The sequence below is a fragment of the Anguilla anguilla genome, chromosome 4, assembly GCF_013347855.1.
Source record: "Anguilla anguilla isolate fAngAng1 chromosome 4, fAngAng1.pri, whole genome shotgun sequence".
In the NCBI taxonomy this organism is placed as follows: Eukaryota; Metazoa; Chordata; class Actinopteri; order Anguilliformes; family Anguillidae; genus Anguilla; species Anguilla anguilla.
The window spans coordinates 31,825,107-31,893,818 of record NC_049204.1 but is presented as its reverse complement, the minus strand read 5'-3'; the positions used below and the strand labels follow the sequence as shown (position 1 = coordinate 31,893,818).

The 68,712-nt window shown below is 40.0% G+C and overlaps 4 protein-coding genes across 8 annotated transcripts in view; 2 read left to right on the top strand and 2 right to left on the bottom strand.

Moving 5' to 3' along the window:
- Window positions 1-5,055, top strand: part of nrros (negative regulator of reactive oxygen species) — a 7,462-nt gene extending 2,407 nt beyond the window's left edge. The window contains exons 2-3 of the mRNA XM_035415669.1: window positions 1,609-1,726; window positions 3,062-5,055. Coding sequence (XP_035271560.1) covers window positions 1,622-1,726; window positions 3,062-5,008 — 2,052 coding nt within the window. The 5' untranslated portion in view covers window positions 1,609-1,621 and the 3' untranslated portion in view covers window positions 5,009-5,055. The remainder of the gene's footprint in view (window positions 1-1,608; window positions 1,727-3,061) is intronic.
- A 4,070-nt stretch (window positions 5,056-9,125) lies between these two features.
- On the bottom strand, window positions 9,126-26,072 carry sh3glb1a (SH3-domain GRB2-like endophilin B1a). Of its 4 annotated transcripts, none has more exons than XM_035414314.1 (11): window positions 25,737-26,072; window positions 24,562-24,703; window positions 18,615-18,743; window positions 18,215-18,348; window positions 16,657-16,749; window positions 14,760-14,849; window positions 12,832-12,855; window positions 11,863-11,952; window positions 11,675-11,775; window positions 10,942-11,197; window positions 9,126-10,590 (listed from the first exon to the last, which is right to left on the bottom strand). In XM_035414314.1, the coding sequence occupies exons 1-11, from the start codon at window positions 25,797-25,799 to the stop codon at window positions 10,483-10,485; spliced, it is 1,230 nt and encodes a 409-aa protein (XP_035270205.1). In that variant the 5' UTR covers window positions 25,800-26,072; the 3' UTR covers window positions 9,126-10,482. The 4 variants fall into 4 exon arrangements, with proteins under 4 accessions (XP_035270205.1, XP_035270206.1, XP_035270207.1 ...); XM_035414315.1 differs by having other exon boundaries at window positions 14,808-14,849; window positions 25,737-26,071; XM_035414316.1 differs by lacking the exon at window positions 14,760-14,849 and having other exon boundaries at window positions 25,737-26,069.
- Window positions 26,073-32,901: 6,829 nt separating this feature from the next.
- On the bottom strand, window positions 32,902-39,657 carry LOC118226366 (crystallin J1B-like). The gene is made up of 10 exons (XM_035415940.1): window positions 39,506-39,657; window positions 38,947-39,013; window positions 38,322-38,501; window positions 37,951-38,049; window positions 37,671-37,763; window positions 37,059-37,215; window positions 36,232-36,347; window positions 34,907-34,984; window positions 33,691-33,830; window positions 32,902-33,392 (listed from the first exon to the last, which is right to left on the bottom strand). The coding sequence occupies exons 2-10, from the start codon at window positions 39,011-39,013 to the stop codon at window positions 33,297-33,299; spliced, it is 1,026 nt and encodes a 341-aa protein (XP_035271831.1). The 5' UTR covers window positions 39,506-39,657; the 3' UTR covers window positions 32,902-33,296.
- A 7,834-nt stretch (window positions 39,658-47,491) lies between these two features.
- The window catches only part of LOC118224832 (guanine nucleotide exchange factor VAV3), a 71,191-nt gene continuing 49,970 nt past the window's right edge, over window positions 47,492-68,712 (top strand). Inside the window, exons 1-2 of one of the 2 annotated variants that reach the window (XM_035412605.1) lie at window positions 47,492-48,030; window positions 60,997-61,113. In XM_035412605.1, coding sequence (XP_035268496.1) covers window positions 47,827-48,030; window positions 60,997-61,113 — 321 coding nt within the window. In that variant the 5' untranslated portion in view covers window positions 47,492-47,826. The remainder of the gene's footprint in view (window positions 48,031-60,996; window positions 61,114-68,712) is intronic. The other variant, XM_035412606.1, reaches the window with a different exon arrangement.

The following is a 68,712-nucleotide window of genomic DNA, read 5'->3' as shown; positions in this document are numbered from 1 at the left end:
ATCCACTTTTGGACAAGTTTTTGCTGTTGGACAGATGGTCTCACGTTTTCCACTAGAATGCGATCGTACAGTGGAATTCAGGGCAGACTCAATGATTGTGAGGCGTACAGGTCCAGTGGCTTCTAAATCATCACCCCTGTACCACCATTCTTGATGATTAGCATGAGATTCTTGTGGTGATACATGATTTCACAAAACATGGTGTTGTGTATTATGGGCAAACAACTCCAATTTGGTCTCATCTGTCCAAATGACTGTGTTCCAGAACTCAACTTTTGCCTAAGTTGTGCTCAATGGGCCTCATTCACCAACCGTTCTTAAGAAAAATTTTCTTCTTAAAACCCACTTATGCAGTTTTCACGAAGATTCTGACATTCACCAATGTTTTCTTATTTGGGATTTGTTCTTAGGTAAGAACAAAATCTATGCACACTCAAGAGCACACTTACGCACATTTGAGTGCTGACATGTTTGTGCAGAATACTTAGTTATTGCGTTTTCTTCAATTCTACAGTTGTATAATATAGGATTTAAATTACAATAATATTTTTATAATTTATAATATTTTTAAATAATCATTTTCATTATTTTATAAAGTATTAAGGTGCCAGGTTCTGCCTCAGATGGTGGTTGCCTCAGCGCAAGTTCATCTGTAAATAAATGATACATTTTTGGGGGTTTCAATTATGCAGTGTTTGGTCTATACTGCAAAAGCAAATGTTTAAATTTTGAATACAAACTAAGCACTTAGGTAACACTTTTTAAACACATGGACATGCTTAAATAGAGAACTATTATTCAGAGGCGTCACTAGGGGGGTGCGGATCGCATCGGGTGACACCAAAATGACTGGCAAAACATTTTTTGTGCAATGTTTTGTGCAGCGACGGGTTGAAACAGCTAGTTTCTCCGATGCAGTTTACTGCCGGGAACAATTCTGCGGTTTAAGAACACGTCATGAATCTGACGTAGACTTTTCTTAGGACCTTTCTCAAGAACAAATTTAAGAAAAAACTTAGGAAGATATTGGTGAATGAGGCCCAATGATCCTTAGCACACAAATAAATCTACAACTGAGTGGCTGAAAAAGAAAAGAATCAGGGTTGTGGAATGGCCAAGTCTGGTGAGCTCAGAAATCACTAAGGGCCTGGTTGGTCAAGGAAGGCCTCTACATTAGATGACCGAAGAATTCTCACCATAAAGAGGAAAAATTCTCAAACACTTGTCTGACAGATCAGAAACTCTTGGATTCCTGGTTCATTTTTACAAATTTTACTAATAGAACATTTTCAGTCTACACCTGCAGTTCAGTATGACAGCACATGTTCCGTATCAAGCTGTTAAATCTTGGAAAGAGGACCATTTTTAAAGCTGTTTCCCTTGCAAAATATTTTATTGCTTTTATTTTATTCACCATTGAGCTGGGTTTTGCATTGCATAAGGGCATATATGCATTGAAAATAGAGTCTTGGGAGGTGGGGTAGACGTTTGATTTTGATGGTGATGATTGTCTGCAAAATGTCATTCTGTACAGCTGTGGCAGAGCGTAGGAAGAGCTCTCTCTCACTCTCGTTCTCACGTCTGCTCATTTTTCTTTTGTTTGGCTAGTAATGGTGTTAAGATGCCCCTCACCGGCTTCTTCTCCCTGCTGTTTTTCCACCTATGGCTGATGTGGAACCTCTTGACTCCAACATCAAGTCAATCACTGCAGAGACCGTGCAGACTGGTATGTGAGCACCTGACTTTACATTATGGTTCATTCCTGCTAGTACTAAACAGTGGTGCTGGTCACTTCGAACAAGAATATTTTTTGTTGTTTAGTAAAATAGAGCTTTTTCAGTAAAATTAAGGATTTTAAGTAATTAAGTAGATATTTCTTTTTTTTTTTTTCATTTTGGCTATTTGACATTTTTTGATCAGACTATTTCCATATTCATGAGCTGATTTAACATAATCTGTGGGCATTGTATTTGAATATTGATGTACCCGTGAGATTGCATTGCTGATTCTTGCACGCAAGTTAAATTCCGTATCAAAGAAATTGAATGAATTATAATAAATAATGAGAGAAACCTTTCAGGAAGAGAGTGAGGCATGGAGGATCTTGACCTGAGACTTAGGGCAGCCTGACAACAGAGAGAACTGAGCTCAAGTGTTGCCGGGGCATAAGCAAACTTAGTCAGATGGTGTGAAAGTATTCTTTGAGGTGCATTTATTTACCAGAAGTACCTGCACATTTATTTATGTGTGGTGAGACAAAAAACAAGCCACAACACAGGATGGACATAAAAAGCACACATAGACATGTGAATTTAGAAGAGGATGTTCAGTGTTTGTTTCCATCATAGACACTTTCTTGTAAAAATGTCATTACTTTCTTTCAGTGATGATGGCTTACTCCTCATCAAAAATAGGCATGAGTGCCACTAGCTTTTTACTTTGTTTGCAGATTTGGATATAACTTGACACCAAGAAACATTTTTTATAAAAAAGACCTTGTGTCTTGGTCTTGTGCTTATGTATAATTTCTAACTGTGCTTGCTAACTATTTGAGCTTGGTTGTGCAGTTACTTGGCTTGATCAATACTTAAGTGAATCAGCAAATATGGCATCATAGAATTCGTAGCGGTTGCACAATAAGCAGCACAAACTACGCTTGTATTTTTTATGAGTGGTTCTAAGCCTATTCAGAACAGCTAATGTAATCGAATAAATTCAATTTAATTCCTATTCAGACTTCATATCCAGGCAATCTAAGCTACTTTCACCTACTAATTCTGAGTAAAAACTTGTTTAGCAGTTTCCAAATTAGGTATTTTGTAGATTGAATAGTCATTTTTAATTCAAGAATTAATAGTCAAACTGACTGTATATGGAACGTTACATTAACAAAACTAAATACTGAATCATCCCAGTCCGAGGTATGCCTCACATATTACTGTGAAGCATGTGAGGCCATTGATTTGAACAGCAGTGTCTCAGTGTCTCTGGGCTGTTGTAATACCTCTGAGAGCAAAATATACATAATGCATGTTGCAATGTGTCTATGCTTTCTTTTCAGGCTTCACAGATTGCCTTTTGCAACAATTGTCAGCTTTCGTCGGTGCCAAGAGACCTACCAGGCAACGTCGCAGAGCTTCAGCTAAACAACAACAGCATCAGAATGTTGCAGCGTACACATCTCTCCGGTTATCCTGCTCTCCGCATCCTGAGATGTGCAGGAAACCTACTGCACACTATCGAGTCAGATGCGTTCCTCAGCACAAGTCATATAGAGAGCCTCAGTTTGGCTGATAATAACCTTTCTGAAGGATACTTGCAGACTGCCCAGGCCTTGCGTACACTGACCCAGCTGAGGACCTTGGATCTTTCAGGGAATGGGCTTACAGAAGAAAAGGCTTCCTTTGTTCTGGAGAACTTGACCTTGCTAGAGTACTTGTCTCTCTCCAGGAATGTCATGCTGAGATTGGACAAGGACATTTTCCGTGACCTTCACCAGCTCAGGGAACTGAACCTGGAGAGGAATATGCTCTTTGAGATAGATGATGCTTTTGACCACTTGCAGAAACTCCAAAGACTCAATGTCGCCTTCAACAGCTTGCCCTGCCTGGTGAACTTTCAGCTTACTCAGTTGTTGGAACTGAATGCCAGTCACAATGCTATCGAGTGGTTCACCTCCCAGCAGGATATGGAGGAAATGTTCCACTTGGAGACTCTTGATCTCTCAGACAACAAGCTTTACTTCTTCCCTTTTCTGCCCACCCACAGCCACATTCGGAACTTGCTGCTGTCCAACAATAGGGTGAACTTTTATGAGCACCTCACAGACACTGGCACTACTAATTGGAACACCACGGTTGACTTTTTTAATCTAAAGGACAATGCAAGCAATGTGACAGTCAAACTGTGGGATGAGAGTCTTTATGGGGGCATCTCCTCTATGGACCTTCTGGACCTGACTGGGAACCAGGTAAACTACCTCCCTCCGGGATTCCTTGGTAAAATGCAATCTTTGTCAAGACTGAAATTGGGAACAAACTGTTTGGAATCCTTGGACCTGAATTCAGAGGAATTCCCAAGTTCTCTTTATGAGTTGGACATGAGCAATAACAGGCTAACTACTCTCCAAGCTAACCAAAACACATTGCATAAACTGAGCAACCTGACACATCTCTACCTAAGTCTTAATGACCTACAAGTACTCCCTCCCAGGTTGTTCTCTGCCCTGCCTAACATTACGACAGTGGATTTGAGTTATAACAGAGTACGAGTCTGCTCCTTCGAGGAGAACAGCACCACTCCTGAATTCTCTGACTGTGCAGTTTGGAACAACATTATGTCTCTGAGGCAGCTTTACCTGGCAGGGTGCAGCCTTGAACACCTGCCTTCCGCTGCCTTTGAGAGGACACCCATAACACACCTGGACCTCTCAAACAATCCAGAAATCCTCATACGGCAAGATGCATTGGGGGGTCTTGGCAAAACCTTGCAGTATTTAAACCTTGGAAACACAGGTCTTCGCGACTTTGACTTCACTCCATTCCGCCACTTAAAATCTTTAAACATTTCTAGTAATAACATTGCTCAGCTCCCAGGTTCTTTGGTGAGACTTAACCTTAGATTGCTTGACCTGAGGAACAACAGGCTGACCACCATCCCATCTCAGCAGGCTAACATGATTGCCGAAAGGGTTCAGACTCTCTTCCTTGGAGGAAACCCTTTCAACTGCTGCCTGTTGGACTGGTACAGAGCATTTGAGGCAGAAGATGTGATAAATGTCAAAGACTGGGCAGAAGTGACCTGCCATTATTTCACACCTGATGCATACAGAGTGGAACTTATGCATGGGCAGGTGTGTGGAAGCAGCTTTAGAGACCCCAGTGGGATATATATTGTATTTCTTCTCCTTGTGATTGGCACTTCCATAATTATCTTGAAATATAAAAAAGGCATTTTATTTGGTAAAATTAAATATTGCACACACACACACATACGCATACAAGCATAATGTATGAATAAAGAATGAAGTCTGTGTACAACACATAATTGGATGTATCTGGTCTAAGGGTGTTTCTCTTTATTTTATTTTAATTTGATTTAACAGCATATGTGGTTCACACCATGATGTTCCCTAGAGAGGTTTGTGAGTATGTGGCCAAATGTGTGTGTTGCGGCATGAGTGTTTGCACGCAGTACGAGCGTGTGCCATTGCAGAAATCTTGTGATGCAAGAGGTTGCTAAAAGCAAAGGGGAAACATGAAATTTCCTGTTTTGCTTCTCAGCAGTAACTGCCCAGGGCTGTACAGTACCTCAGAAACACGGGTGCAAGGGTTTTCCCTCAAGCCGGATTCACAAATATAGCTAAACCCAAAATAGCACATTCAAGAACTCTACACTACTGTAGAAATTTTCACTGTAGCATTAATGTACCCTTTATAGTTTTCACATCACGATGCACAAGAACAGCCTGTTCTCATAGCAGCAAGCAAACTTCCTGCTTTATGTTCAACAGCAGTCCTGAAGTAGTGGAAATTCAAAACTTTATCAGGTACATGTACTCTGACAGTAATTCCTCTGGTAAAGGATTAGAGGAATGTGTAGAATTTCCATCGATTCAGTCTGAGAAATTGTGACCAGAAAGCCTCGGTGGTTCACCGCGTAAGGTAGTCCAACGTGGTCAGCTTCCGTATCCACAGTGACTGTTCTGAGGCTGCACTATTGAACAGCAATGAGACCAGTATTTCCTTAACCATAATGTAATCCCTTTGTGCAGGTTTGGGGGAGAGGTGGGGAGGGGAGGTGCCGGATGGCTATGTAGAGCAGGTGTACTGGGGAGAACCAGAACGTGCTTGCTGTTTTGCAGGGCGTGCTGACAATATAGCACTCAGGCAAACCAGAGTGTAACCAGAATACCACTGTGGTAGTGTTCTGGGTCATGGCGGTTGAAACAGAGTGACAGAGAAAGAGAGAGAGAAACTGAGGAACGCTGAAAAGCCTCTGCCGTGAGCCACAGCAGGGTCCTCCATAGGAGAGTATTCTCATTTTAAACTTTGAAGCTGGAGCTGAAAAGATCTGATTGACACACCCAAAGTGGTATGTCCCTTTCACTCCCTTTTGAGATAAAGAGTCTCTCACACAACCATATCTCAGTGAAGGTTTTGCTTAATGGGCTATTCAGTAGTGCTGCCTCTCACCATTTGACATCAAATCTAACTGGAGCTTGAATTCTGATTTTACGTTTGGTATGAATAATGCCATACTTTTCTATGTAAACAAAGAAAAAAATCTTAAAAGTGAATTTTCAAATTAAAAGAAGACGATTTTAAAATATAGAAGCTGTCTAGAAGCTGTGTTCATGTTTCTTTACTCACATACACTGTAGTCTGTATATGCACTATGGCACAATTTTTGTGGTTTTGGCTCTGCATTCCAGCACAGTGGATTTGAAATGAAACAGTGACTATGAGGTTAAAGTCAGCTTTAATGTAAGGGTATTTACATCCAAATCCCGTGATCCAAGTAGGAATTATAGCCATATGTATATGTAGTCCCCCATTTTGGGGGACCAGTAGTAATTGGAAAAATTAACACTAACTTATTTAAAGTCATCATATTTACTACTTGGTTGAAAATCCTTTGCTTTCAATGACTGCCTGAAGTGTGCAATCAATAGCCATTGTTAAACGCTGGGTATCTTCCTTCATGAGGCTCTGCCAGGCCTGCACTGCAGTCATCTTCAGTTTCTACTTGTTTCGGGGGATTTTTTCCATCCATCTGGTCTTCAGCAAGTGAAACCCATGTTCAATTGGATTCAGGTCTGGGGATTGACTTGTGCGGTCAAGAACATTCCAGTTTTTGGCCCTTAAAAACTCCTTGTTTACTTAAGCAGAGTGTTTTGGCAATGGAGTGTTTCACTCAGACTCAAAGAGGCTTTTTTAGTCGGAGAGAATACTTTTATTTGGCTCAGACTATGGGAGGAGATATACAATGAGACTAAAGCATTTATTGGCCATTACGTTCATGATGTCATGAAGGACCTGGACCCAACTGCTCAGAGCCCAGTAATAAGTTGAGCTCCTCCCATTCAATCTGCAAAAATGAACTGATGGAAGTTTTTAGGCTGATATAAGTTGATATTGCAATGCAATTTATTTCTCATACTGTTGCTTATGCTTACTACATACCTTAGTAGCCCCAGAAAAACTACTTGGAAGAATTCATGGATTTACCTTTGCAGTCACTTTAATAAAGGCAAGTTAGACAGTTCCAGTGTCTGACATACATGCCTAAGTCATAACACTATCGTACAGATTAATACTCATTTTATCTGTTTGTTAAGAGTTTGTTCCGGAACTCTACTCAACGTTTTTTCTTAAATGTAATTTTTAGCATACTCTAACCGGTAACATTTAATTAACACTGTGCTCATTGAATAGGTAAGAACAATAATTTGGGTCATATGAATGTTACTTGGACTCTAGATAAAGGTTGAAACCTAATGCCCACTGTATAGAAACATTGACAATAAACTTGCAAATGTTGGTAAATATCCAGCTGGAGGCAGTACAGTTGTGTGTGGACTGCTAGCTGGCGGAAGCTGGTTGGGGCCTGTTTCTCCATGATTGTATTGTTGGAAGGAACTGAGGCCCCATCATGTGCAGATGAGTAACGGGCAGCAGCAGCCTCCTGCCCACAGCACAGGAAGTCAGCAGGTCCCCATGGCTCTACTTCCACTTAACCCTTAACTCACCACACAGCATCAGCCCAACCTAAAGCTCCGAGTTCAGTATCCAGGCCCATATCGAACTGGATTTACATACAATCTACTACAGTTACTACAGTTTGCATAGGTATATATTCTCCTTCCAATATGTTTACAAATTAAAAGGGTAGAAAAAGTTCTAAATGTATTTGGTTAGTGATTCAATTTCATATAGACCTCTGCCACGATTCGGGGCTAAATATACTGTAGTCAACAATTCCTAAAGTCAGTTTTTACAAGTTTTATTTAAAATAGCATTTTTGTGCAACAGCATTGTTGGTGCTGTTTTTTTTTCCACTGCAGAGTTCACTTCCTCTGATTGATTTGCAGTGACCCTTCCCTCTAAGAGGAACAAGGAAAATGCCCCCCACAGCATAAGAGCCACCGGACCCCCTCACTGCAGGGGTCAAGCAGGCCTGTGCCAGACATGCAATCGCCTACTCGTCAATCTTGATGTACGCCAGACATGCAATCGCCTACTTCTCAAGAATATAGTGACGGATGACTCATTTGGCCATATCACCTTTTTCCACATTTCTGTAGATGAGTGCCTATGGTTTTTGCACCGCTGAATTCTCAAATGTGCATTCGTCTTTGAAATGAGGGGTTTTATGCACTGCAACACTACTGTAATAACCCTCTCAACGTAGTTGTCGATGGACTGTTCTGGCTGACAGTCTGATCACGTCCTGCATTGACATTCTCAGTCACCTGAGGGAAAGTTGCTCTTCTGCTTTTCCTTACATATCGCACTAATTCACGAAAATCAGTCATCGAATGTGCACTTTCGACCACAATTCCTGACCCTATTTACCGATGTCTTTACCTTAAATGATTTATTCACTTTTCCTATGAAGACACCAGCCAGTTGAGCATTCTTTGTCACTGAAGCTCCTGTCATCCGTGCCCCAATAATATACCCTCTTTCAAAGTCACTTAGATATTTTCTTATTGTCAGCTTGATCCAAAATCAATGTCAACTGGACTGCTCAGCATTTTTATACATGCCAGAGTATGATAGGATGTTAACTGCATAATTGTGTCATGCAGTGCACCTGTATAGAAGCAGATGCATTTGTTATGTTTCTCCACTGATTTATTCAGGTTTTTCTTTAATTTGTCACGCATCTCCCAGTAGTGAATGTCGGATTAACTCTGACCCCTGCTGGCCAAAAAGAGAAACTCACAAAAGAAAGAAAAAATCTGGATACATTTATCATTAACAAAATGTTAAAATGCCCTGGGTTACTAAAATAAATCTTTTTTTTCTCCCTTTTTAAAAAAAAAAATTCAGATACCAATTACAGACCGCGTAATTATGTAGTTATGTGAAATTACAATTAATCATAATTATGGCAACTGGCATGTGAAATTTATTTTCAATTTTCAAATTCAACCCTCATCAATAAACTCTATCACAATATATCCCAATATTTCTCCAAAGAACACAAGAGACGTACATCTTTTCTTTTAATACATCAGAATGCATACGTTCTTAACATTTCCATAATAACTGAACAGATGTCAGGAAGGCAGAATTAACCTGGTTCTTAGAGTAAATCCAGCTCCTCTTCACAAATGTGGCGAGTGAAGAGCAGGGAAGTAAAAACACTGTTCAGATCTTAGAAGTGAAACTAGTGTTGAGCCACACAATTCAGTTGCAACCTTTTGCTTCAATTCTCATTTTAAGGCACTGTTACACATCAATATATTGCATAAACAACTCCTAAGCAGTAAACTAACAATTAGTTAAACTCTTTACAGGTCCTCTCTAGGTAAAACATTTGAAAAGTATTTGGCAGGGGAAATGTGCTCTCTTGTAGGTAAGGCCAACGGTGAAAACATCACTCCCTAACTCAGTCTAAAAAGGGTAGCGTTGTGGGGCAGCTTTTATAAGCTTAGACTTGTTCACAGAAACCCCATTTTCTCAGACATCTTTGAGATAACCATTTTCTCACTGGCACTTATCACTGGACCCCATAAGTTCCACGAGGAAATCGTACACAGGTAAAATGAGGACAATGTCTGAAGCATGCATACCATGCCCACGTCTTTACTAAATTTTAGTTTTGACATCTTGATCTAATGATATGTACTGGAATACTCTTCACCCAGTTTTGTTATCCTCGAGGTTCCTCTGGTGAGAACACACAGAACTGTTCTTATACAATTCTATGGGAGAGAATCATGAAAGGGAGAGACAACTGACAGTTCATATGACCCAAAAACCCAATATCCTCCCTGAAAGGACAAATCAAGACCTCGTGGCACTATCAAAAACAAGCTCTTAGCATTGCATAAAAAGGAAAGTTAAAGTGATCTTCAACTTAAAAATCAATGTTTGAGTGCTCTTTGTACACATTAATAAGGCTGTAAAAAGTAAAAAGATATAAACAGAAGCGACCGACGGTGAAATGTAATCGAAGCACTTGAGCACAACGGCCACGGTCTTGAGTTAGTCAAATACGTTAAAAGGCTGGAACATAAAAGTTGAAAGCCGTTGTAAGCTCTTGAAGGTCTTGAGTGGCTGTGGTCGTTGGCATGGCAGCTTTTGGCCACATGACCACACATCACAAAGGACTGGTGGGGGAGCCGTCCGTAAGACATGGCAGTGTGGAAGACTCCAAAGCACATCATACATAGTTAACCGCTTAACTGTATAAATATGGAAATCACAGCTGGAATACATTTTTGCTTTTTCCATCGAGCCTACATAGAACTCAGTTCAGCAGCTCCAGATAGGTGATAGGCACTTTTCCCTTCTGGCTCCCCCGTTCGCCCATCAACCAATCAGAGTCCATTCCCGGGACACTGGACACCATGATCACCTGCAGGGACGAAAGACAAACGTTCACATTTCCACAAAATACTCAGTTGAGATTGACTCAAACATTCACACCGGATATAATAAGACATTGACTCGGCATCAGTACACATACATGGTTTTTGGCTGACACCTTAAACGAGCACTACTTTAAACTTAATACTAACATTAAACTTTTCATCTTCATAGCAGACACTGTTACGGGTGAGTTGCGAAGTCTATACACTTATGCCCATTTGCACACGTCTTTCTGTCACTGCGGCCCATTCATGCTACCGCATCATATTACATTACATTACATTACAGACATTGAGCAGACGCTCCTAGCATGCGTGCGCACCCCTCAGCTACGCACCTCGTCCGCCAGCAGGGACAGCTCGCTGCTCCCGGCGGCGTCGTAGTCGTACAGCACCCGGGCCTTGCGGCTGCCGCTGGAGTTGCGCAGCTCGCTGAAGCCCGAGGAGGCCCGCCCGGCGACCGGGGCCGGCAGTGAGGCCGACAGGGGGATGCTGGGCACGGAGATGCTGGCCCCCGCGCTGCCGGCCCCCGCGCCGCCGGCCCCCGCGCTGCCCGACGACTGGTTGTTGTTGGAGGAGAAGGTGGAGGGGAAGCTGTGGTGTGAGAAAGGGGGGGGGGGGGCCCCCAGGGGGGGAGGGGGAGGTTAAGCCAAGGACGGTTCTTGCACCTCGAGGCAAGCAGACTTTTTTTTTGCGTGGGGGGAAGCTACACTGCAGCCGACGCGAACCAGACATTCGTCCTTTCATAATGCCAAAAAAATCACATGTACCGACTTTACCTTAATTACAAGGACATATCTATAAATACCACTGCAAAGGTCTCAAAAGGACAGGCTTGACACAAGAGCTCGTGAGTTTGCAAAAATGATCCCATACAAATTCTGTTGTTAGCCAAATGCAAAGCTAAAACCGAACAATTGCCCTGTAGTGCTTAACTTAACCACTAATGCATATCATGATTGCTTTATGAAGGTAACCAACTAACTGGGCTTCTGCCCTTGAATTCAAATAATGTCAATGCAGTCGTTTTTTTGTTGGAATACAAAAAGCACATTCTGAAGATGACACTACCTTCCCAGCTGTTTCTGCAGGTCCACCATGTACTGGTAGCACTGTGCATAGTACGTGGTTTGGGCTTCCACAAAATCGGTCAAGCAGCGCAGGTGGTGTGCCTGAGGAGGAGACAAAACGGGTATTTAGGGAAACAGCGCCCGTTCCCATTTCAAAGCCGGCAGAGTGAAGCGTGGCAGGGCACGTACGTGAGTGCTGCTGACCCCCTCCAGCAGGAGCCTGGTGATCTCTGCCTGCCGGTCAAACTCGCTCTGCGTTATCCTCAGCTCCTGCTCCGCCTGCAGGGACATCGAACACGTTAGCACGTTAGCGCACGGCTCGGGAGGCTGCCGCACTGGGCACGCTCAGAACATGGCAACATCTTTTTTTATTTTAGAAAATAAAATAAATTAAATAAGAGGATACAAGTAAATAAATAGACAAGGCAATGGTCTGTAGCAACACGTTTAGACCATGATCACAGCACACACACTGAGCATGCTCAGGAAACCCTCAATCAGGGAGTGTTCAGAACACTGCCACACTGAGCACTACCACACAGTTGTCTAAACTCTCTCATATTGGGAGTGCTCAGAACACTTCCACACTGAGCACTATCACACAGTTCTCACAACACACTCATACAGGGCAAAAGAAAAAGAACTTTCTAAATGCATAAGAAACACACTTCATCAACAGTTCTGACACAGGGAAAAAGAGTGAGTCAAAAGCAGTCCTTTTTAGGAACACAATGACTGAGAGAAAAATAAGGAAGGAAGTACTGGAAAACAAGGTATATTCACTCACAATACAAAGGAATAATTTTACTTATGAATGAAATCCCATGTTGACTCTGGCTCCTTCAGTGTAACCCTATTTAAAGTAATAATACAACACAATACAACTACGGTGACTATAAAAACATTAATTACGCTCCTCTTGCATCACTGACTCCACCCTATGTTTAAGACATTAACAAGACATAACAGATGCCCAATCTGCCTTTTGTGAAATGTGTGTAGATACATGGTGAGTTACAGCCAGTGGACCTGTGTGCAGTGGTGTTAGGAGTAGGTCTGGCTGTGTGCCAGTGTCACACCCTATGTCACAGGAGAATATGGTGCCTCCCCACTACTGCCAATGCCTGGCTCTACAGCACAGTCAAAAACACCTCTTACCTTTTTCAGCTCCTCCGTCCACATCTGGTAGCATTAAAAAACCGTGACACAGTGATTAGGAAATCGCAGAGGACAGCCAAAATACCCGTTTCCCTCCGTCCACAACAAGCAAAAGTCACCGGACATATTTTCACAGGAACGGGAATAAACGGGGTTGTGTGACAGAAACTGATAAAAATTCAATTCATCTGAAGGCTTTGATCTGGGTGGCATTACAATTGCTGGTCTTCATAATACAGTGACGGTCTAAACATTTTTTTTATGCCTTCAAAATAAACGTGCATTGCATATGGCGATATTTTAAGTGTCTTTGTGCATGGCAAGTGAAGTGAGAAAATGGCATCGATGTCAGTTTAACATTACTTTGGCAATCTTAGCGCAGGCTATTGCGAAAGCTTTCCGTTCTCTGCCTCTACAACGCAATCGCAGGGCTAGCATGCTGTTCTCTGAACTGCAGTGCTAGCGCAGCACGCTTTGATAGATAAAGTAACACGAGAAATATACGTAGTGCAGCTCTTCGGAGCAAACTGCTAAAGCTAGTGCATTGGGTCCTGCTTGGTGTCACACTCACACCCACACCATGCAGATTATGAGATGCTGGACATCAACCACAAAAACAGAACGACCATCATGCTCTGAGGCCCTTCTATGTGTGTGTCTGTGGGCGCGCGTGTCTATTTAAACTACATTCACAAATATACTACAGAACAACACATGACTACGGACAATGACACCAAACACAGTATCATGAACATGCCAGCTCTTGCTGTCTGCAAAGGCTGAACTTCAATCAGTATTAAACCCAAAGCAATAGAACTGTGTATTTGTTTGCGGACATGGCTCCCATTTTAAAAATAACTTTTTTGGTTATAGCTGAAAGCCAGAACATGGTGCTGAAAAAGGAGATTGAAAGAGCGACAGAGAGAAAAAAAAGCACCGGAAATGAATGTGTCTTTCTGTTAGCCCTATGTTGAGGAACCCATCATTCTTACAAAGCAACTCTTACGTTAGTTATTTTTTTCCCCAGCTTGCTAGGCATAGGTCAAGAACAGTCTTACAGCTATGCGAACGTCTAACCTATTAGCACATTGAGGACATGAGTCTCAGTATTGGTACTTATATTGAAAGCCACACAAAGCATAAAGCAGTTTTACAATGGATGTCAATTAAGTAGAAATAGCAAAAGCAAAGTGAAAGCAATAAAAAAAAGAATATGGTGTACATGACTGAGAAGAAAGTTCTACAGGCCTGGAGAACTAGGTGACTCTGTGATCACCTATAAAGGTGGTCTATAAAGCATGGCATAGAGGGATGCCTACTGGGAGGCTCATGCTGTTACGGCACTGCTCTAGTGCACGCCATCCAATTCAGACCGGGCCACTGGCAACCGTTGCTGGCAGCAATATAGGGCAACGTGCAGTTGGATCTAGCATAGCATATGGATGGGAGGGTTTCAGTCAGCTGGGGTGACCGTATCCAATCATGAACCAGTGACCCCTGGTGGTCGATCAGGCATCCGCAAGTCCACCTGTTAAACAGCACAGGTAGTGACTCATGTCTGCTAGCCCCCACGCAAAACACTCCCCAATCGCTAGCAGAGGCTAAAGGAATGAGAAATGATACACTTACAGTGAGCACCATAATTCATTGGACAGTGACACATTTTTTGTTATTTTGGTTCTGTACTCTAGCACTTTGAGTTTGAAAGGATACAATGACAATGAGGTTGAAGTGCAGACTGTCAGCTTTAATTTGAGGGTGTTTTCATACATATCGGATGAACCACTTAAAAATTATAGAACCTATAGAAACAAAAACAAAGGAATGGCAGAAAGGGAAACCAATGCCACAGCCCTGTGAGTCACAGACTGCCGATAAGGGTGACAGCGAGAGAAAGCAGGGGAGACTCTGATCGAAAGGCCACAAACCTTCAGCCATTTCACATGCAGGAAGTTGAGCATGTAAGAGAAATGTACCGCATAGTCAACGTCTCCTGGCGGAGGAGAGCTGTTTAGTTGCTGGAGGGTTAAGAGACAGAAAGAAAAAGAAGAAGAGAGAGACACAGAGGCAGGATCGGAAACAAAAATATCTGCGACAGTGCAGGCAAACGATTTGGTGCAGATTAGCTGGACAAGAGCTGTGTGCGTACGTGTGTGGTGTTCATAAAGCATACCATAAATCAGAAACGGATGAGGCACATTTCCTCTTCAGAAAATGAATGCATGCTTTCACTCTGTATTCCAGCACCGATGTGTCATGTGACTGGGTTACGACTGCTCTTGTGTAACACAGCATTAGTGTTTATTGACCTTAAATGACCTAAACAGTGGAACTAAAAGTGAAACTTACTCGTAACAGGTAGGTGAACAACACAACCTGCTGATGAATCATCACCTACTGTGCTAAAGAGCCAGAGATTTAAAGGCATACTTTGCAGAATTTTTAGCCTTGCTGTAGTCCTGTTTTAACAATCAAAGAAGTCACCACCTCCATCCTGAACCCCGCCCACCCACCTCCATTTTAATATTGTATATCTGCTTTATACCATTTTTATTTTTTTATGTTTTGTGATAGCTGTCACCATCGCAATTACAAGGTTGACTGGTTTTTGAACAAGACCTGTCAGCTTGTCATTTCACATCACTGTACTTCTGCTTCTTTTCCTCCACGATTGCAGTAGCTAGCTACAAATGCTCCACTGAAAATGTATGCAAGACAGAGATTACCAGTGCATCATAGATATGACTGAGCATAGTTAATTTATAATATCTTCAAGGTAAAAATTCTAGATAGTATGCCTTTAAGGTACCACAGCAAAATCAATGGCTGCAGTGAGCATCTACATGTCTTTGTGAGTTACAGCCTTACTTTCAGGTTACCATATATGGCATAATGACTTATGACCTACGAAATGGACCCTCCGATAAGGGGGTTTTGTCTAAGAAGCGTCTCATTGGATACAATTGGAACACCAAAGTCTGAGCTGTGCTGCCAAGCGCTTGCTTTGCGATTCCAAGTCTAGTGACGGTGTGCATTATAGATGACTGACAATGACTCCGAAGAAACATTCCAAGGTAAACCAGTGATTGTACTGCACTCTGTGAGAGCAGTTTTCTTGTTGGCTGTACCGCAACAGCGGGGCCAGCCCTACAAACGCGAACGTCTGTCACTGAGTGATGAAGTTACACCATTGGTCGGCCGAGTTATGCAGTTACTCCACTGGTCGGCCGGTCCAGCCATATACTAGGTTTTGACCTGGTCTTGTTTTAATGAGTATTTTACCTAATTCATATTTATGGAATAAGCATTAGTTAATATTAGGGATATTAAGTTAGCTCATTAATGGTTATCAGATATCACCTTTAAATTTCCCATCCTGGTTGTATTTCTAAGTAGCTAGGCAGCAAAGCAACATCAGTTAGCAAGCTTAACTTCAGCGAACTAATGTTAGCTATCTTGGTATATTAAGTTCTGAACTGATATTGACTGTAATTGGTGAAACTCAGTAAGAGTTGTTAATTAACAATCATCAGATCAATAGACTGAATAAAAAACCTAAGGCAAACACTGCCATCTCATTCGTCAAAAGAAGGGAACAGAAAAGGGTGCCTACCACTTCCTAGCTATGGATATTAGTAATATTTTTTTGTGTTTTGGCAAGTAAGCACTACTCCCAGTGCGTGTGTGCGTGCATGAGTGAGTGCTCACGCATGTGTGTGTGTGTGTTCGTGTGAGTGTTTGTGTGCGTGTGTATGTGTGCGCGTGTGTGTGCGCGTGCACATGTGTGTGTCTGCGTGCATGCGCGTGTGTGTTGAAAATACCCACCGCAGCCCTGGCATCAGCCACCCTGGCTTTCTTCAGCCTGGTCTTGGCAGCATCCAGGTCCAGACGCTTGTTCTGCAAGAGCTTCCGTTCTTTCTGGAGGCAAATGTGGGAAAAACATACGAATCAATGCAAACTGAGAGCTTTGAGTAGCATGAGAGTTTAAATGACCGGGGAACTGTTTTTATTCTTATCTCAACTGCTCCTGCAAGAATCAAAATATTAGAATGCATAACAGGATACGGAAGAGGTCAGATTGTACATTGTCCTAGATAAGGGGTTTTTCGAAGTAGATATGCAATAAGCTGGTGTATGCAATGACCTCTGAGAACAGAGCTTGGCAGAGGTAATTACAGCATAAATCCTACGTAACATTCTCATGTGCAACCTTTAAGGACAACACAAACGTTGGAATATTAAGAAAGCAGACTTCTTTAACATGGTCTCATGAAAACAATGATGATCTGACCCTTCAAGTCCTTGTATTTTTGTTCAGCTTGCAATAACAGTAATCATGCTGCATCTTCACACATTTTTCTGAGAATTCCGCAATGACTACATGCATAATATGAGAATAAAGAACATAAGCTACAAGTATTCTGCTTGCAAAACCACGAGTATTTAAAAAAAAAATATATATATATGCATATCTACTGCATGTCAGCTATAGCTAGGTAACCAAATTATGGAAAGGAAAAGTTCTTTGCATCTTTCTAAAATTATACAAACAGGAATGGTAGCTCTCAGACTATCCAGCAGCTAACTCCGGTATAATAATGAAGATGTGACTGAAATGGGAAATCATAATTACTGAGACATTAAAACATAAAAAACAAAGGAGAAAAAACATTTGCTGTCAAGTGACTATTATTTAAAATGAATAAACTGCATGAGGCAGTCACTTAACGTTTTTAAAAAGCAAAGGAGGGAATTAGGTCATAACTAGAAGACTATATAGTGATTTACAATCTTATATATCTCAGTCCATTAGTGTCGAACCATACCCAGAATGTACGCTTCAGCAGCTTTGAGAGAAAGGCCAATGGGAAATAATGACAGGGTTTTAATGTAATATTTGGAGATTTATGTGACCTTTGGGATACATTGAGCATCTTTGCATAGAACCAAACAAAAATGTTTTGATAAGAGGTATGGGAATTTTGACAAGGCTCCTCTGTATATTAATGGACCAAGTAGACATGCTATGGAAAACAAGTTTTACACAAACAGGTATACACTAAAGATCAGGTAACTTAAAAGATAACAGCTTTCATCCAAGGTCGGCAGAAGCAGAAAGGGATTGTGGGTAATGGATCATGTAAACAGTGGGTCTGGTTTAAGGAAACAGGGCTTATTAAATATTTCATTGATAATGTACTGCCATTAATAATAAGTACTGCCATAAAAAGGGAATATTTATTTGTTGAAATTCAGCAGAATATAGTGTGCTTTCAAAAGACCATGTACTGTAGTGGCAATTTTAATATTTTATCTGCAATTAAGAAAGTATCACAGTGCATTAGTTGGAGAATATTTGTGCGCCAGAAGAGAGATGACTTACCAAAATAGTTTTGAAGTCCCCTTCCAGAAAGTTCCGGAAAGGTGTGAGAAAATTTATAGCTGAGCTCTGAATTAACTCTCGCTCTGCACCTCCAATCTGTTTCTCCGTCTCCCCACATTTTATAAGCGCATTTCCTGCAAAGAAAAGTGCTCGAGATCACCATGGTTTCCGTCATCACCACTGCAAATTATTTGAGTCTTCCAAAGGTTTTTTTCTTAAAACAACCTTGCCTGTTTACACACTGCATGGACTTGTATAATGAATGCGTGTGCAAACTGAAAAAATTCAGAAGACAAAAAAATGAAATATATACAGGGAGTGTGGAAGGCAGTGCAGCAATGAAATCCTGTGACAGGCATGCCCACCCTCGGGCTGTATAGCAGACCGACGAGACGCTCACCATAGGCGGTTCCAGGCCCAAACTCGTTCCCCGAGTCGATCATGGACTGGCCCAGCAGCTCATGGTTATTCATTCGTGTTGGAGCTTTTTTCTCCAGCTTCTCGTACAAAAATTCCTCTATTCTGACATCTGGAAATTGAAATGGGGTAAACTCGATTACGACAGAAGTGGAGTCATAAGACATCTGCCATGCCAATCTACAATGCGACTCATCCCATACAAGACAGCAGCAAGATAACTCAATGGGCATAGATACAAACCTCAGATCTCCGCTTCAACTTGGTGAACGTTCCAAGACCTCTTTTTGTTTTGTTGATTCTGTCCTAACTGATAATACTGACTTATAATTTACCCAAAAATGTAACATATGCTAAATAAGAAGACCAAGGGAATACACTGTAACTAGATATAACACGGCAGCATGTAGGCTATTTAATGAAGAATTTAATGATAGGTATCTTGCTGAAGGGTACGATAAATCCCGAATATCAACCTTATGGTTAACAGACCAAGCGTCTTAATTATTTTGGCACAGGGAAACATTAAGAAAGGTCTTAAAGCAGCAGGATATCTCAATTTGAATTTATACATTAAAATACAGCTGATTCCTCAATGATTTTATGAGCATAATTATAGAAAGTAATTTTGGAACTGCAATGCAGGACCACATTACTACTGTACTTTAGATTAAACGTACAAGAATAAAGAGCAACTTTAGAGAAAAACTATAACCATACGGTGACCATACATACGCATAACCCCCAACATAAGCATGGTTGTAAAATACCAATAGGCTAATTCACAGTTTATAGGAACTGACCAGTGACAATGACTGGCTTTTGCATATTCTATTAGGTTATCTCTGACATGGAGGTGAGTTTACGGTGAGGATGCTGGCGGGTGAGAGGGTGTGTGCGGGTGTGAGTGTGTGGGAGTGTGAGTGGGTGAGTGTGTGAGCGCAACCTCACTTGTGAGGCTCTAGATGCGAGCATGTGTGTGACGTCGCAAGGCTTGTTGCACTTTTCTGCCCTCAGGCTGCGGGTCACCGCAAACAAGCAGAACTCACACGCGTTATTCAAAAAATAGAAAAGGGGGACTGATCAAAATGGCCCCTGCTAATGTTTCTCAGTTCGGCAAATGTGGCAAGTTTTCTCTTAATTCTCAGAAAATGGTTTCTCGCACAGGGATTAACAGCGCAATGTTATTTTCCGACGCTTGACACTGAAGTGGGTTTTCAACTACAGGTTTGTGTGTGTGTATCTGTGCTTTTTTTATTTATTCCTCTTTTTTTTTTTTTTTTAGCAACTTAGCAAAAAAAAAAAAAGGAAAGAAGAAAAACAGTTAATAGCAACCCTGGTTCACACACCTAGCCTAATTTTTATTTAGCCTGTTCTTTATTAAAGTCTTTCTAACAATATGAAAGTCTTTCCTTCCCAGCCTCTGTGCTTAATCAGGTTATTCTAACTTTTCCCCCCATTAGGCATGAAAGCAAATACAATCACATTCAATTTGATACACAAAAGAAAAACGATGGAAATCAGATTTTATCTACCAAGTCTGCAGGTGGTCTGATTCCTGGCAACTGCGCCAAGTGAATCACATACGATGATATCACACATACGGGTCAACGGCATTTCAGGAGTGACTGGCTTGCACTGAGGTGTGCAACAACTTGCAATGAGATCCAGGTGCCTATGTCCATGCACTTTATCACACTGACAGTTTTATTCAATTCAGCTTTTTAGTTCAGCAGTTCAAATGTATTGAAGAAACCATAAAATCAGAGAATCTTTAAAAGGCTCCGCCACTACACTATTCCAGGTGTTCCAGACTATTCTACACAAGGCTGTTGCATTATCTGTGGCAACTGACCCTCATACGGTACTGGAAAAGGCCATAATATAAAACCGGGGGAAGCCCCATTTCCACAGCCATGATGTACAGGTGTGGGACACTGACTCAAGTCTTAATAGCAGCCATGAAAGGCTGCTATTAATAGAAAGGCCATGAAAGCTGCCTGTCGTGGTTCTACATCCCAGGCCAACCACCCTATGGCCGCAAAACATGATTCTAACATGACTACTCATGGCACTGGCCGACATAGCCTATCTGGCACGTTTCTGCAAAATGTCTGGATGTGTGTGAAACCTTATTCGCTGCTCAAGCTTCACACCTCTGAATATGGACAGCAAGAGCACTTTCCATGTGTTAATAAATTTGGCACATTTGGCAGCCATATCAAAGAGCACGTCTCCATGTGAGTGACACTGGTTTCGTTACCATTTACCCACTGGCAACACACAAATGAAGGAGTTTAACCACTGTTTAAGTGTAATTGCATAGGTTCTCATTCAAATAATATTTGCCAGTAAATATAATAGTGTATTTAGGGCTCAGTGTGCTATACAGTACTTGGCAAATTTAGAAAACAAACAAAACTACTGAGGCCCAAGCTGCTCAGATTGAAAGCTATCTCTAATTTAATCCTCATCACTGTTTAAGAATTAGTATTTAACTTGTTTACTTTTAATGCACCGTAATGTACCTACAATACTTGACAGCATGTGAGGAGCAGTTATCTAAAAAATAATACCATGTTGTCAAAATGCCTGCAGGCTTCTTATTTTTAAGTAATCTCACGTAGCGTAGCCTTAGTACACTTGTTATTGTGCAGGGTATTTTATGACTGCCAGGTTGACAGAGTCAGGGACGGGGCTGTGGTAATTACTGGTGTGTGCTTAGTGTCCCGACTACAGATTTCAGACTGCTGACAGACAACAGCAAGAAAGAAGTGGACGACAACAATAAGCTCAACAATCCAGAAACAGAATGCCATTAGGCTATTTATCGGTTTGTACAGGGAAGGGCATTAATTGACAACAGACATTTACATTTCAGTCAGTTGTGGGGAAAAAAAAAAATGCCATAATTATATTCTGACCGTTCTGAAACACCAATGATGTCTTCACATTGTGTTGAAATTGTATTGCAGTTTTTCTGTTCTGCAATGCTCTTCTGAAATAGGAAAAGCTCTATTGCAGCTCTACTGAATACAACTCGATTGCTGCGGGCACTTAGAAATTATAATTATGTCTCAAAAACAAAATGGTTATGTTCCTCCACAAACATCTGCTTGCAAACATTTACTAAGTGGTCTTGAGTACTGAAGGCAGTAATCTACAAGCAGCGCGCTGAAGAGGAGTTCAAAAGGAGAGCACCAGAAACGGCTGCGTTGAGGTGTGGTGTCTGGCACCGCTAGTTACTCCCAGCATGTTGTGTGAAACTTGTTATCAGAGTGCTGCAGTAAACAATGCCTTAAAGCTGCCTGAGCATTTGGGTGGGGCGCACACTGTGGCTAAGACAGCAAAGATGTTCGCAAAGGCATGAGGGACTCTGCTGCATTAAAAAAAACCCCATCGGCTGGCTACGCAGTTAACCCCCCAGCATTAAAGACATATATTTGTTAAGTGTATGATTTCGATTGGCCTAGATAGTTGTTGTGCGCGATTAAGGATATGTTAGATATTTTGAAAAGTTTCTGGCAAATTGCTGGCTTTATGGCAGGTATTTGAAAGCCAGAAAACACACTTCAAATAACTGCAAAGCAGCTTGTATTGTTTATGTCAGAATGTCACGTTTTTACGTGAAGCCAAGATGCTTCTACTCCCATTAGTGACTTCCTGCAGACCTAAATAAGTACTCCAGGCTAGGGTTCAAGCATAACATTTGCCTGGGGCAAGTAAAATGAGGTGTTGAACAAATCTGACAATGCAGCCACTTGCCCAAATGGTACAGCAGACTCTTGACCAATATGCCATGAAGTCGAAAAAAAGTGTTTCTAGTCTTGTAACTTAAAATCTTTTTTTAAAGCTGAAAATATAAGCTTGTTTAAAGTTGCTTTTTGTGAAATTGAAATTGAAAGTGAAATTTTCTTACCTAACTGGCAAATTTTTAAATGAGTAAAAGTCTCACCACATCTTTTTATCTTACTTAGCAAAGAATCAATAGAAATAAGATTTTAAATCTAAATATGACTAACATATTTTGTTAAGATTTACTTATTTTTTTGTTTTTTTTCCAACGTACAGAGGAAAATTAGCCCTACAGCTAGACTAATTCTGGTACATTTACATGGATGGGAAAACTATGACCAATATGCATTGTCCCTGTTAAATAAACTGCAAAAGTAAAGTTACTGAACACAAAAAAGATTAATAAAAATACAACCTTCTGTGTCGCCATCACTATCATATGGAACATCATATGGACACAAGTGAACGGCAAATAACAGGCAGGCTTTAGGCCAAAATTTAGCTTAGGTGAAAGGTGCATTCCAGTACTAAATGTCTCTTTACAATATCCCAAAATAAAGCATGGAGATATTTCCAGTGACAAATTCCACTGAGCTTCAGCTAAACATACGTACGTGGGATGGAAGTGCCAAACTGCTACACGTTCAACCCTGTGGTGTCCAACATAATTACTTTTCATGTGACTAGAAGTCAGACACAAAGCTATCGTTAGAGACCACTCGATGAGGTGTGAAAGGGTCCCAGATCTTTTCTACGCTACCTCCGAGTGTAGTATGGAAAGCTTGTCTCGTGAAATGCACATCTGATGTTTCACTTTCGACTGCAAGATATATGTGCCCTTTGTTAAATCTAGACTCCACAATGGACATTCTGAACAGCCTAGTTGCGGGCTTTCTGTAAATTAATTGGCCTGCGCTTCCAGCATTCTTAGCTCCTGTATTAAGGCTGGGTTGCAAGTGTCATGGCTAAGTTTGACTGACACATACTACATCAAACACTGAAGCAGTCAAAGTACTCTTGGTTGTACACACCAGGAGAAAGCGTGCTGCGGATTGGCTGCAGACCTGGTGCAGCAGAACTATACTACCTTTCTGCCTTACATGGACAGAGTGGGGTGACTTGACAACACACAACAGCAACATTTATCAAATAGTGTACAAGTGAATGCACGTAGTCACAGTTTTTGTTGAGCTGTAAGTATAGAAGACTACCCAGCTAACACAAAATGCTCTCAAAATGTTAATGGAATGTTTTGCGGGTCTTTGCAGTGATCATGCCTTCAATTTGTCAAATTTATATTCATTGTTTTCTTCTGAATTGCATCATTCTTCAGAAACAGAAAAAATGACACCATAATGTTACCTCATCCTCACTGTTTGTGCAGCCAGGAGGGGCACACATACTGGGTAAATTCTGCATGCTTGCAATGCAAATGGAGACTTCACAGGAAAATGAAATGACGAAAACGAAACAAAAACTATAGCTCTATAGCTCTAGGGGTAACACAACAAGCCTAGCTAACTAGCCAGACAACTAGGTAGCACCACCAGGATATTGAATGCAATAATCGGTTAAGCTACACGGCATGCACAATATCCTGGTCATAAAGGAAAACTTTAGTGCAGGGGTGTTCAGTCTCATCCGAAAAGGGCCAACACGGGTGAAGGTTTTTGTTTTAGCCCAGCACAATGACACCTGATTAGTGCTCTGCTAAAACAAAAACCTGCATCCAGATTGGCCCTTTTAAGATAAGATTGGACACCCCTGCTGTAGATCTACAGATACAGTTATCACATATAAGTATGTAGTAAACAAAGGTCATTGCCTTTTCAAACATGAGTAACATATGCAATTTTGAGACAGGAACCAAATGAGAGATATTCATTAACTGGCCATTATTGGTCTCATGTCAACGTATGGAGATACACCCACTGTCTAAATGTTTTCCTTTTTACAACAAAAGTTGTCTTGAATTAGCAAAACTCTTGAGAAAGGCTTTTTATAATAATTATATGATAACATATTCAAGCGCAGTTTAATTCAAAATAAATGTGAAATACTAGCAACAGAAGATCGCATAAAAGCCATTTTTTGCAGGTCAAATTATAATTTCAAGTAAAAAAAACGCTTCTTACTTGGGTTAGGCTGTAGTAATACTTCAGTCTGTTTCATTATTTTTTCTGTCCAATGTTTGGTGCATTCTGCTCTGCCAAGAAGATTCTCCAAATGGGCATCCAACTCTGTCTTTTCAGCTTGCCCCAGCTTTTCTTCTGTGAACTAATTAAAGAAACATATTCAATACATATTCATGATCACGCATTGGTATTCACTATTGTTGATGTGCAATGACTATTATAATATTCGCATTTTAAAGAGGTATCCAACTTTGTTTTAAATTTAGCTAACTTAGATATCGAGCTCTATGAAATACAACCATAATGTTAGCAGGGTAAATACCTAGATCGCACTTCAGCAGATCTAGACCAAAAAACGTATAAGCTATTATATACATATCAGCAACAACACGTATGTAGTCGCTATGTAACTGTCGTTACCGTTAATTATACGGTTTACAAACGCGAAGGTGGCGCAAACTGTTGTTAGATGAGAAACACAGATCGTGAATTGACATTTTTGCTAGCTATATTCATAGCCGGTGTTAGATTAATTAGCCAACATTTGGACATTTCCATTTGATGAATTAAAATATTTTGAAAATTAATATATGAATAGCTATGACTGTATGAGCTCGTGAACACCAAAGTGGTAGCCTGCTGTCCTGGCCTGAACAGCGTTAGCAATAATGCATCAAATCACAAACATTTCCGCAGTTGTAGTGTACAACTTGTAGCTAGCTCGGTAGCTAACTAACTAAAGTTAGCTAGCCAAACTAGCTTACGGCTTAGCAACTCAATCACAGGCTAGCGACAAAGTGAAACCGGATGCCTTTAGACTACTTTTCGTTACTTCGAATGGGGACATTATTGGTTCAGAAAGTACCATTTAATAATGGGTCTATATAAATCCACATTTTTATCATCAATTTAAGTTTATAGGTTCAACAAAGCACTAAAACCAACGCCCAAAGGCCCGCTTCCTCTAACCAGCACAATCCCGTGACAGTACTTTCCAGGTCTCTAGTTAGCCTAGCTAGTTAGCCAAGCAGGCCTAATAGAGCAGCACAGGAGGGCAAATTATAAACATGTATGCAAATCACAAACATAATCTGAAATGACAAAGATTATCGCTCAATAGCAGTTAATTTCATGAATAACTTGGGCGAATAAACGCATGATACATAGTTACTTACCTGTACTGCACGACTAAGGAAAGTACCGGCGTCTGCTGCAAATCTTTTGACGTTGAAATCCATAGCTAACTTGGCTAACGTTAGCTTACTATTTCCTTAAAAATAACAGAATAACAAGCTAGTTAGCTAGTTATCCATACAGCAAAGGCGGATACGTCGGAATTAAACGATAAGTAGCTTGCAATGTGTCACCGATTTTTGTCAATTGGTTGACCAATTGATAACATGGGAGTGTACAGTAAGAGCTCCTAGGTTTTCGTCGAGAGGAAGAGCTCAGCCCTGGGCAGCATGAGTTCACACAAGTGCGTGAATTACGGTTTATGGGAAGTGCGTATTTTCGAGCTAATCCTCTGCCACGAAAGCAGTTGGTAGGCTGCTGTTGTGTACTGCCTGGCCGATTCAATACTTTTCTAATTTGTACACCCATTCGAATACAGTTTATCAATTCGATAGAGGATTACATATCCTTAACATATGCCTAAAAAGTTAAATCAATCAGGTACATTATTCAGGTGAAGGATTTACGAATAAAATGACTAAAAAAAGAAGAGAAATATTGTTACAAGACAGTCACACTGTTTGGGATATAATGGATTGATCTGTTGAGAAATATACGGCAAAAGGCGCAGGATTTTGGCACAAGCACATAGAAAGAGGAAACTGACAGATCTACTGTACAGTTAACCAAACATTGCACTGGACTGGCTTGACACACCAAAACAAGGTAGAAGGTTCATCATTCAAGAATGAGTTCGGGTCAACGATATGATCCCTACTGAACTTCTCGAAGGATTCTAATGCTAAAATGCTGATGAGAAATAAAAAGAAAATTGTGTGTTGGAGATGTTTGTTTGGGGTTCATTTTTATAGGCCTATAGTATAATATTTCACAGACTGCTTCATATCAAACCTGTTTTTGTCAGATAGTATATTGCCTGGGCCTGTGCCATACACTCTAGTTAGCCTCATGTCCCTAGCTTTTTCCCCCCACTGTAGGCCTACTCCTACTGTATGTAGTGACTGTGTTCAGTTTTCTGTTCCCCAAAGCATGTTGACAATAACGTACTATTTGTATATTGTTCAGTTTGCATTTTTTCATACCCTGGAAACTCATTTTAAGGCAGTGAATTGGCTGGTAAGGCAATCATTTTTATTCCTCAAAATAAAGGTCATGAAGGTGAAGGAAATGGTAGGCCTAATGACAAACTATTTAGATTTATGGACACAGAATTAAGTCAAGCTACTGTATGTGGTGTCTAATGCCATTTCCTTAATAATCTCATATTCTTGTACTGCATTGTATTTAGTAAGGCAGTAAAATACAAAACTTTGCTGTAAATATTGGTTAAATATGCAATTAGTGATGATTCTGTTTTAGTAATCCAAACAAATCAGACATTTATGACTTCAAGTATTCTAGATAAGTGTTTCTTAAACTAGCTATCTGTCGGAACCCAAATGGGTCAGGGAGTGTATGAAGTGGATCCTGGAATGAGTCAGCAGTCCGCTAAGATGTGCCAGTATGCCTAGGCCTATTTGGTGGGTCCCAGAAAGGTAGGCTACATTTCTAATTTGCGTCCAGATATTTAAAAAGCATTTCTATGGTGGGTCCCGTAGGCCTATATTTAAAAAGTTTAAGAACCATAAGTGCACTATAACAGTGGTTCCCAGCCTTTTTTTCTGATTTAATTCTTAACTCATAGGCCTAGATTTTGCATAGTTGTGTATAAAACAGAAAAACACCTTTGGCCAAGGTAAAAGCATAACAATAAATAAAGAATGTTAAGTTTCAGTTTATTTGCATTTATTTTTTTATCTTCTTTTCATACAAAATTATTTAATGAGTCTGTTCTGCTTCTATCAGCTGTTCCTCAAGATCACCTGCCATATCAGGGGGCGACATAGCTCAGGAGGTAGGTCTGGCAGCCGGAGGGTTGCCGGTTAGATCCCCACCCTGGGCGTGTCAAAGTGTACCTGAGCAAGACACCTAACCCCTAACTGCTCTGGTGAATGAGAGGCATCAATCGTAAAGCACGTTGGATAAAAGCGCTATATAAATACAGTCCATTTACCATTTACCATATCAGCAATCCTGCCAGCAACTGGCTGATCAGCGACCTTATCCCCACAAACAGTCAAATCCATCTCCCGAGCGAGCTGACAACCAAAGTCCCGCCGTCTGGCGTTGCCTTGCAAACAGACTGGTGCCTGGCTACCGTATCTAACAGAACAGCAGAGAAAATAAAAAGTAAAATAAATTATCGTTATAATTTCAATTCATAACCCAAGAAATTTCTTACTTTTATTTTGTCTTAGTTATTTTTATGGTCATTTTCAAAACTTTGAGTATTCAGCTTACGTTAGGCTTATCTTTATCTATACGGTCTATGGATCAATGTCTGGCCCACACTAGGGGGCGCGGGCGCCCCCAGGTGTGAAAAGCCTTGCTCCAAAATATTCATAAATGCAGCTGGGACAACAACTGTAACACTAGATGGCAGCACATGCCTACAGTTTTAGATATGGAATCTACATTCTCTTTGAATAGATTGTACCTTTTCCACTTGAGCTTGGTATTTTGTTACACAAACAATTTGAATTGGGCCCATGTGATTTGAAAGACTTTTCATATTTTCTAAGTTCATGAAATGAACTTCTTTTGGGGGGGCTAGGCTGTGTGGAAAAGGATATGGACATTTCCCAAACCTAATTAATTATAGTGTAGTAATATACACATTTTATTTGAAGCCTCCAAATACAACTCTGAACAGAGTGTACAGAAATTTATTTCCATGAATTGAGTGAAACAACTGCATATATACACTGGAATCATATCAAATATGCTAATTTTGATGTGTTTTTCTATATATTACTTTTTAAAATGCTAAAACATAAAATACACGAAAACATAACATTAGGCCCAATTATTTTTCCAGTCTATTAATATGTGCTAAAAACAAACCAAATATTCCAGCTCAACCTCAAATAAGTCTCTGTGAAACTATGTGTCTGTGGATTGTGCAATTTACTTAGTATTGTATTTTACTTATGGTTGCTGTCTTCGCCAGGTCTTCCTTGAAAAGGGTCTTCCTGGCTATATATAAAAATAAGTAAATAAATAATAAGTGTGTTGGTATTTTAAGTTTGGATTTTTCCTTTTTATTCATAATCATATTTCCCTTCCTTTCTCACTGAGCTGTGAACAATCTCAAGATACCACAGATAACACTGATTTCCCCCTTGATTATTATTTTTATTATTATTGTTATTATTATTACTGGAATTTCCATTAAAAGTCAAGGCACAACTGAGTTATCCAGCTATCTGTAGGAGCATGCATAAGACCTGTCTTACTTATGGTATTTGCTTCCCCATACTGAATCTTTTCCTCGTTGTGAACTGTGCGTTTGCCCATTGTGAAATGTATTTCGACTTATTTCAAGTTTTAATTGAATTTCGGTCCCATTCCCCATTCTTCCATATACACTCAATGTTTTTTTTTTTTTAACAAAGTGCTTGTAAGTGCAGAACACTGCATGGTGTATGAGTTTACTGTGAACTCACTCATTCTATTTTTGGTCTAGTGAATACAATCAACCTAAAATTTCCAATATGTATACAGTATATTTTCATGTTTTCTATTTAACCTCCTGCACTCAAAGTGTATGTGCATCTGCCTGTATTTTTCTGTAAAAGTGATATTCAGACCTAGACATGATGATCCACTATGTATGCTGTTTTCAATTAATTGGATTTTATGGAGTTTTTTTGTTCAATATAGATTTAGATTTAAGATGTTTTTAGGTTTTGATTTAGATTTAGTATTTTGTGCTTTTTTACTGTTTGTGCTTTTAGAAAGACAAATAAAGCTTGTTAAAAATTTATATAGCCTAGTTGTCAACTATGTGCTATTTCGGAGCTGTGCCTAGTCTTGGGCTGGTTTGAGCACTGTCCTATCCCATTTCCAAATAATTGATATAACAAATTAGTTTTTAGTGCAAATATACAAACAGTACGTTGTGGTATACACTACTTCTATGTGAATACTTGCACCTTTTTTAGCTTAGTCCTTCTTCCATGCAGGACATACAGCAGGTAATTGTCAAGACATTTAAAATCCAAGTCAGTGTTTAATTAACAGCTCAATGACACATGATGAAGGTCAGATGGAGCTCAGTCCAGCATGCATGGTGGGACACCAGAGTTGAGGATGGCCAACACTGATCCATTATGCAGATTGCATGAAACTACAAAAATGGTTGGATATAGACGCAGGCTGTAACCATGTGATTAACCTTCCGAGGTCTGCAGGACTGCAAAGCTCATTTTCTCCCTGGTTTCATCCTTCTGCCTTACAGCAAGGGCCACCAGAGAAAAAGGAAAGTGAATTACCAACGAGCCAAGATGGATACTGAGCTGGGACATTAAGGAAATGTGCATCCTTCACACCTAATTGTCATATGGGATATATCTGACTAGTGCCCAGTCATTATCACGTAGTACCACACCACATTAGTGCCTGTTAATGGCAAGATAATGAATTTATAATTAATAGTTTAATTCATCCTCTATTCACAGGGCAACTGAAACCAAGGGGGCTAACAGCAGCTGTTAAGGGGTATAAATCAGCAAGATGGATGAAGATGGACGAAATAATATGTCAATATGATTGGTATTGCAGATGTGTATGCCTCTTGAGTGGCTATGAGCTGAGGACATGGAGGAGACCCCTGTAAAGTTTATGGCTCATAAGCAGGTAGGAAAACCTTGCTAAAGGGAGGGCCATGGGGAAAACATGCCTCTTATGTACTGGGGAAAAACGAGCGAATGAAAACAGTTTTGTTGTTGTTACTGCAAAATCAGAGCAGAACAAGAAGACTCTTAATGATCTGGCGAGTGATTTATGTTAATGAAGGTGATGGACCCTAGTTAAATCGTCCCAGAGCTTCCATATAGGACTGGGGCTGTGTTAAGGGGCAGGCCCCAAGGAGTGCAGCCACTCATCCGTTCCAGTTAGTGTGAATCAACCGATGTCAGGAGCAAGCTGCCATCTAAAGCACTCTCTTATATTCAGACTATTTCCATCACATTAAGTAGAGCGGAATACTGTACATAAGGGCTGTCCCTTCAGCTCTTTTCCAGATATGTCTTCCTTCATTCAGGCTTGGCCACAAGCACTGATTTGTTCTCAAGACACTGTACACAAACTACTGTTTTTTAAAGGAATCAGCAAAATTCTAGATTTAGGTTACAAGGGCGATACTGTGAAGGAGGAGAAATGAAGCATTAAGCACAATTTCATTTGCGGAGAACATAAAAGTATAGTAAGCCCATCCTTTTTTAAATTAAAAGTTTGGCAATTTGCTATTTCATATAACTTTCACTTGTCTCAGTGCTTCAGATTTCCACTGGATAACTCTCAATATTTTTCTGAGAATTGGTGGCAACAAGTCAGCTTCCTAATGACAAATTAAGAATATGACAGGCAGAAAAATTCATCTTTGGCCAAAGAGGCACATTTCCTCTATGATTTCCCTATCTGATCAAAGAGAGCATGACTCAGCATCTCTGTGCAAGAGGCCCAGTACATTTCTGAAGAAAGTTTCTTTTAAAAAAAAAAATGATTCAAAACATTCAAGCTCCACAAACAGATCTTGAACAGAACATAGAGGAAAACATTTGTTTCAACATTTTTCAGACCCTAGTGAATAAAAAAAATTCTACCTGACATGAAAATGTTTCTGTAAAATTACATCATTAGTAGAAACATTTTGGTGCATTATATTTACATGCACACTAAGATCATGTGAGACTCAATATATCAAATCCATATATTAAAATTCAGTTGAATATGTTAAATATAATTAAAACAAATATAAAGTAGCAGCCCGGGAACAGGCTTCGAGCTAAATATGTCTTAACCTCCAGGATAGGAATACCAGAAATGACAGGGTTACCCTGTTGCGTGTGTGTATATCACTGTAAGGGGCTGAGGCATTTCCATCATAATTTAGCCACATATTGCCTAATGGACAGTTTCATGCTGTGAACAAGTGGCCTCTTATGTAACCAGCTGAAATATATGATACCTGTGTAACATTCATGCCTCATGCCGTTCCTCGAGAGAGTTTCAAACCTTGCCATTTTGAACCGAAGTGCTCGGATACACATGGAATTCATTTCATTGGTGTAACCCTGGGAGCTGCATGCTCGAGCCCCGCACGAGGCAGCCGCTGGGCCTTCGAGCAAACGGCAGATTGCTTCAATAAATATGTTACAGAGCCAAGGTGCTCTGGGTTCAGGAACCTGTTAATCACATAAATATGTTTTCCTAGTTCCACAAGTGTACCTTGTGGACTCTGCCAGAAAACACATACAGGGTAATTGGGTTATTTAAAAATCACATTCAGTGTGGAAGGTGCCTTTGAAGCCTTTTGTTGTTGTAATCAAAGCCTTCTGATGTGCGATGCTTAAAATCTGGAAGTCAGTGCATGTTCTAAAATAACAGCATAGCCCCTTGGAGGAAGAGATGAGTTCGAGCCCCCGTAATTGGCTAATAATTCATCATGCTTATGCTATTTGATATAATGTGCCAGATATCCAGGACTCTGCTTCTCATCTCACTGAATTTCACTTCTCTTATGCAAAGTGTGCCCATGTTCCTCATATTATTGAGAGTTCAGTTTCTATTACCAGACCAGAAGTTACACAGGAATGTCATGTGACATACACATAACTCATAAAACCACTGATACGTCAGGACTACAGTACATATCCATGTGATTCTATACAGAAGTTAGCAGATACCAAACCAGACATAGAAACACCTACAGAAAGTGTGTGTCCAGTGCTGTGGCAGAGTGTCTACCAGCATCTGGAAGTCTCTTCCACAAGGAAGTAAACCAACTCACCTTTAGTTGATAGATAAATGATAAATGTTTGATGGGATTCGGATCTGGTGACTGGGAGTGCCATGGCATATAGTTAACGTCTGCGTCATGCTCATAAAATCACTGGATGACTACTTGTAGATAGTGGCATTGTCACCTCACAGGACACCTATTACTGCATAAAAGGTGTGCCTTCCTTGCCTTCTAAAGGTATGAAGGCACAAAAACCATGGCAGGAAAATGCACTGGACACCATTACAGAACTACCAGACCCCTTCACTGTTGAAACAATTGTGCTTTTATCAATTTTATTTGACTTTACGGGATATAGTATAATGTACAAGCAAACACAGAATGTAAAGGAGCTTTTAATGTAACACCATACATCAAGTTCCAGCTCTATTCTTTAAGCTGGAACCTTCATTAAGTGTTATGCAGTCTAAAAATACAAGTGTGACACTGGATGTTCGGACAGTAAGCAGGCTTCTTTAAAAATAAAGAGAAAAACCAAGGCATGTATTCACTGATTCTAGCACTTCATTGTTGAGTAATATAAAATGTGTGTGTGTGTGTGTGTGTATGTGCATGCATGTGTGCATGTTTGTGTGAGTGTGTGTGTGAGTGTGCGTACATGTGTGCATATGCATGCATATCCGTGTGAGTGTTCAGATTAGTGTACGCTGGCAACTTTCTTTGCAAGCTCAAGCAGAATGGGATATCTGAGGGTCCTACTCTTCCAAGAATCAGGAATCCCCTGGAGTCCGATCTGTTGGCATAAAGACAGCACATTTTCAGAAAGAACTAAGCCACATAGTGAGCAAGGTCAAAGATATTAAAATTGAAAAAAATAAAAAAAAAAGTTGTGTAAATCATAAAAGGCTATAAATGTCCCACTGTTTCCTGCAAAAAATACCCCACTCTTTTTTTCTATTTCAACAAAAGACAACCACACAATAGTAAACGTCTGAAACAGGAACACTAAAAAAATAGGAATGAATGAATCCCTATCTGTAAGCAACAGCGATGTTAACTCAATGATGTGGCTCATTTTGCCAGTTCCATACCTGAGCCCCCAGACATGCCCCTATGAAGGAGCCTCTGCTACTGGTGCAGCCCCCGCAGCGCATGGTGTCCCGGATCGCCTCATCGAACTTGCCGGCTGTCAGCACCCCATGTAGCGCTGCCTGGAATGCACCAGGCAAAACTGGCCAGGAACCACAATGTACCAGAGGAAGATGAGGGGCAACATTAATGGGTAACACAAATTTACATAAAGTAGTCAACTACCACTGTAGTACAATGACCAGGGCCCTGAAGCAGAATTTCTGAGTTAGCTGGATAACTGAGCTGTGTAAAAACTGGAACCCTCCCAAATCTGGAACATAGGCTGAAGTAGAAAGAGCTGTTCCGGATTTTACTTGGCGCAGCTATCTAGCTAACTCAGTAATCCTGCTTCATGAAATACCCCAAGGTGGTCTTTCCAGTGGCTTATTTTACATCCTTGCATCCTTCCATCATGTCCTTTCCTCGCTTCCTTAGCCCCTCCTGACGAAGGACGCAAAGCAAGGATGCGAGGAAAAGAAGCGAGGATGGAGTAATCTAGAAAATGTGTATTAGGCAAATGAAACGTCCTTGTTCAGTCAAGCGTCAGTTTGAAGCCATGTCAATTACAGACGTGACAAACGGGGGGAGGTGGATCCACAGTTTGATCATTTATAAGTCATGTGTTCCAAAAAACAATTCTGCAAAGGATGCACTTGTGTTTCCTTGCCAAGTGTCCTTTGGGAGCCCCCTAGCTCTTTCCTCCTAGCTACTTCAAGGAGCATTTAATGGGTTGGAAAGGACTGCTTAAAGATGGAGGACCTCGATTGATTACTGGGTCAGTCGAGGACCGAGGAGAGAAGGACAGATAAAATAAGCGATTGGAAAGAACCCCATATGCATAGTAGCCATTAGTGGCGGGACATGTTGACCAAGCCTGAATTAAGAATAGCGATAAAAGCACTGACTAAAGGTTTTTTTATTTTATGACTAAATCACTTAATGGACATCCCAGTCTTTCTAATTCAAGTGATTTATTTGTAAATTTGCACTGCTGCTATTACTGCTACTCAACAAGCATGTTGAGGGCTTCACACATTCTTGCATTGTTTATGGACGAATAAGCGGATTTATGCTGGATCAGAATGGAGAGCAGCTTTACAGACTAGATTCTACTGGTTTGATGAAGATGATATTTATTATCTGGTTGCTGCTGAGCTGTAGAGATGTAATGCCTACCTCATGTGTTTGTGAAAACACTGGGAATCAGCTCTTTGGGAGCCTTGGATAAGTTTTGCTTTACATGGTGAATGTGACCTACATTAAAAAAAGAGAAAAATAGTTTGACATGTCAGATTCCACAATTAGTGGGAGTACTAGTCACAATAAAATAAAAGTGTCTTTCAAGCTCTTGCTATTTCAAAAGTGTTAAGACAATATTCTTCACCAGGAGACTAATTTATTCCCTGTGCCTTTTAACTGCTTTTAAAAGCTTTTCTACAAGCATTAACTTGAGTTTTCTGTGCAGTCTGGAAACTTAAAATGAAAACTGTCCTGAATCGATGCACACACACACGCACACACAAACGCACACGCACACACGCACACGCACACACACACATAAATATCTAAAGTGCCCTCCATAACATTTGGGATGAAGACATATTTTTTCTTGATTTGGCTCTGTATTTCACAATCTTAAGATTTGTAATCAAACAATGCACATGTGGTTAAAGTGCAGATGCTCTGTCGGACAGGTGTTTGGGGGTTTTACTTCATTACGGTGAGAATTCTCTGGTCATCAATTGTAGAGGTCTTCCTTGGTCTACCAGACCCTTTGCAATTACTGAGCTTACCAGTGCTCCATTTCTTTTTAATGATGATCCAATCAGTTGATTTAGGTAAGCCCAAGGTTTGGCCTATGTCTCTGAATGTTTATTTCCTTATTTCCCAGCCTCAAAATGGCTTTCTTGACTGCTCCTCGTGTTGACAAATGCCAATAACAGACTCCAAAGGCAAATCAAAAGCGTAGAATCATGATACTCAAAACCTCTCTTATAACAGCACTAAGGAAGCCATTGAACACACTTGACTAATAAGAAACACCTTTTAAGTAATTTCCCTAACATTGTGGTGCCCTTGGGTGGGGGCTATGTATTAAAGTGTTGTAATTTCCTCATGGTGAACCCAAAATGTATAAAAAATACCCTGTATAAAATGTATAAAAGCTGAGAATCTGGACTTTAACCATGTGTGAACTGTTTGATTACGAATCTTAAATTGTGGAGTACAGACCCAAATCAAGAGAAATATATGCCTTCATCTCAAATGTTGTGGAGAACACTGTATATATAGGCATGCAGACACACACACACACACACACACACACATATCTATATGTATATAATATATATACAATATATATATATAATACATAGACACAAACACACACATACATATTCCCTGCTCAGCATTTCCTCAGAGAACCACTCATTAAACAGGCCTAAAATTTCCTGGGTGAATTCTGTGTGTATTAATGCAAAACTAGCCTGTGCGTCACATACCGACCACAGCTCTGTCCAGATCCTGGGGGTTCTTCCTATACGGGTCATTGAGTTGTTCTAACACTGAATCCAGGGCATTTTGATTTGGACCATTCAGGATGTAATACTCCAGGAACCTAGGAAATAAGATGGAAGGTTTCTCAAATCTAACCATCAATTAAAATATAAAATGCCAACAATTATGTCACACTGCATACACTGCAAAGCAGGACCTTAATGCAGCTATACTTCACAGTTGTATACAGATTTGCTATATGGCTTATTTACTGTAGTATTGATGTGACCCTCCTTGCTATTGTGCAGCACATATGTTTTGTGCCTGTCTTTTGGAAGACATGCAAATCTAAGGTCCTGACTCACTGTGGTCAGTAAGTAAAAACCAATGGCTCTTATTTCAAAGGGTAAGGGGGTCTATATCCTGGCTATACACCAACACACTCTCACTCTGCCCACCTAAGCTTTTGCCACACTGTAATCTTAGCAATTCCCTTCCTCTCCACCTCTTCAGTGCTGATGTATGGCCAGCATTCTGTTGAAAAGGCCGCTGTGTGTGCTACACAGTGTTCAATGTGCGGACAGCTGTTTGACTTAAGGTGAGCTTCTCCACTTCATGGTAAAGAGTTTTGAGACTGTGAAAGGCGTAATATGAATGTAATCCCTTATTACTGTCAATCATAATTGTGTGCAACCCCTCTAAAGATTTCAGAACATAACAAGAACATAACAATTTGTTTAGGTTCATATCCTTTGAGGGCACATTCACTGTTGGGGTCAGTTCACCACCTGATAGCACAAAGGTAAACAGGTGTTCAGGCACTAATGCTCACCGGGCTGCAGCCAGTGTCACCACCACGCACAGGTCATTGTTCTGTGTGACACGGGTGGCAGCCTCAACCTTTTCCAACATTTCTGGTTTCCCAGCATACAGGGCCACAACTGGAGCCAATTTTGCGATCCCGTCAATCTGATTGTCTATGTCACATCCTAAGGGGGAAAGACACACTTTGATATTGAAAAAATATTGTACAGATACAAAAAATACATCCAAGGAAAAGAACACTGAATACAAAAAAGGACATCTTACAAAGGACATCTCATGTTAAGTTTTGTTGTATTTCGAGCAAGGTGTACCACATGAATTGCTTTAGTGCATATTCAATGGTATAAATTAATACTACATAACTAGTACTTGTTACAAGCTCAGGTCTCTTAACCATTATACTTCACTGCCATCCCTTATATAATTTCTGTTCCTTCATGATCTTTCCTTGACTACTTAACTTGATTCCAAGTGCCCCTCTACAATCAAGTGAAATATCCTCAGGGGTAAAACTGTAGATTTTAACCAACAATGGCCATTTTTTTGTATAAACCCAATTTATAGCCAGTTCCTGTACCATAAATAAACCTAGTTACTCATGTTGTACTTGCGCAGTTACCAGTCTCTGTCTTGCCCGCATCCATATTTTTTAGGAAGCTCTTGAGGCTTGCATGTCTCCAGGGGCCCTCAATGGGTAACTGGACTCTTGGACCTTATAGTGATTAAATAAGAATATTTACATAAATGCTTAATAATAATAATAATAATAATAATAATAATAATAATAATAATAATAATTTTTTTTTCAGAACATAGTTAAGCATCTTGTTTATCAGTCAGAACACTGCTATGATGATTTAAAAAATTCACACATTTATCTGTGGAAGTGTCAGGCTTACCTCCTCTGGCCCTGTAAGGGTCATTGACAGGAGTGTCATATTCTGATCCTGGGCCAAAAAATTTGTAAGTACGCTGCTGTAGATCCCCCACATCTAGACCTGATGAAATGGCACACAAAACATACGGTCTGTCACTTAACTACTACACTATTTAAAAAGGTAGCATTAAAATGTACATTAAGCAGTCATGCAAACTAGCAGCTGTTTGCAATCAAAGAATAACATTTATCCTAGCTCTGCCAATATCAAAGTAAACACACTGACCCTGCAAATGCAGTGTTCACCTAATGTTTCACAATTACCATGTTTCATGTTCACATTTCATACTGAGAGCATGGGCCCAGAGGGTTTAGAACAAAGCGGGTTTTTACCTCTGCATTCACACAAAGACTCCAAGAGCACAAATGCCTGGTCACCATAACATGTTTGCTGACCAGTCTCCCTCCGGTAGAAAGGGTTAGCAGACTGAGGACGGAACTCTGGGCAGGGCCCTTCTTGTGCCAAGATGGTGCTAAGCTTCTCGGGGTTGTATATCCAATGGAGTGGCTGTGCTGCAAGTGCAGATCATGGAGAAAAAGACCAATATTACATTGTAGTCTGCAAAATAGGCATATTATAGATGAACACACATGCCCCACCTTGCAATGATCACTAATGCTTCTGCACATTGTGAGAGCATTTACCTGAGTGCAGACCCACTGCAATTTATCACACTTAACATGACAGGCTTTGACAGATTACACAGTAGACTACAAATGACTCTAGCTTCTAAGGAGAAGAATGTTTCACACAAAAAATGACTTACACAAGCAGTAGAAAACAGAATTGTAAGCAAGTTATGCAAGCTGAGGCAACGCCCAAATTTCATTGCTTATCTGAGGTTCAGAAGAACATGTGCTCCGTTGATAAAGAGGGATGCTCTGAACTCCAGTTTTACAAGAATCGTACATTTAAATTTCAGCCAGGTTATAATGTACCACCTGTAGCATAGCCTACCTGCCGCATCTGCTACAGCTGCTCCAATAATCGCCCCAACAATTCTGTCAGCCAGAACCACTGCCATCTGCAGTCACCCCAGTAAACAATCAGCATAAAATTGCATAAGTAAGCCGTTAAAAACCGCTTAGAAAAATACCGTGTACTTGTCATCATGAACCTAAAAGAGTTGGAAAATGAGATACATGGGCTGCAAACATCAATTACCAGTTACCTACTGTCTTAAACTGCTAGATGCATTGCTTATTTGCGTACAGTACCATTTGGTTAATTATCAACAGCTGATAAGTGTATCAATAGATCTACGGTTAATATTGTACATCAGTACACAATAAAAGTTACTGTCATAATATCAAGTACATTCACGCTCGTACAAAACTGGTTGGGTAACTGTCGCAAATAAGGCAGCCTTGCAAAAAAAATGTAAGACTGCCAGGTAGCTGTAGCTGTTAAGAAACCCATTTAATTCAGCGGTATGACTATGTTCAGAAACGAAACTATGCTGTTTGGAGTAAGCCAACTAGGCTAAATAAAAAAGCCAGTGTAAAGGCATTCCTACCTTGCATTCTAGTCGAGCTCAGACCACTCTCCTATGGAGTTTCTCACTCGGACATTATGAAAGTATAACTTGTTACTGAACATCGCCTAGATGTTACTACGTACTCCTTTGGTATCTCAGACCACAACCATTATACACGCCCTCTTCTACATTTGGATGTCGTCCAAATATGGAAGTCGTCAAATAATACTATATGTAGGCTAGCCTATAGTTTAACCAATCGTTAACAAAAATATTAGAATATTTCAGCTTTTTGTAATTTTCAGTAAACGCATAAATCCATTAATTTATAATCGAAAACAAATTATTGTTGCTATTTCTTGCTGTCATTATTATTATTATTATTATTAGTAGTAGTAGTAGTAGTAGTAGTAGTAGTAGTAGTAGCTACTATATAGGCCTCGGCCACAGCAGACCCTCTTTTAACAATGCACTATCCCATGAAGTAGCTCCTGTTAAACATCTTGTCACACTCCACTGGTGTCGGCACAGTATGCAGAGCTACCTGATAGGCTTATCACCGACTCGATTCATCTAGTGGTTCAGCAACTTCAGTCAGCTATTCAAACGTAAAAATTTACTTTCGCTTGTGCACGATAAGCATACGGCGTCATTTAATTCTATTACTGTATTTCACAAAGCGGTCCCCTCGAGTTCTACCGATTAATTCCGAAAAATTACGAAAACCTGGCAGCGTTATAGAGCAATGCCTTCTGGATGATGTTGTTTTATTCTCTGAAATTCCGTATGGTTTTATCGCTTTTTAGTATGCAAAAATATGCAGTTTACGGGAATTTATTCAACTACGATTAGCCATCTGGTCTTCCATTAGTTGCAGTAGCCTCGTTTTCTATGCCGTTTGGCTGAGAAGTTTACGCTTTTGGGGCTGTGAATTCCCATTTTCTTGACTAATCGACAGTGCTATTGTTAGCGGACAAAATCATTGCTTTGATGGACTAGTTCAATTGGCAAGAGTCAAACTGTTGTGCTTGCTAAACATTCATTTCGGTCCTGTTCTGGGCATATCAGTCTGTTGAGATTTCGACTGAACAGTAGGTTACAATCAATGTGTGTTTATTTTCATAAAATCAATGAAATGCTGAAAAGCTGCTGATGTTGTGTTCTGTGTATGACGATGTGATATCAATAGTAACGTTGTGATAAAATTAATATGAAGTTAATGCTGAAAAACTTCATAAGTTCAAAAATGACAAATATCAAAAATAACAAGACACAGATTCTAACATAAAAATATGAATGCACCAGTAGTAAAGAACTCAAAAGCCATTCATTTAATCTAACCGACAATCACATATTTATTCAAGTTCCAAAACAAACAAAAAAAAAAAAAGAGAAAGAAACACTGTGAGATTGACCCTGCACTGCAGTCACATATTTATTATTAGCTGCGCCCGCAGCTCTATAGCTCTGTCTGTTGGTCAAAAATGGTAAATGGTAATGTAAATGGACTGCATTTATAAAGCACTTTTATCCAAAGTGCTTTACAATTGATGCCTCTCATTCACCCATTCACACACACACACCAATGGCTGCCATGAAAGGTACCAATCAGCTCGTTGGGAGCAATTAGGGGTTAGGTGTCTTGCTTAGGGACACTTCAACACGCCCGGTGCAGGGGATCGAACCGGAAGCCCTCCAACTGCCAGACAACCGCTCTTACCTCCTGAGCTATGTCACCCTGTAAACACGAAAAGTGTCCCACCCTGTAGCGGCCACAGTTTTCGCCCCAGGAGGCTGAAATTTGGCATGGATGTTGGTCATGACCGAAGGTAGAGCTGAGTAACTTTCAAGGCCGATTGACAAAGAGGGGGCGTGGCGATGGGAGTGGCCTATCACAAAAAGGCGCATAACTCCCAAATAGATTCACAGATTTGCACAAGATTTTGTGGAAAGGTTGGCCATGAGCCAAAGAAGAGGTCACGTGTTTGTGTGAGGGTGTGTGAGGGGGTGTGGTGATGGGTGTGGCCTATCGTGAAAAGGCGTATAACACCCAAATGGATTGACAGATTTGCACAAGATTTTGTGGAAAGGTTGGTCATGAGCCAATGAAGAGGTCACGTGTTTGTGTGAGGGTGTGTGAGGGGGTGTGGCGATGGGCGTGGCCTATCACAAAAAGGCGCATAACTCCTGAATGGATTAACAGATTTGCACAAGATTTTGTGGAAAGGTTGTTCATGAGCCAAAGAAGAGGTCACGTGTTTGTGTGAGGGTGTGTGAGGGGGCATGGTGATGGGTGTGGGCTATCACAAAAAGGCGCATAACTCCTGAATGGATTCGCAGATTTGCACAAGATTTTGTGGAAAGGTTGGTCATGAACCAAAGAAGAGGTTACATGTTTGTGCGAGGGTGTGTGCATGGATGCATGCACACATGGATGCATGCGCGTGTGCGGTCGCAGCAATTGCGGATTTGCGCTTGTTTAAATCCAAAATACAGACATCTTGAGATTGATGTAATTCTGAAAACCTATATCATGGTTCTGTTGAAATTAAACTTACATCTAAATTTGTATTTAATAATTGTCCCAGTCCCAAGAAAATAAGAATACTCTTACACCAAACTAATATTCTTTTAAATTATCTCTATATACTGTGACAAACAGTGCAGTATGGCAGGCCGTTTAAGCTTTTATCCAACTTGAACTCAATAATTAAATTTTAGCTAGTCACAGCTTGAATAAAATATAATTTTAACTAGTATAAATTAAATGATTGATATTAGGAATAGACATGTAAATAAAAGGCAAATTATTTTTGCATAGGCCTGGCCCAATCCAAACAATCAAGGTTCAATGGTCAGTGTTTCCCATAGCCTTGCTGCAGTCGCCTATGAATTTTACTGTGGCGGCTCATCACAATAAGGTTACCCGCCACATGAAAAAATAACACTTAAATAATTATATTTCAGTTATATTGGTGAAAACACACGACGTGGCCTGGATTCAGACCCTGAATCGCCATGTGTGCATTATAGTATTTTTTTTCTGGCGAGAAAACGATAATACAAATATGGCGATTCGGGTTCAGAATGATCCAGGCAAGGACGTTGCTGCTTCCATGAAAATCAGACTCATTCGACTCTTTCTCAGTTGTTAGTTGATATCGTTCAATGACAAAACTAATAATCTGCTAGCTCATTGTCACCAATAAAGTTGTGTTTTCAATTTGTTTTTCAATTTATGTGCCCCTGGTTTCATCTTTTCTTTTTGTGGCTGTTTCCCAACTTATCTGTACATTACTTTAGTGGCATTAAAAAATAGTCTGGCGTTTTTATTCCACTTCAAGCATTGCTAACAATGAACTAAAGTTATTGGTAGCTGAAGGTTTGCATGTCTTAACATCATTTGTTTGGTATAAATGTAGCGGTTCTCCATGATTCCACCGATTCTAAAAAATATATAGTTTTGAGTTGCACACAGGAAATGCGCCTGATGTGCCTTACGTCTCTGGAGAATTATTTGGATCGGACAGCATGGGTAACGTTCCAAATTATTGGCCAATAGAAACATACTTTTGACACGCCTTTTTTTGCTTTCGACACACCCCTTTTGCTTGCAACATGCCTCATACTCTGGCCTGCAGATACTCCTGAATTTCCACGTTGAGATATATTACATTACATTACAGGCATTTAGCAGACACAGAGTGACAACGTTTACACAGCATTTACATTGCATCCATTTATACAGCTGGATATATACTGAAGCAATACTGGTTAAGTACCTTGCTCAAGCGTACAACGACAGTGTCCTAGCGGGGACCTGCAATCTTTAGGTTACAAGACCAACTCCTTACCCATTATACTACACTGCCGCCATATATTTTTTTCACCTTAGGCTCCGTAGACTGGCAGACTAATCAATATTAATTAATTTCACATTAATGCATTTGTGGTAAAGTGAGAATGTATTTACCAAATTACGCCATCCAGTGGCACTAGTTATTTTTGCCTCCCATCTACACAAAAAGCGAGACATCAGTACAACTCTGAGAGCATGCAACATATTTGCATGTTTAACTCTGCATTTAAAAGCCATAATTATGAAGGTATAATTATAAAGCTATTCCACAATCTCTTGCACTCTTCCCAGGTTATCATAGAATTATTGTTGGCTTTATCTTTCATAATAATTTGATTTTTCAGTGTTTTTCCCTTTTAGTGCCTGTCCCTTTAAGAACGTCAAAATGCAAATATTACCCCACCTTCATTCACACATCTAAATGAAGCTCATTAACATTATAACTAGTTGAAATTGAATTCTTAATATTAAGAATGACTATTTTAACTAGTTCAAATGTAATCTTAATATCAAAAATTCTAATTATCTCTAATATAAATTGATTTATTGATATAAAAAAATGAGCTTAATTGGCTTGCCGTAATTCAGGATGTTTTGCAGAATTGTAAAGACATGAGCTGTCATCCCAAGATGAAATTTCACTGTCAGTGCAGCTATAAAATGACAAATTACCACCACAATATACTGAGCAAATAGTGATTTGATTGGTGGAATGATGATCGATGTCACTGAGCTCATACACTTCGGGCAAAGAGCTTGGGTTTAAGCTTTTGATCATCTGGCAGCACAGTGGGGCGTGCCAACTTATGCCAAGACTTTAAAATAGCGGTGGGGGGAAGGGAAGATAGAAGCTGACCACAAACACATTGCGCTCTCCTCTTCCTTCCTGTGCTGGCCTGCCTCGGCAGGTTTCCTTCATCTTCCCTTTGATAAATCACAAATCCAGAGAAGCTTTCCAAATGTTATTCACCCTCTCAGGACTGTAGCTTCAAGCATAGTATCACTTTATTAGTCCTCAAGCTGTAATTTAAAAAGAATGTCTAATGCAAAAAGTGAAATGGATATGTATTTATTTACAGCATGAACTTAACTTTTGCTATTATGACTACCATACAGTATATACACTATATTAGAATACTATACTATAATAATAATAATAATAATAATAATGATAATAATAATAATAATAATTTTGAGTTCAATTTCAAAGTTTGGAACGCTTTGGACATCCAAACAAACCTGATAGCCAAAGTGTTCATATCACCAAGGTTTTACTGTAATAATAAAAATAATGACAATTAAAATGGCAGTTGAATTTTCCTATCTTTTAAAGAGGACCATGCATTTTAAAGAGTAATACACGTCTGTCATGTGTCATAATTTGTGAAAAACTGGTCTTGTTAACCTTAAGTGCCCTTTTTTTTGAATGTGTGTAACTGTGTACTAAAAGAGTGGGAATAATTTTGGTAGAGTGATGGGCCTTGCTCGGTCCTCTCCCCCACAGTGGGCTCTCAGAGATAGCTGAAACAGAAGCTTGGAGATGAGAAACAGAGACTGGATGCTGGCCAGATTACTCTTTATCTGCTCTGCTCTTGCATTGCCTGCCATCACTACAGCAAGCCAGCTGTCTACTGTTAAGTTATTTGCTTCATCATATTTTTCTAAATGCTGTTGTCAGCAGTATAAGGAGCTTAGGGTCACTCAGTCTTTTTCAAACATGAAGAGTGAATTAAAAGGAGAAGCTGACCATTGTTATATTTTCTAATTTCAGTTGTCCAATTTATAATTGGACATGTGATAACTTAATTTGGGGACTCTATTGTACTACTACAGTTGGTAAATGATGCGCTTGTGGTAAATGGGATGTGCTTTAAAAATGCACAAATGTGTTGAAGCACAATTCAGAGATCATATTGTAAATCCACAGATTCTTTCTAAAAATAATGAAATTCAGAAAAGATATACTAAAAATCTGTAAGAAACAATTAAAGTATGTGATTAATGTATTTTACAATATTTGTTCACACTGTCTACGGTATTATTAAATAATTTTTACTTTGTGCAGTTATTTCCTCAACATATGAGTGTCAATTACAGCAGCATCATTGTGGTGCAAGGTAGCCTACTTGATTAATATGAAAACTCTGAGAATTTCAGGACAGGCTTACATATCTGCATTTCCTAGAAACAAGGATAAAACAAAGGTTTAAAAAATAATTTTCATGTCACATATAATGCAAACAATGCACACTAGTTAAAATGTTGGATAAAAGGTATAATGGGCATTTCTCATAAGAATGCTAATAAGAATGATTAAACTCTCACAATGCAAAATGCAACTTGAGTGTTGGATTTGATTTTATGTTCTTTGTTAATATACATACATAAACGTAAGCACAACAGCATGTATATTTGAACCTAGAGGATAGCACATGAAAGCTTGCCTAAAAATACTTCATTGGAATGTGGCCCTCTTTGGAAACAAATAAACAAGCACACATCTGATGATACTGATATTACAAGTTAAAAACAATGGCAAGCATATAAGTCACTGCAGCATAACTTGACAACAGAAAGTATAAACACTTGATGATTCATGGATGTCCCTGAACTTCAGAAGTGGGTTCTGATTTTAGATGTTTTTTTCATGTGCAAATTCTCCTCAATCGAGACATGTTCAACATGATGACATTTAAATTACGAAAAAAGTCAGCCTTAATCTTGGATCTTAATGAGAACTATTTTTATAATTTTATTAATTTTCTTATGGGCATTTGAATTTTCACTGTGATAGAAGCACAAAAACTGCTTCCAATACACCGGATTATACTTGTAAAAAATGTGTCTTTGGAATTAGTGAGACATTGTAGAATCTCTCACTCATAATTCCACCGATTACATGCTCAACTGATTCAACAGAGCATTACTCAGTGCAATTATATGTACCCATCCAAAATGACAGAAGTCTGATTCTCTGCCATTAAGTGTTTTGCTTGCATGCACAAATATATGTGTGAGTTAAAATGAAGGAAAACAATACAAGGACTCCAGAAATACAAATACACAAGAGCAGTGTCACGGACATGTTAATTTTCACTTCATTTCAACACCTTACGCAATGAAGAAGCTGATTGGAATTTTCAGTTTCCCTGCAGCGAGGAGCCATTAATTTAACCTACTCTGCTCTCCTCCAACAGGCCTCTGGCAGAGGCCAGTTTAATCCTCGAGTAATGCAAGCTTTTCAGGGGCTGGTGCCTTGCAGAGAAGGGCACAGGAGGGATTCCCCCTCCCACACACTCCCCCCGTGAAACAGTTTGAGTGGATTTTATGGGCTTGCAGAAAAGTACAGTGGAAAGCTGAAGCCAAACTCTGACATGCCCATTCTACTGTTCATCCAACAGCCCCCACTATTTGTGCTTTTATGCCTTCTGGGAACAAAAGAGATGATCGATGGGTACAGCTTTGTGTAACTAGTCACCTCTAACCACTTCTCTATAAAAGTGGTAGCTAAACTTGTTCACTGATGTTTATAGTCATTAATTCAGTTCATTTCTGGTATGGGAAAATATAGCTATTGTTGCAGGATAACATCTACAATGGGTTTCATGATATTGCATCCTGCAATTTCACCCCAGTTTGAAGAGTAACTACTCTTCCACAATAACAAAAGCCTGCATTCAGTAACAGAGGGCAAATCTGCTCTCCATAACAAAGGTTCAAAGAGGCTTTCATTTCCATAATTTGAAGGAAGTTGCCAAATATGGAACATACAACTTTAATTTTATGTCCCCTCTGAATAACCTGCCTATGTTATCAAGCCACCAGCAGTAGGCGATTTGATCCGCATGCCATCGCGTCCCTTTAAACGCTACGAACACCTATCGTATCATATAGATGATTGAAAGACATCACGTTGTGTTCCCCCATTTTGATCAATTATTCATCAGTCCCCTGGAATACTCTGAAAGATGTCTAAATCAGAAATTTAAACAATTGTAAACACCGCGCACACGGAGAGGCATTATAAATAACGTCGATTAATATGTTTACAGTGATGATGTTTTTCCCGTGAAATCGCCGATTGTTCAGTTAGGCGTTTACAGAAACAGTAGCTGCTTTCACGCTCTCGTGGATACAGCACTTCAAAGGAGGCGGTGTCTGTCTGTTCGGAACATATGAGTAGCAGGCGGAAGAGAAGGCAGCAACAGAGCGGAGAGAGAGAGGGAGCGAGTGAGCAGTGCAAGATGTCATAGCGGCACTGCTTTGTAATCGTGTGTGAAGCTTTCAACGATGTATAGTGTACACGTATACTTCGGCGATGCAAAAATGGGAAGTGGAATCGAATCTTGCTTCCGAGTTTTACTTTCCCTGTAGGCGGATTATTAGGCACGGGTCTCTCATAACAGAGGTCTGTTTTGATTAGGTCTGCTTTCAAAGAAATAATAATTGATAAACTTGTAGAGTGGTATAAATTTTGTATATTTAGCTTGACTAAAACACTATGGAGTACTGGAGGCAATGCGCGCTGTGGCTGATCAATTGCAAGGTGCTTCCACCGACCCATCGAGTAACATGGGAGTCAGCTCAGGTATTCGACTTAGCACAGACCCTCCGGGATGGGGTCCTCCTGTGCCAGCTTCTCAACAATTTGAGACCGCAGTCCATAAATTTGAAGGAGATCAACTTGAGGCCACAGATGTCACAGGTATGTGATTGTGTTGACTGGGCCTATTAAAACTTGTTCTGTTTAAGTCAAATATAGCCCACTGTTTGCACGAATGATCGGGTAACATACTCTTCAAAGCTAACGTTTCTCAAATGGAAAGCAACGGTAAATAGGCCTATAAGCGAGGACTGACCAGATTTAAGCATTAACTAAATACGGTCTTCATCTAGCACTAAATGAGTCTGGTTTTCATTTTTCAGTCAAGGAAGTTGCATTATTAGTATTAGTGAAACAAAAGTGTACCGTTATCTCAAGCGCTTCTGCCCTCTACAGGTAATGAGAGCCATAACGTCAGGTGGAAATGCAGGTTGTTTAAAATAACTGAGAACAAACCTGCTGTTCGCTTATGAACTGAATTGTTAGTCCTTGCATTTCTACCGCTATAAAGTTTGCTAAAGTGTAGGTCAGACTATGCAGCAAGACAGTTTGCGATCTAGACTCCCTAAACACAAGCACTTTAACTATGTCAGTATTAGCCAATATGATATTCAGTACGGTCATATGGCAATAGGGAAGTGTTCTTCCTTGTTGTCAGTAAATCATATTTATTTAAATGGTAGTGTTTTTGCTAGTATACTTTAACATTGCTAATGTATGTTCAATCCGTTTTCTTGTTTTAAGTTGGACATAATATACAGGGCTTGTGGAACTCGCTGAAATGGTGAAATATGTAGCCATTGTGTAAAGACTCGTAGTTAAACAAACATAAATAATGAGCAGTCTTTTTTTTGTAATGTTAATATAATCATTCAGGGCAAGTCATAGCATAACTTGAGAGAGTGTACAAAGGGTGTATTCCAGCAGCAAGGGGAAACTTCAGTCAGTGCTGTGTTGTGGTGAAATTCCATATTGAGCCTTTTTCTCCCTGACATCTCCTAATACATCAGTTTACTCATGAATAATCCTTTACTAAACATACCATAGAAACTCTTGGTTTGTCTCACCTTACGGCTTTCAACAATATTATAATTCCAGTTTGTAAGTTTATTTTTGATTAATATGGAAAGATCTCATATCATGGGGGACAACAGTAACTCAAGGTGCTGGGCAAGAGGCCGGAAGGATGTGCCACATTGCAGATTATTCTAAATCTACTCAGGGTACACGAGGCTTCACTGTTTTGTGGTACATTGGATGGGCTCATTTCTGGGGGCTCAGTCACAGCTCACAGTCAAGCATTCATACTGACCCGGGCCATTCTGTGTGATACCCAGTGGTCCACACACAACCCTCAATGGCACGTTGTGCCATGATGTACCATGCCATGTGACAAACCCAATGAATGAAACACAGCCAATCAATAAACAGCACAGGCCCGCTTTGTCAGTCTGTTTATATAAAGCAAGCAAGTGCAGTTTTCCAATAAAGGCCATCACATAACAGTTTTGAATATGCAAAAGTCAATAGTGCTGGTTTTTGCTATACTAATTTATTGTTTTTAAGTGTTCTCAAGCGGTTCATGCTTTGTGTAGAGCACAGCTGGAAACAGTTTTTGTTAATGCAATACGTATTGCTTTAATGTCCAGAACAAAATTGTGGCTTATCATCCTGGAGGTGATGTCTGTGAAAAATAAGGATGCTGGATGGAGGAGTCATGTAAAATATTTTTTAAACTAGAAAATGGGGTTATACCTAGAGAAAATAATTGCTATTACTGAAGGTGAATGGCCGAATTTGGTGTCATCCAGCTGTGGTAATGGCCAGAAGATATCCATTGTGGTCACAGGGTTTTGTTTGTGATATATAGCTGGGCAGAAGTATTTTGTCACACTGAATAATTCCAACTTCTAAATTAACAGAGATAATGGGTCAGCATGACTGACAAAATAAGTTGAATTCAAATGTTGGGTGCTGCACGTATTGAAGAGTAAATGTGTTGGTCAACTGTAGGTCAGGCTGAATTTTGAATTATGTGAACATTAAAAATAGTATAGATTAATGCTGTTTAATTTGGAATTATCACAGTAAAAAAAAAAACAACAACATCCAGCTTTCAGCATTGAGGTGAAATTTACATAACTACGAGATGAAATACAAATTCTATGGTGAATTATTCATGAAGCCAGAGACTGCTATTTTATCATCTGCCCATTACAACACATGGGGTGCAGACAAGCCTCACCCGGGGGGCAGAGGGAAGACAAAGGCCTGAAAAGGCCTGACACAAAGATACTGTCTGGACCTCATTTGGCTCACCCCAAAGGATTTAATGGGGCCTCGAAGCAAAGGACTCCTTCACTGCATTAGCTGTATAATTAATACACAATACATTTGCCTCTGTTGTGATTTATAGCGTTCTATTAGTGGTCTTGTCAGTGAAGGTCAGCCGCCACAATCGGGTTGTCAGACATTTGATTGCATCTTTTGAAGGGGAAGGGGTGAAGAGATGGAACTGCTTAATGGAATGGGCTCGTCGCTTGTCGTAATCTCGCCTGAGTGCCCTTTAAGAGGAAGCACGCCTGAGCGGAGGTCCCATAGTAAAAAGAGGACGCACTTTTAGTATCAGCGCACCGCGGATCATTTTTGAAGACACTCACGATGAGGCAGAGCAGAGAGCAGGCTGCTCTTTTTCACTGGAACATTTAACGAGGCAGAGGAAGCTGCAACAGGTGCAGGAATGAGTCAAAACCTGCTTTTCAGAAAAAGAAAAAGAGAAGAAGAGAAGTTGTGTAAGCTGCCTTCCAACCTCGGAACCACAGAGCAACGCGTAAATGACTCATTGAGAATAATCTGCTTTGAGAAAGAGTGCATTTCCATGTTGCTCCCGAGAAGCGAATGGCAGCGATATGACTAAAGTTCTATCGTTTATACACATACAGAACGCCAAGGTATTAGTAAACCCTCACATTGGGGATTCACACCTTCACATCTGCAGCTGTGTGATGTTGAGTTGTCTTTTTGCCATCTCGTGGATCACGTAGGTTATGTTGCCAGGTTTACTTTCCCATTTAGCATGCTCTCTGTAGGCACATGTAAAGGCTCCCACGTGCTACTGGATGCTTGTAATGGCACCGGCAGAAGAATAACCCCTTTCTCAAAAGGACCTAGTTTGCCCAATACATCAACAAGATTTGAAAAAGAAAACACGGCCCCATGCTAGCAGCCATCTGGCATTAAGAATTCTCCATTGGTTTGTTGTGTTGTGTATGTCATTTTGTAGGGGTAAGAGGGTCAAAGATTTGATTTGTTGGCAGCTGAGGTCTGGGCGGGTGGTGATTAAAAAGGGGGTTTGCTGAGAATTGACCCACTCTGTGGTTCACACTGATCAGGTCAGGTGTGATTTAACATTTTTAATTCCCTCAGTAGAATAAGTGAAACATGTAGCATCACAACTGACGTTTGAGTATCATTCCAGTGGCAAGATGGCAACAACACAGGTGTAGATCGTAAGACCTAAAGTTTCAAACTGTAGTTTTAAAAAGCTGGTTACCGCAAAGTAGGCTAAATAGAGGCACCCACTGCATGAGGCCACATCAAGCAGTTGGGAGGAGATATGAGGAAGGAACTGAATAGGAAATGTGCCGGTCAGCATTTGACCCGTAATGTTTGACTGAGATAGTGCTACTCGCACCAGCATCTGTTGAACTGAGTTTTATGTGCCTGGCTTCCCCTGACAACTCGCACTGAAGTTTTAGAAAACAGTCCCGTCGTCCTTAAGAGGAGGAGGAGGAGGAAAGAAAAGATGGAAATTATGGCGCACAGCTCAACTGAAAGGAAGGATATGGAGCCGTTGTGATTATGTCGTGTTTAGGAACCGGGGACATGCAGCTGCCTTCCGTGCACGTGATTCTGGGAGTTTGCCTGGTGTTCGCAGAGCTGGGGAACAGATAAAGCTTGTGTCAGAAACATGTCTCTTACAGCAGACAGCATTTATTCTATAAATGGTTCTGCTGACCCCAGCGTTGCACTGGGAAAGCGTAATCTTGTGCGGAGGATTTGCTATTTTTCCTGCGTGGCCTCAAGAATATAAAGTTGCATCACATTTGCAATTCTGCTTTTGCTGTTAAGAAGGACAGGATGTAGCACAACACGACAGAATGAGGAAGATACTTAGAGTTGCTGTAACATTGCATTTATTCGCACAGTCCATTTGGTTGGCAGAAGACTTGAGTCAGGGTAACTTTCAGTAGACAGTAGAATGCCTGCAATTCAAACCTTACTCATTCTGTAGGCTGTTATCGCTGCTTTTTTGTTGGCCCAGCTGAACTCACCATGCTCAAGGGTACGACATTTCAAGCTGGAACTCATCAGTGCTTTAGCCACTACCCTACAGAACTGGACACAGTGTAACTCTAATAGGAAACCACCGCTTTCTTGAGACAGAAATTTTTATTTAGACTGAAAACCTCTGAATAATTAATATTTTGATGTACAATCGGAGCTGCTCCATTTCTTGCTTTCAGTTGCAAAACACATTTTACTTTCGTATATCATTTGATATACAAATGCAGCTGCCTTTTAGAACAAAAGAGGGTGAAAACAGTAGAAACAGCTCCTTTTGTTAGCATACATTTTATATGTTTCAGCGTGGTTAAAACTGATTTTTACATTCCAGGAAAATGAAAAAAACATAATATTCTATGAACTGATGCAAATGATTTAATGATGCAGATCAAAAAATGTTTTACACCCACACTTTTGTGCACATTATTAAAATGATGAAAATTATTCGGATTAGTAAGTGGACAGTGGCCATGGAGTCATTTTGGATTTTATTGAATGTAGCTTTTAATCCTTGATGAAAGCCACTTTGCCCAAGATGTGCTACTCAAAGGATTAAGCCAAATTGTTCACTAAGATTTATCTTAAGACAAACTTAAACTGAGTAAAGCTGGAAAACTGGGAACTACAATAAAAAATGTGAATAATTTTAGACACCTCACACAGTTTAGAAAACTCAAGGCTTGCAAATGTTTTAACTGTAAGATTTCACCTTACCTGGGTAATCCTGCTTTGCGTCTTGTTCTAGGTCCATGTTTTTAGGATTCCACTGGATAGGTTCATAGCACATGAGGCCTTGGAGAATTTGGGGTTGGGTTCAGAGAGAGGTACTATTTAAAAGTGGGTCCACAGGGGGCACTTTAATTTTGAGGAACTGCAGTGGTCAGTAATGATGTACTGCTAAATTCGTACAGGCCTGGCCTTTCAGTTGGTGGGCCTTAATCCCACAGCCTCCCTACAACTGCCAGTGACTGACCAATCAGATTCCACTGCTCACCCCCTGAAATGAATTCCATTGTGTATGTGCTTTAGTTTTTATACACTAAAATAAAAGAGAAATGCTGTATTAGTATTTTACACAGAATCCTAACCACAGAGCAATTATGGACTGCATTCTTATGTTTTCACATGTAGTTCTGCAATTAGTACATATCTAATAGAAATAACCAGCATATTAATTTGGCTGCTTTGTATTTGTGTGCCAATAATGGCATCACCATGGTCTGTTTTTCATGGTATTGTCATGTCAGATTCGTAAGTCTATGAACATTTGAGTAAGTCCCTTCCCGTCTCTCACACACACACACACACACACACACACACACGAACATGCACACCCAAGCACACACACATGCACACATATGTATGCACACACATATACACACGGACCAGACACACATGCACACACACACACACACATGTATGAACATGCATGCTTAAACACACACACACACACACACACACACACAAATGCAAACACTAGGTTTGACCTTTTATTCTGTCACCAAGGTAACAGGCTCACCATCCACCAGGAAGCATGGTAGATTAATCCTTTGCAACAGAGTAGGGGATGTTATTTCATTAATTACAGAGGGTTAAATATTTACAATTACAAACCTTATGTCTTTCATTCCTGGTCTTTAAATTGAAACATGATCTTAATTTAATTTGTGTAAAACTGGATTTGAATTCTGCACAGCTACACCCAGTTTATTTATGTTATTCTTGTTGTTGCAAGTTTGCTTCTTATATTTACAAATAGTATCAACTGGCAAGAATAACATAACTGATGTTATGTATTCAGTATATACATGCAATATATCATGCTTAAAATATTACACAACAGCCTCAAAGTCAAGATTACCTTGAGAACAGAATAAGTACATAAGTACTGAAATTCACTAATTTTAATCAACTAAATTGCCATATACCCTGAATAGATTTGTACTATATGCAGCTTGAATAATCCAAAGCTTTGAAGAACTGCACAGTTTTATTAGATAGCTATTTGCAAAGGCATTTGAATCATATCTGTGGCTTTCTAAAAGCCTGTTTATCTTTATAAAGTTGAAGATGCTATTAGTGGATGCTGTTAGTAGTAAAATATAATCCCAGCTAAATGCTGCCGTATGATCAACAAAAGCTGTGAAAAATGCATTAAACAATCTCACAGAGCATAGGCTTCACGAGTGTGTCACAGTGGATATATTGGACATATGTGTCAATGTGGATATATTGGCAGGTCTTTATCATTTTTATATTATCTTATATCACATGAATTCAGTCTGGTGCTGAGGGAGTGATCATATTAGCTGGCCTCGAATAACAAGAGACATTGCATGCAGCTGTGTTTCTCACTAGACCATCGAAAAAGCAACGTACCTCTGACCACTTCCTAAATTAAATGGGATTTCATTGTGTGATTCAAGCTAAAAATAGACCGGTAATATGAGCACAGGTTGCAGATAGAAGAAAGGCACTTATGTGAGGTGGTTCACTCTGAACAATGCCGGATACTTAAAATGATACGAAACTGTCTGCAGACAGTTTACTAGCAAAGGATTTAGGGTGTTTACCTTATTTTTGTTTTGTCACGATTTCTCCAATAACCACCGTGAACCAGTGATATTATAGTAGTGGTGGAAAAAGTCATTTGTGTGTGTGCCGTCTTGCACACACACACACTAGCTACAGCTGAGCCCAGAGTGATTTGTAATTATGCGCTGTGATGGGGGTGGGGCTAGATGGATATACTGCCTTCACGCTCCATTGGGAGTCCTGGTGGTAGGGTACTCCACTTTGTGTGTGGGGGGTGAAAGAATCCTATATTACTGATAAACAGTAAAGGTTTACACTGGTCATGCTGAAAGGCTCATTGTTCCCCACAGCTTTTCATGAGTAGTATATACCCATAGACTCAGTGACACTCAGTGTGAATTATTGATATGTCAATAACATTTGAATTTGCCTGGGGTGATTTATTTATTCTGCTTGAAACTCTTTTTTTGCAGATGGCATAGGGAACAAAGCTACCTGAGTTTACCTGAATCAGCCATCGCCCCTTATAAAAAATTATATTAGCATGTTAGCATTATGTTGTCTATAGTATAGTTTTTGTTTATTTATGAGAATAGCAGAGAATTATAGCTCCTACACACATTTATAGTTATTGTATTTAAGAAAATAGGATTACACGCACATGCACAAACATGCAAATGCATAGTAGCATATGAAGTATTTAGTATCTGTGATGTAATGTTTAATGCCAATCCAAGTTAATGGTACAAACATCCATTTTGCCTAACTTTATTTTGCAATTCTTATTTGTTTGTTATTGAAAAGAGATTTAGGACAAGTTAGCAGTTAGTGGTATCCGGTACCACATCATTTTAAAGTTATTTTCGCTTCAAATGATATGGGACGTTGAAAGTAGAAAAGGCCTTGTGCATAAACATGCTTTGTACGTGAGGTGCAGGAGATTAATCAAAAATATACAAGCCAACTTCAGTGACAGTACCTTTCTATAAGACTATAATAAAATACACATTGTGTATTCAGACCTTATTGCATGAGCAACAGTTTAAGGATGTGATGGGACGCAAGAAATGCATATTTTATTGCTACTAAAAATCACTAATACAGATCTTTGCAACTACATTTTTTTTGCTTTATGATATCGGATGTTTTGCCTCGTGAAAAATTCTTAATTTGAAAAGCCTAATGTGATAATATTAAGCAATTTTCTTTAATTAAGTGATTATAGTAATTGATGTGATAGCTTGCAGATAATAACAGCAAATCTTGGCCTTATGTGTCTCCCATCAGATTAGCAGAATGTGTCTTGTATTGTGTTAACCACATTCTGTATGTAAGCTTCAAGCGTATGTCCTTTAGTTGAGCAGTATGAAATGTATTTTCAGATCATCAACATTTACAAAGTAATAGGCAAAAAGAGCAAAAAAGTCAAGCTAATATTTTCTGAAATTGCTATGATCCAAGATCAGACTGAAAGGTTCTTAATATGCTGCATTGATATTGACTCCTCTTCTGGGTTACCATGGTGCAAGCAATCAGTCAATTGGCTTTGGGTCCTCTTGGAAAATGCAAAAGCAGAAATCAGACATCTTTTGATTTCTTTAGGGAGCAAGAAAAACCCTTTACTTGAACAGAATAACACGAGACTTTAGAAGCAGAGAGAGCAATGTGAATTGCAGAAGGTTTGTGCTTCATTTGACAGATGTTTTCCCCACTGCTCTGTAATGTAATACTGCTTCAGTGTGTTCAGCTGCAGTGAGTACTTGTGACTTACAAATTCCCTCATCCAAATTGGGTTTCGAGTGACAAGCAGAGGCTCTGGTGATATCAGAGAGTCCCACACAGAAGGAATACTAAGCTGTGGCATTATGTCGTCGTTTGGAAAAGCAATCAGCCGGAAGAGTTTTTTTCCTGAAGTTTCTTAAGGACACACATTTGTAGCTGTCTCACCTTGCTGAAATGCATTAAAAAGCTTATTGAAATGTTCCACAAACTTTCAAGGGTTGCCATGGACCAAGCTGTACCCTGAATTGTGATATAAAAATGTCCCTTTCATGAATATCTACACCATTCATCCCCAAAGGAATAATCTGGCTGTTGATCGGGTGAAGGTTTGCTTCATCTATAAAGACTAAATCTTTTAAAAGTATCAGGTTCATTTTTAAGCTGTTATTATTTTTAAACATATAAATAAATGGCTCATTGCCTCTGTCATGTTAAATTATCCTTTACTTCACTTACTTTTTAGCCATGCTCACCTCTGTGTCACTGTAGTCTCCTGTTTCTGAAAAACCTGTCAGTTCTTCAAAATATGTGTGAGATCAAATATGTTTTTTTCTGAGCACACAACACATTTAATCTCATTTAACGACCACAGATGGTCTTTTAAGTGCCTGAGGGAATTGTAGTTGAAAAAACCCTCATACGATATGTACAATTACCTCATGCAAATCAAGGACACTCTGAGATCACTCCATAGCTTCTAACTGTGTCATGAAAATTCTTATTTTGAAGGATCTGTATCAGTCGAAAAAGACAGCATAAGCTATTTTTGATGCGGTCAATAGCTGTGTTCCCACTGACCCTCTTAGCTGTAATCAGCTAAATATTTGGTACCTTAGGTAAACCAGAGGTGTAATCACAGTGAATTGATCTCAGATAACAGTATGCCATCAAGCCCAAACATGAGTCACACAGGCAGGTGAAGAAAGACATACCATATGACGCACCATAGCCGAAAAGCCTTCTTATTTGTCAATAACTAAGAGAGCTTACTGTATGCTGTATGGTAAAATATTAGTGAAAATAAAAATGGAGGTAGTTTGCTATCCAGAAATATGTTCATAAAATTACATTGTCGGTAGTTGTCATTGGCTCAGAAATTTGCTGTAGCAATGTATAGTGATGGAAAATGCTATAATATTTTGGCATAAAAGGGAGTTAGGAGTATGTGGGATTTAATATGGGTACTTGGCTTCATTTTTATCTTGGTCTTGGTCTTGGTTATAAGTTGTGTGATAAAAGCAGATAACTGAATAAGAATTGTTATAATGTATGTAAAGACGGTAGGGATATTTTTAAAATTACTTTTCCAAACATATTATTTTCCTTCTATAGCCCCATTTAAAAAAAGAAATCACTCTTTTCCCCCATAAATTGCCCCTGGAATTTGGGATTCTTAACAACTCATCAATGGGGCCTTCCCCAATTCTAGCAATAGATCATTGTCTGCACAGCACTTTAACTGAATTTCACAGAAGCTTTAAAGCATCTTCATCCTGCTTCCTTCAGATATTGACTCCTGTGGGAAATGCAGGCTACTGGGCAGCTGCAAGATGTGCTTTTAAAAAAAAATAAAACGTGAATGTATACATCTGTTAGCGGTTAATGTACTTTATTTCAAAGTTTCGTAGAACACCGGTATCTACTCATATCTCACATATGTTCAATGAAAGTGGAGCACTGAATTTGATATGCTAACACATTATGAAGTAACCTGATGTCCTTCATTATCAGTTACAAAGTTATTGATGCTTTGTTTTTCATGACTATTCATCCACCATTCTGCAGATGAAAAAAATTGCTTTATTGTTCTCTCAAATGAAGAACAGGGTTAAGTTTGATGGGATTTCAGCTGAACCAAAGCCAATTAAATTTTCAGGGAAAGAACAGAGAGCAGCGTTCTCAGTATGAATATAGCAGGATGTTCCAAGCAACCTTCTTGTCATTCAAAACAACATTTTGTAAAAATGCATATCTTGAGGCTACAGGAAAGTCATAATGATACATTTTTGTAGAGTTTGGCATAGGACCTGAGAAAATGATAGATACAGATCCTTAGATGATGAATAGGTTTTCGAGTGTTGATCTATTTTTGGGCAGCTCCTGATAAGGGGAGTTTCTGGTGGAAAGTCAAGAATACACAGACCATAACAGGACAGTTCAATTAAGATCCTCATCAGCATTGCTGGCCGTTATGCTTGATGGGTGTGGATTTTAAGTCCTGTTCATCAACAAGCAGTTACTGAGAATTGTTCACACATAGTGGCTAATTCCGTTGAAATACCCTGTTGGCATTTAGCCTACATGAAATATAAAGCTTCTTCCTGTGTATTACTATAACTTTTTTTCTACTATCAGCGAGACCTTGCTGTGATAGAGTTGCTTTTTAAAATAATAAAATAAAATATTAAGTATAAATATACAGTACTGTGCAAAAGTCTTAGGCACCCTAGATGTTTAAATATAATATATAGTATATATTTGGTCTTAGATGTTTATTTTTTTGTTTTCTGCATTAGTGTGTAAGTAGAAATGAGCAAATCTGAGATTTCCAAACATGAATTTTCCAAAAAATGAACTTTTGCAGATACATTTTTGTATTTTGTTAAATAAAGTAATATTTAAAGTAATAGACTGCTTTTCAGATAAAAACTTGATAAAGTGTCTCTGGGATTACCTGGAGAGCCAGAAGCAAGCGAAACAGCAAAAGTCTGCAGAAGAACTGTGGCAAGCTCTCCAAAATGCTTGGAACAACCTACCAGCCAATTTTCTTATAAAACTGCAGGACAGTGTACCTAAGAGAATTGATGTAGTTTTAAAGGTGGAGGGTGGTCACACCAAACATTGATGTTATTTAGTTTTTAACTATTTACTGCTCTTTATATTATTTTTTTGATATTTATAACCTTTCATTTCATTATTTTTGAAAGCATTTTAGCTGTACAGCATTTTTTTACAGGTGCCTAAGACTTTTGCACAATACTGTATGTTGTACATATGGATATGTTGCCATTCATATTTTGTAGCAGAGTTTTGCAGTCAAATTGACTGAGGCATTGTGCAATAAAATAAAGTGCTTGTTTGCATAACAAGGAGCAGTGCCAAGATATATTCTTCATTAGCTTAATGCTAGCATCCAAACAATTAGTTTTTTGGTTTTGTTTGTTAGATAATTACTTTAAATGCACACCAATTCATCTTTGCGGAAATATTGGCATTGTGATGAAAAGCTGAAGAAAGCTTCTCAAATTGCAGTGGTACTGCAACGTGAAATATATGGCTGCCTCAGGCACTCAGAGCTAGCCTGGTAGCACATCAGCATTTTGGGGTCAATAAATCCCAGTATTTTATGTAGTTACCACCCAGCTGCTCTGTTTTATGTCTAATGCATTGCTGTATCGAGCACAGCCTTATCAACTGCATGCTAATTCATCATCTCATCAAAAATGATCTCACTACAATTTATGCAACACTTTTTCCAAATCGTTAAAAAGGTCATAAATCTACTAAGCCATACGGTTTTTCATTTTCACATGAGAACCAGTTCCTTTTCTGTGGGGATCTGTGTTTGTCCAGTTGTGAAAATCTACAGCAGTGGTGTATCCAAACTTGTGTCTCCAAAAATTTTTGTTCGGTATACCAGCTAAGTTTAATTCTTACTCAGGTGTGAAGTTATGCCTGCTGCCCTCCGAAGACAACTGCAAATCATTTAATTCTATGGTATTTTGTGCTGAACAGGCTGTGCAATAAAAAGCTGCTAAATTCTGAGGAAGCTGTGTGATTACCTCATTGTGTTTCAGACTGCATACAAAAATTTTCAGTTTAGACCTAAGTCATAACTTTCACTTGAGTCATATTCAGGGGCTTAACCCACCATGTCTGCCCTCCTGAAGCCCACGCTGCCAGTGACGACTTCTATTCACATGGCAATATATCAGATGGGCTGCAGAATCATTTTGTTTAAGCTGTACATTATGCGCCTGGCTGGTGTGGGGAGTTCAGTGCACACGCATTTCTAGTTCCGACCACCAAATTCACATTGTGTACCTGGGAGTGGGTTCCTTAGTGAAAGCGAAAATGTGACACTTGTTTAAGTGGGATCATTAATGTTAAGGATGAAGGATGCTTTAAACTCACATTGGGATTGGTTAACTACATTTTTTTTATCAAGGAGAGCATGCAGTCCACACTTTTTTGTATTTTATAAATGTTATTCAGACTGAGGGAAAGCAGAGAGGGTAATGTACATATATGGGTTTGAGGGGGTTTGAAATGGCTGGCCTGCAGACTGGACTACAGTCTTGCCCCTGTTTAAGATTTGTGGATTTAAGACAACTTAAATCAACCATTTTACATGTGATTCAAAGATTCAAATATAACCATTTATTTCTGTAATTTTTCCTCTAGTTTCTCTGCTTGAAAAACATCAGAACATTCCTTTCTGCTTGCTGCGAGATATTTGCCATGAAAAAGAGTGAACTCTTCGAAGCCTTCGACCTGTTTGATGTTCGGGATTTCGGGAAGGTAAGTTTTACATTACGTTAACGTCTCACACGTTCTGAATTTTAGTGTATCCTGTAAATGTACGCTTTACCTTAAGGTCGCCTTAACCTATCAGCAGTGTTCCACCTTTTGTTCTCACCCTGTATAATACTGATGTTATTTTCTTACGATCTGTTTTTCGGGGGATATGGTGTATGAGTGCAGTATATTTGACTGTAACTAGATTTTTAATGTTTATTTTATTTATGAATGGGGTAGATAATGGGAGTAAACACTGGGAAGCCATCATGGGGAATGCCCTTCAGTACAGCCCATCCACAGGCTCTATATGAATGTACATTTGCAGATTGCATGCATTACCTCACTCTGTGGTGCATGTGTTTGTTTTCTGCGCTGCTGCAATGAAGCCTGGGAACGTAAGACAGAATGCTTGCATTTCCATTCATTAAAAATCGTAAACCCTAAGATGTTTCCTTTTTATGGGGTTAATAGCCCTGCGTCAGTTCATTATTTCGCACTCATGATGGGAGCCTGTGTGCTTGCTCTGCTGTGTGCAAACATTTGCAGCTCTAACAACCCCGCCAGCAATTTAATAAATTCTCTAGTGAGCTTTAATTAAAGATCGCTGCTGTACGGCAGGGTGACAGTGACTGCCTTCTGTGAGGGTGGGGCGGGGCTGGCTGGCGGTGTGGCAGGCATCGCCTTGATGAGGATATGGGTCAGTCAAATTCTGTGTGTGTGTTAGTTTTTGTGTCCGTGCATGCATGTGTGTGTGTGTGTGTGTGTGTGTGTGTGCGTGCAAGTGTTTGTCATGAGCTTTCCTGCTGATGTGCAAAATGAAGCGTCTTTTGAACCCCAAGCAGAACAGGCTGCAATATGCCACTGCTATTGATTCTGTCTGCCAAGCCACGAATGCTCAATGGTCAGGTGGCGATACATATGGCATCCCCATACTTAGCCCTGTGCAAGCTGGACGTCTACCCTCACTGCTACCGGAAAAGCCTGGAACATACCTCACAACATGAAAGGGCCACTCTGTGTACCCCAGACTACTGCAATTGTGTCTAGATTGTTTGTCCATTAGAGAATGAATACAGTGGCAGGAATTGCCAATATGCTCATTGTATACTGTCCAAAATGTGTCCAGAATGTACATCTACATGGTAATCTACATGGTAAAGATTTTCCAAAAAATTTTTTTATCATAAATTTGGTACCCAATGTGAAGTTGTACATATCCAGTATCAACATATAACACCCTAAGTTCAATTATCTGCAACCGCAGCCATGTTCACAGGCAAACTCCGCTGCCAATTTGGGAGAGTGTAGAAGTCCACAGTTCTCCTCTGAAGCACATGACGTCACCAGTTCTTGCGCAGCTAAGATAACAGGGTCAGAGGCGGGCCTTTCATATGTAGCTTTTGCATGATGTCCATGGGCGCCCGATTGACCAGCTAATACCCTAGCACCTGGGGCTCATCATCATTGCACTACAGCACAGTGCCTTAACCAAATGAGCCACCTAGCAGCATCCCTGCAAAACAACTCTTGTGTAGCTCCTGTGGTCTACCTGTACGTAGCTGAATGTATTCAGCTTAACAATTATTTTTGAATTAAAGCACAGCTGTCTCGCTGTTAGAATACTGTATTCTGTCCAAGAACATTTCTGTGAAATGTACCCCATTGGCAGACTGACTTGCTTTTTAAATATGCATGGTGTTTAAATGCACCATTCTAGGACACAACAGTGAAGGTGATATTTCCTCCCCAGAGGGACTCATTCTCCCTTTATCTCATCAAGCAGTAGCTAGCTGTATGCCCTTTCAAGGTCATCTGCGATCAATAGCCTGCTCATTCATGTGGCTCGCCCCCCTCTTTGCTCTCCATAGTTTCGCCCAATGGCAGCAGGCTGTTCTTATCGTGGAATGAGACAATTGGCTAGTTGCTTCAGAGGTAAAGTGCTGTCTGCAATGCCCTCTGTTGCTCCTACTTAATCTCCAGAGAGGCTGTGTGATTGGGAATGAGAATCGCATCTGATTAGGCTCTGCTGCACGTGCTTCATTGACTCTTGCATCACGTCGATGTGGCAGAGAAAGCAGCTGCATTATGAATGCTTTAATGCTATAGCGGGCTATCGCTCCGCCAAATGATATCAGGCATGCTGAGCCCAGGAGCATTAATGGGGTGTTAAGGAGAATGAAATCAGAAGCGGAGCTGTCATTCTTGTGCATTCTCATATATCGCACTTTATGCACCATCTTGATGCTTTCTGAAAGTAGACAGGGTGGATATGTGCTGTTGATTGAAGGGAACTTGAAGGGTTGGTCTCTTGAGTAATACACTGTTCTTGGCTGAAATAGCTTCTGTAAGTACCTCGCTATAAGTGGATTATGTAGACTCTAAAACATGCAAGTCAAATCTGTGACAGCAACTCTTTGCTATGCATTTTTTGCGTCTCAAGCCGTTTTCTAGTCTGATCATGGCAAGAAAAAACCAAGAAAGTGAAATTATATATCATCAGTCTAATTGTTGCTGGTTCATTTAGCTTTTTTCAGTCTTTTCAAACTGTAGCAGAAAGGTTAGAGAAGAAGCTACAGTAGTTGCATGTAAAATAGAGAAGGCATTCAAATAATAAAGATATTAACATTCATATCTGTAAGACATGTTCCATGTAAACCATTTCTCGTTGCTAGATTTTAGCCGGTTAGAGAAGATTGTCCCATGCAGTAACATTACACTCCTAGACAAAATGAAAGAAAGCAACATTAACTAGGCTTTGCCATTGTATAGTTAAACCCGAAGAACATTCAATGTGTAATAAATATGTTAAATGTGTTAATGTGTAATAATGTTGTAACACTGAGCTATTGTACACTAACATTAGATTCTACGTCAGTCTGAAACTCTGGACATTACACCCAAATAAAGAAAGGCTTCAATTCCACATGTCTAAGCTTGGAAGCTTTTCAAATATCTCTAGTTAATGGTAGTCCTACTTACTGATCTGTAAGTTCTGGGCAAAAATGGGACCTGCAAATACTAACCGTATGGGTTGTTGCAATATTGCAGTGCCCGTGGGCTCCAGGAATAAAACCCATTTCTTTCATGTATCTTCATTTCTGGGGAAAAAAAGCATATTGCCACGGCCGCCATCTTGAATTTGGTTTCCGCTCATTTAACAGCAAACTCCCTTGTCGATCGGGCTGATTTTTTGGTGTTGAATTGGACTTGACCACACGAAGGCTGGTTTTGATCAGTGACGCCACCGCTCATTCAATATGGCCACCATGGCCGCCATCTTGAATTTGGTTTCCGCTTATTTAACAGAAAACTCCTTTTTTGATTGGGCTGATTTTTTGATGGTGAATTGGACTTGACCACAGGAAGGCTGGTTTCTATCGGTGACGCCACCACTCATTCTATATGGCTCGCATGGCCCCCATCTTGATAGAAACCAGCGTTCGTGTGGTCAAGTCCAATGTGGTACATTATGTGGTTCACAACATACGGTCGGGGGAATATGCCACGCTCTGCGGTGGCCTTGTTAAGAAATGAAAACCCTTATCTGAAGATGCAGTAGAATATACAGACAAAAATTGAGCTTATTATATTGAATATTTGAATTTGCAAAAAATAAAAATAAATACAAATTTTAAATGTTACCATGAAGTGCCATGTATCGTGTTCATTATCTGAAATCATTTGGATTTTTTTTTAGTTCTCGCAAGGTTTTTTTTTGCAAGAACGCCCTTAATTTTGTTGAGCTTACCATGAAGTATCTTCCTCCCAGACCAGGCTTGACAAAGTGCTGGGTGACTGCAGATACATTGTGGGCTGCATGGTCTGTTTGTAAGTCCCTCTGGATAAAACCATCTGCTAAATGTTGGTGGAGTTCTCGCTGGTAAGCTGCCTTGGGTTCATTATGTTCACAGTCCTCCTCACTTACTCGCTTCAGTTTTTTAAACATAGAAGGGCCTGTTGGATGGTCCTTATCAGTGAAGTGGCACTTAAAACCAGAAACCCAGTTGGATTCAGGTTACACTCTAACTCTGAGATGACCTAAAACTCAAGGTCAGCAGAACTGTTTTAGTCATTGGCTTCCTCATAAAAAATTCAGAGTATATTATAGTGCTGTAAAATGCTTGGCTCTACAACGAATGGACATTTTATAGGACTTTTTTTGTTGCAGTTTATGATCTTGTAATCGTTTAAAAAAATTTAAACACTGTTTTCGGCTACCTTTTGTGGCCACATATGTTTTCATTGAGAATGAGCTGCTATAATCTTGAGCCTTGCTGCCTTCTTTCTTCTCTGTAATGTGTCTGATTACCTCTTTCATTTGTACTTCTGTTCAAATGTGTGTCTCACCTAGTATAAATTGGACATCACCAGAGCTGCATCTCAATCAGAAACTCCAAAAATATGCTTTGGCAACATTTGCAAGACAGGGAAACTATCTTTTCATTGCACAGAAATGGGATAAATAGTTACTTTAGGTATTTTCAGATATCAAAATATTTTTTTTTCAAAACAGTGCTTTAACTATGTGCACATGAAATGAATAACTGTCACCAATTGCAAACTCTTCAAGCAACTGGATTACAATTGATCTGCTGTTCTTTACATTCTGTAATAGATCATGCTCCATCTTATCAATAAATCGACTCAAGCTTTGAATTGCTGTAGTGAAATTTGCCTAGCACCACATAGTAATCTGACAGAATGAGTTCCAATGTTATTCTAGGTTATTGCAGGTTATTCGGGGTGAATTTAAAGTTTTTTTGATAATAGGAAAGGGGGCCAATATCTGCCCTTGGAGTATTGTAGTTAATTACATAGCTCTTTCAGATCTGTGGGGAAAATTACTGGCTGCGGAGTCATCGCTTAATGCCACTGGAATCAGCTGAAATGAAATGCTGAAGAGGAGACAAATGTGACGCATTTACACAGGCAGGTAATCGTAGAGGAACAGTACTGACCGGTACACAACTCAACTGCTCACAAAGCAGTACAGTGGAGTCATGCTGTCAGAATGCAATACTGAGACAGCAGTGTGGAATTTGTATACTAGACTCTGGATCCAAGGGCCGTGATTGATTTTCCCCAAAAAGCAGCTACTTTGCATCAGTCAAGCTGTATTATGGGGTTATTGATGGCAAGGTGTTTTACACAAATTGCAAGTTGGCTGCCTTTGATAGTTCATGGTAGCCTAAATCAAACGTGCATTTGTCTTGAGTCTGCGGTACACTGGACAGCTTAAATGACAAATGCCATTAAGATTAGCTGGGCTCGCTCATTTCCAGTCAGTGGATGCGTCGATTCGCTTTCATTGAGTTGTAATGCGAAGCACCCTTCAAAGGTTTCATTTTGTTTGACAGCATATCAGCACTGCCCGCGTGACGATAAGGGTTTGCCGTGACGTAGTGCCGCATGAGCAGGCGCTCCCCTTTCGCAAAGTGCTTTTGGTCTGAAGAGAAAGGGAGGGCTATTTTCCCCGTGAAAGAACACACGGGAGCGCTCGGCTGGATCGGGCCTGGCGGTGCGGTGCGCATGAGTCAAAGCGCCTCGCAGGATTTCCAGGGTTTAAATATAATACATTTAGCCGAGACGGAGACGAAAATCGATGCGGCCTCTTCGGCCGCGGCTGCCGAGTGCCCTTCGGAGTGCCATTTCCAGCGGATGCCTGTGATTTGCCCTCTGCTGTCTCCGTATCATGTAACAAATGATGGGTAATAGATACCTGCGGCGGGGGGCGGGGGGTGGCGGGCGGCGGGGGCCCGGGAGTCCGAGGCCGCGTCGAGCGGAGGCACTGTCTGAGAGCCCGTCGGGGGACCCGTCAGAAGGCCTGCGGAAAACTGCGCGGGGTGGTGAGGAGACCAGGGGAGCATTAAGCTTGTGTACACAAGAACCCTCGCTGAGTGAAATAATGCTTGTCAGAGGTGCAGTAAGAGCCTGCATTCTTTTGAAAAGGCTGCTATCCATCATGCCTGGCCTTCGTTTTGTGTTGCTGGAAGAAGTTCTTGTTTTTTTTCATTTTCAGTGTTTGAAGAAATTGGCTGGGGAACTCAGATTTATGGCAGTGTACAAAAGAAACAATCATTCGTTCGTTTTCACTGGATGAGCTAAAGTGTCTGTGCACAACCGGGTGATGCCACAGAGATCGTCTTCCCACTCTGCTATAACCCTTTTAGTGGTTTACTTGATATCCTATATGAATTCAGGAGTGCATGAACAAACATCAAGGGTTCTTAAAGGGGCTGTTCACCCAAAAATGAAATTAAGGTATGTTTCCACTTACCAGGAGTAGTATCTTTCCCTCCAGATAGTTTGCTGAAACAGGAGGAGTTTTGGAAATATTTGCAGCAGCTCACCCTGATAAAACACACCCCATGGGTCCATCTTAATGTGGCCTTAAAGCTCCAAAAATTTACAGAATGCAACCTGATTATCTATATATAGCAACTTGTTAGCAACATACGTTGTTAAAGCACATAGCAGCTTTGAAATTCATAGTTGAAATATTAGCAGGTGTAATTCCTATGACAAAAATTACATACACATTTATGACATAAATTAAGTCTCTAACCAGTTGGTATTTTGAAACTACAACATAATGTTGCATTCTACCACCTCATGTCACCACCACTCAGGTTTCATATAAGCCTACATGGTTGGTGTACTTTAGTAGTAGAAGTTGTTCTCGATGAAAACGTTGAGAAATTAAACGTTGAGAAATGTGAGTAACCACAGGATTATATTTGGAAAGAGAAATTTCAGGTAAATTTTTGCTGCTTTGACCCGTGAGGTGCGTTTTATCAGCGTGAGCTGCAGCAAATACCCAGAAAACATGTCACATTTCAGAGAAACTGGATGGCAGATACTACTCCTGGTAGCTTAATTTCATTTTTGGGTGAACTGGCCCTTTAAAGGGTCCAAAGCTCTACAGATAGGTTGTCACGGTACGGTAATCCTCCTGCCATCCATAACTCAGCTGCTCTGTATCATAGCTGGAAATGTGCTGTATCTTTGTTACAGCATGGTAAGGCGTGATGGCTGGGACCTGTTGGTGCCTGGTGCCTGGTCTCTGTGCTGTGTCAGTGTGTCCTCAGTTACCGGATGTGCAGTTGTTAAGTCACACTATGGGCACCAGCGCCTCTGCACGTATATAGAGCGGGTGCCAGGAAGTTAGTCCCTTTTAAATGTACACGAGGAAGTGGAGTCATTAAGCAAGGATCTGAGGCCCAGATGGGATTCAGGTCTGTAGGGACTGACAACGAGCAAAGCTAAACAGGAAATGGGCAGCTCTTTCCAGTTGTCTCGTTTTACGTGTTGCCCTGCAACCCTGCAGCTCATGCTGTGTTCCGGTATTTCTGTCACCAGACACAAACAATCTTATTGTGTCTGTGCATCTGCACATACGTGTCTATGTGCTTGGGTGCGCATCTGTGCATGTATGCATCTGTGAATATGAGTGTACATATGTCTCAGTGTATGTGCCTGTGTGTATGTCTCAGCATGTGTGACTGTGTGCGTGTGCCTTTGTGTGTATGTCTGCGTGCGCGTCCCTCAGCGTGCCTGAGTGTGCTGTGGGTATGCTTCTGGTCTCCTGTCTCCCCCATG

Coding starts and splice junctions, on each gene's coding strand:
- sh3glb1a (XM_035414314.1), bottom strand. CDS start 25,799: ATGGATTTCAACGTCAAAAGATTTGCAGCAGACGCCGGTACTTTCCTT. Junction 16,750..18,214: donor GGGACTTCAAAACTATTTTG/GTAAGTCATCTC, acceptor ATTTGCCTCCAG/AAAGAACGGAAGCTCTTGCA. Junction 10,591..10,941: donor TGTCCCTGCTGGCGGACGAG/GTGCGTAGCTGA, acceptor TCGTCCCTGCAG/GTGATCATGGTGTCCAGTGT.